Source organism: Dasypus novemcinctus, chromosome 4 (assembly GCF_030445035.2).
Source record: "Dasypus novemcinctus isolate mDasNov1 chromosome 4, mDasNov1.1.hap2, whole genome shotgun sequence".
NCBI classification, from domain to species: Eukaryota; Metazoa; Chordata; class Mammalia; order Cingulata; family Dasypodidae; genus Dasypus; species Dasypus novemcinctus.
The window spans coordinates 105,661,460-105,733,548 of NC_080676.1; positions in this window are offsets into that span (position 1 = coordinate 105,661,460).

Here is a 72,089-nt window from a genome sequence, read left to right on the forward strand (position 1 = left end):
ATTTAATGGGTATATTGCTAATTAGGTTCAAGTAATAGCAGCAGAAGAAACATGTCAGAAAATTATAAATGAGACTGCCTTGCAACATTGCAGGGATATGTTATCATATATTCCAAGTGACGGACCACAGTAGGAGTGCCACTTTCCTTGTGTTTTCTGCCCTGCCTGTAGTGTCTGGATGTCTTTAGAGCCCTCAGGTACATTCCTGTTTGAGGCACTGTTTGCTGTGGCAGTCTGTGAGATGCTCCTGAGACATGCCTAAATAGACCTCTGGGATGTAATTCTGACTCACTTTGTAATCTCTAAGCCATAAAAATTCATTTGTATTTAATATTTCCCCCCTTTGGCTTAGGCTATTTTTTTCCCAAATGCATCACTAGTTGGTGCTTGGTAATAAACACTCTGTGCCAGGGGAGTTCATCCCTGGGAGTTATATCCCATGCTTGGGGGAAGGTAGTGCAATTATATGCTGAGTTTGGGTTAAAGAGAGGTCACATTTGAACAGCAAGGAGGTTTTCAGGAGGTAACTCTTAGGCATATATATTACTAGGCCAAATTTCCATTCCACAGGAACAAGGTTGATAGGTAAAAGCATCAATATCAAGTTTCTGGCTTATTGGTCTGTCCTTCTTTACTACTCATTGTCCATGTACTCTAGAGATTATTGCCACTATATTAGAGAATGTAGTAAGACTCTCTATGATGGGAATTCAATATTCTTTAGGGTATTGTGTGGCTCTCCACCCACCATGACAGCATCACATGACAACATGAACACATTTGTATTACATAGAGATATGCCCCAGGTATGCATCACTGCCAACACATACCCACACCACTGATATCCCACACAAATAGTCCTCCCCTGCGACAGTTGCATCTCTTTTGCAATTCAAAACTTAACCAAAAAATAACCAAAATAAATAAAATATAAAAAATTTAAAAATTGGTATCTGATAGCAATATTTTGTTCTACTCCGTGTAAAAGTCCTCTATATTTATTGTTAGGTTTATTCCTAGATATTTTATTCTTTAGTTACTGTTGTCAATGGAATTTTTTCTTGATTACTGGCTGAGATTGCTCATTTTTAGTGTACAAAAATGCTACTCATTTTTGCATGTGGATCTTATATCCTGACACTTTATTGAAGTTATTTATCAGCTCTAGAAGCTTTCCTATAGATTTTTCTGGGCTTTCTATGTATAGATCATGTCATCTGCAAATAATGAAAGTTTTATTTCTCAACAATTTGGATTCCTTTTGTTTTTTTTTCTTACCTAAGTGTTCAAGTAAGTACTTCTAACACAATGATAAGTGTGGTGACTGTTGGCATACTTGTTTGTTCAAGACTGGTACTGCAGGGACAGATGCTGGACATTGTATGTCCTGCCATGACCCACTGGGTGGACTGGGGGAGAGTGTAAGCTACAATGTAAATCACTATCCATGTGCTGCAGCAGTGCTTCAAAATGTATTCGCCAAATGCAGTGAATGGGTCATGATGATGAAAGAGTTTGTTGATGTGGGAGAAGTGGGGTGAGGAGGGTAGGGGATATATGGGGACCTCATATATTTTTAATGTAACATTCAAAAAACATAAAGAAGGCATTGCATTTACATGCTGAGTTTGGCTTCGAGACTGGCCATATTTGAGTAACATGAAGGCTGACAGGAGGAAATTCCCAGGCACAATGCTGCTCTAGGCCTTGTTCTTATTTTAGGCTTATCAGCTCACAAGCATAGTCATTAGCATCAGGGGCTCACTGTTGAACCCTCACTCCCTCCTGGTCCCCGCCGCTGCACCTGGGAGACTGTCGCTGCTCCCCTAGGGACCACGACAGAGCACCACTGGCCAGGAACCCAGTACCCCCCCTGCTGTGGTTTTTAATTGTTGCCACTATGAGTATATCCAAACATTACCATGCACCCTGGACATATGTTCTGTACAGCTCCCTGTCAGCCATATATCACCTGTCAATGGTATCCCATACCAGTATTCCTCCATTGCCATTGTTGAACCACTCTGTGATCCAGAACTCCCTGAAATTTGAAGCCCAATATAATGTCAGGGTCCCTTACTAGGAAATGGCATATAGCAATGGGTTTAAAGGTTAGATAAAGAATACGTGTTGACTTGGAAAAAATTCTACATCCTATCTTTTTCTTTTTTTTTTTTCCCCTAATTATTGAACTTCTCTTCACAGGAGCCCTAGACCACAGCAATGCATATATACAATATACAGCACTCCCATACATCCACCACAAAACCTTTTCCCTTCCACAGCGATACTCTTACACCCTATTCACATCATATTCACTTAACGTGGGACATGACACCCGGGGATGAGCCTCCCTGGCACCGAGGGACCACTATCAACTACCAACTGATGAGGCAACTGGAAAATGACCTTATACGTAAGGTTCAATGTGGATCAGCAGAATATCCCTGTCTACATAAAATAACATGACTTTAAAATGCTGTTTGACCTAATGTAAGGGGGAAATGGAAAGGAGAAATGAGTTTATATGGCTACGAGTCTCTAAAAAAGAGTCTGGAGGCTGTCAGAAGGATTGCCCTTATGCACAACTGAGCAGAGTCTGAGAGACAGATAAAGCAGATACAACCCCCAGGTATTGGTTCCTTTGAGGGCTAAAGAGACCCATGGGAGTTATGGTCATGGCAGATGGAGTTAACTACCAGGTAAGATGGCCCCTCTTTGGAACTGGTGTTTATGTGTGATGAATCTGGACTCAGATGGGATCTCTCTTCATAAGACTTTCATGCTAATGTGCTGGAGTTGCAGTTAGTGTTGGGGTTTAAGATATATTTAGGGGATTTGAATCTCTGGACTGACAATGTGATAGCCAGATCCTGAGCCTCAACAGACTCCAGCACCTACAATCTGATTTATTGGACTCACCGCATTCAGCTAAGATGGAGTTGAAGAAGGGCAACCACCACACCATGGAGCCTAGAGTGCTTACAACTGAAAGTGGGAGGATTGCATCCAGCATCCATGTGGAATCTGAGCCTCCTCTTGACATAGAGGTGCAATGGACACAACCAATCCAATGTCCACATAGAAAAGGTGGCATTGGATTGGGAAAAGTGGACATGGTGGCTGATGGGTATGGGGAAAGGCAGGAAGAGATGAGAGGTGGAGGCGTCTTTGGGACATGGAGCTGCCCTGGATGGTGCTCCAGGGACAATCACCAGACATTGTAAATCCTCACAGGGCCCACTGGATGGAATGGGGGAGAGTATGGGCCATGATGTGGACCATTGACCATGAGGTGCAGAGGTGCCCAAAGATGTACTTACCAAATGCAATGGATGTGTCATGATGATGGGAATGAGTGTTGCTGCGGGGGGAGAGGTGGGGTGGGGGTGGTGGGGTTGAATGGGACCTCATATATATATATTTTTAATGTAATATTATTACAAAGTCAATAAAAAATAAATAAATAAATAAAATTTAAAAAATTAAAAAAATCATAAAGAAGGAAAAAAAGACTTTACAAGGAAGCCTTTAGTATTTTACCATTGAGTATGATGTTAGTTTTGGGTTTTTCAACTATACTCTTTATCATATTGAAGATGTTTCCTTCTATTCCTATAGATTGAAGTGTTTTTATCAAGAAAGGACGCTGTATCTTGTCAAATGTTTTTTTCTGTCAATAGAGATGATCACATGATTTTTTTCTTTTGGTCTGTTAATTTGGTGTATTACTTTGATTTTTTTTTATGTTGAACCATCCTTGCATATGGAAGGACCCACTTGATCATGGTGTATAATTCGTTTGGTGTGTTGTTAAATATTAGCAAATATTTTGTTGGTGACTTTAGCATCTAAGTTCATTAGAGAGATTGGTTTGAAGTTGTCTTTCCTTGTGTCATCTTTGTGTGGCTTTGATATAGAATGTGTTAGGTAATCTTTCTTCCACTTCTATTTTTTGGGAGAGTTTAAGCAAGGTTCATTTAGTTCTTTCCAGAATGATCTGTAAAACTCTGTAAAAGTCCATCTGGTGCTGGACTTTTATTGGTTGGAGGGTTTTTGATGAGTAATGCAATCTCATTACTTTTAATTGATCTGTTGAGTTCTTCTAAAAACTTTTTTGGCAGTTGTGTGTTTCTAGAAATTTGACCCTTTCATCTAATTATTTGTCTTGTTGGCATATGATTTCTCAAAGTATCTTCTTATAACACTTTATTTCTGTGAGGTCAGTGGTGATATCCCCTCTATCATTTTTATTTTATTTATTTGCATCTTCTCTCTTTTTTTCTTTGTTAGTCTAACTAAGAGTTTGTCAATTCAAATAATCTTCTCAAAGAACTAGCTTTTAATTTTGTTATTTTTTTATTTTTTTAAATTCTTGATTTCATTTAGTTTTGCTCTAATTTTTGTTATTTCCTTCTTTTTGTTTGATTTGGAATTAATTCATTTTTTTCTAGTTCTTTCATGTGTGCAGTTAGGTCTTTGATTTGAGCTCTTACTTCTTAATATAGACATTTATGGCTGTAAATTTTCCTCTTAGCACTGCTTTAGCTAGATCATATATGTTTTCACATGTTGTACTGACATTTTCATTTGCTTCAAGGTTGTTAATATTTGTTTTGAAATCTATTCCTTAATCCACTGATTTTTTAAGAGAGTGTTGTTTAACTTACACAAATTTGTGGATTTTCCAGTTTTCTTTCTGCATTTTTATTTCTAGCTTCATTCTATTTTGATGGGGAAGATACTATGCATGATTATAATCATTTGCAAAGTCAAAGTTTTGCATGTGGATCTTATATCCTGACACTTTATTGAACTTGTTTATCAATATTCCAATAATGGAAATTTATTTACCATGGTTATGATGCCAGGAAAATATACAATTCAGTGCACCAAGATGATTTCTTCCTGAAGACAAGCCAACGGCAATTTTTTACTCCTCTCCAACATGGCAAGACACATGACTTGCTGATTTTAGCTTCTTGCCTCCATGGTTTTCTTTCTTTTTCTGTATTCACTCCATTTAAAAAGGAATCCATTAATAGGACTAAAACCCATCTAAAATGAGATGGAGCACAACTTGATTGAAGTTAGCCTCAACAAAAGGCCCTTCTTACAATGGGTTCACACCCACAGGAAGGGATTTGATTTGAGACCATGTTTTTCAAGGATATATTTAGCCTAAACCCACCAACACTCCAGGCTCTGGACCACAAATAGACATGTTCTTTATATACAAAATGCATGCATGAAATCACAATATCCCGAAACCTTAAGTTATGTACAATACTATGTAACAAGTCTCATCAATATCAGTTACGGGTGTGTGTGTCCTGGGGCACAATTCCCCTCTGTCTAATGACCTGTAATCCTAGAGATGTTAAGTGCTCCCAGTATACAATGGAGGACAGTCATAGGATAAACATTTTGATTCCCATAGGGGAAAAAGGAAAGGAAAACAGGAGTCCCAAACAGTTCTGAAACCTAGCAGTGCATAATCCTTTCGAATTCAAGCTCTGAGGGTCATCTTTGGAACGATGTTTTGTTTCCAAGCCTGAAGGAGTGACAACTACAACTCTTACAATTACTAGCTCAGTAATTATGCTCTCACCAAACACTGGTGTGAAGGTCTCACCTTCCTCAAATATCAGTTTGGCAGCCAAGCTCTCCACAAACCCTGGGTACAGGCCCCACACTCTAAGAGCAATGGATGACAGCATTCCTCTTGAACAATGGAGTGGAACGCAGATACACACTTTCCACACACATGGCTGGCCTGTTCTCTTTGCCTGAGGAGATACCTTTACTCCAGACCACGACTTCCAAGGTTGTGCCCTTGAATGCATTTTTCCTCCAAACTGTATCTTTTAGTCCAGTCTAGCAGTGGTTTCACTCATACAGGTCTCACAAAGGACTTGTCTGTTTTGCAAGTAAAACAGGTTTCCAAATCATCATACAGTAGCACTTTCTACATATCCTTTCTGGATAAATGTACCTCCAATACTGATTGGATCCATGTTTAGATAAACACTCACATAGAGCACTATTCTCTGGGGACTCACTTTCCAGAAGCTCAGAATTTTTCAAACCATCAATTTCTAGTTTCATTGTGCACAGGAATTCAGTTCTTAGCTTATCTGTTTCCTCTTGCATTTTACTAAATGTTGGAAGTTGAAACTAGGCTGCACTCTCCACAGTTAGCTTGAAATCTCCTCAACTAGTATCTGTGATAACAAGATAATTAAGGCTTCCATCCTAAAATCATTAACCAGAGTATATATTAATAAATATAGTATAGCACATGTATCATAGTGTATACTCAGGAAACATTTAAAAACATATTACTGAGAGCACTGTTCTCTCATTTTATATATTGTCATTAGTACTTTAGTTTACCAAATTCTTATTTCATTGGCCACTTTTGTATCTCCTCATTTTCACTTTGAGATTCACTATTTTTTCCAATACTATTTCTACCACTGTTTATATAGAAAAGAAAATATTGCAAGTAATAGTGGCAAGTAATTTTTAGTTTATTTGTAGCCTCTTGATTCTTCTTTGTGATAAAGATTATTTTGATTTTATATATCAAGCTAATAATATTTTCAGTGATCTCTTTCATTAAAAAAGAATTCTTCCCTTAATCTGACTCTGACACCAAACAATATTTCTTGTTCTTTTTCTTTTTTTTCATCATCTCTTCTTCTTCCTCTACATTTTGCTCCTACATGGTGTTTTTTGTTAATTCCCCTTATTTTAAAGATACATAGATCACAAAAATGTTACATTAAAAGTATAAGAGGTTCCCATATACCCCACACCCCACCCCACTCCATTCCTCCCACATCAACAACCTCTTTCATCATTGTGACACATTCATTGCATTTGGTGAATACATTTTGGAGCACTGCTGCACCTCATGGATTATAGTTCACATTGTAGTTTAGGCTCTGCCCCAGGACACTCAGTGGGTTATGGCAGGATCTGTCCATGCATTATCATTTAGGACAATTCCAAATCCCAAAAATGCCCCAATATCACATCTCTTCTTCCCTCTTCCTGCACTCAGCAACTACCATGGCCACTGTCTCCATATCAATGATACAATTTCTTCAATTGCTTGAGTCACAATAGTTTTATAGTAGAATACAAGTAAGTCCACTCTAATCCATATTTTATTCCTCCATCCTGAAGACTGTGATGGTGATGCCCACTCCACCTCTAAACTGAGAGGGGAATTTGATCCCACATAGTTGATGGATGCTGTATGCAATTCTTCTCCTTGCAGTTATAGGTACTCTTGGTTCCCTGGAGTGGTGGTTGACCATCTTCACTTCCCTGTTAGCTGACCTGGGTAAGTCCAGTGAACTGGAGAGTAGGAGTTACAACTCTGCTAAGGCTCAGGGCCCAGCTGGCACAGAGATTCAAGTCTCCTAAGTATACACCAACCCCAGAGCCAACCACAGGTACAGTAAAAGTGTCAGAAGAGGCATGTGTAGAAAGGTAATATCTGAGTCCAACTCCATCACATTCAGGAACACAAATTACAAAGTACAGTCCACTGATAAGGCACTGAATTCCAGAGCCATCTGCCATGACTGTAGAACCTGTATGTCTCCATAGCCCTAAGGAGTACCAGTACCTAGGGTTGTATTTACTTTGGCTGTGTCTGGGATCCTGCTGAAACATGCATAATCATGAGCCTCCCATGACCACCCAACTCTTTTTTATAGACTCTTCACCATATAAACTCATTTGTCTTTACCATTACCCCCCTGGTCTTTTTTTAGTTGCATCACCAGCAGTAATTGCTAGTAATCCCTCAGCACCAGGGAGGCTCATCCCTGGGAATCATGTCCCATGCTGGGGAGAAGGTAATATATTTATATGCTGAGTTTGGCTTAGAGTGGTCACATTTGAGCAACACAGAGGGTCTCAGGGAGTAACTCTCAGGCACCCTGTGACTCTAGGCCTAGTTGAAATTTCAGGCACACAGGTTCATAAGCATAGTCATCAGTATCAAGGGCTCATCAGTGGAGCATCCTTCTTCACTGATCTTTGCCATTGCACTTGGGGGATTGTTGCTGCTCCATTGGGGAATGCAACAGAGCTCTTCTGACTAGGAACTCATCACTCCCTCAGTCGTCATTTGTAATTTTGATAGCACAGTTGTACTTGTCACTCAATTCTTCCTGGAATTTCTTTACTATCTGAGAAGAGGTAAAGATTTAAACTAATATAAGCATGTTTCTGTCTACATAATCTGCAGTTTTACTTACTTTAATAAGCATTCAAGGAAGACTTTTTGAGAATCTCACAAAATCATTCCAATTTTTTTCTAGAATTCTTATTTTTTTTCTAAAAAATAATCAATAAAGCAGTCAGGTTCATACATAATGCAATATATTTTAGAATTTTATATTAATCATATAATATATTATTATATATTATTATAAATGGCTAAAAGTCTCCAAAAAAGAGTCAGGAGGTCATCAGATGGGTAATGCCTATGCACGCCTCAGCAGAGTACCAGAGACAACCAAAATAGATAGAAAACAAGGTACTGGTTCTACTGAGGCCTACAGAGACCCACAGGTTCTATGGTCATGGCAGATGACTCTGGAGTTCAGTGCCATGTCATTTAGCCCTACTTTGGAGTTTCTGTTCCTGAGTGTGATGGAGTTGGACTCAGATATGCCCTTTCTACACATGCCTTTTCTGTTACTTTTACAGGACCTGTGGTTGGTGGTGGGGTTGGTGTATATGCAGGAGACCTGAATCTTTGGACTGTCCATGGGACAGACAGGCCCTGAGCCTCAACAGACTTGTAACTCCTACCCTCTAGTTTATTGGCCTTACCCAGGTCAGCTAACAGGGAGGTGAAGAAGGTCAGCCACCACATCAGGGAGCCAAGAGTGCCTACAATTGCAAGCAGGAGAATAGCATTCATCATCCATGTGGAATCTAAGCCCCCTTTTTATATAGAGGGGGACTGGACAAAACCATCTCAGGGTCCACAGGATGAAGAATAGAGTATGGATTAGAGTGGGCTTATTGGTGTTCTGCTGTGGAACTCTTGTGATTAGTAATGGAAGAAATTATAACATTGATATGGAGAAAGTGGCCATGGTAGCTGTTGATGATAGGGAGAAGGAAGAAGAGATATGATGTGAGGGCATTTTCAGGATTTGGAGTTGTCCTGGGTGGTACTGTAGGGCAGATGCTGGGCATTGTGTGTCCTGCCATAGCCCACTGGGTAGACTGGGGGAGAGTGTAGACTACAATGTAGACCACTGTCTATGTGGTGCAGCAGTGCTCCAAAATGTATTTACCAGGTGCAGTGAATGTGCCATGATGGTGGAAGAGGTTGTTGATGTGGGAGGAGTGGGGTGAGGGGGGTGGGGGGTATATGAGGACCTCATTTTTTTAATGTAGCATTTAAAAGAAAATAAAGAAGAGTAAACAAAAAAAATCAGTATGTTGATCAGTGGAGCAGGTCTGATTAACCCAAGTAAACTCCCATAAAAAATGGTAGTGTATTACTAATCGATGTAGAAAGAAATAACTGTTTAAGGAGTGGTCCTGGGTCAATTGACTATTTAGCTCTCCATTTATGTAAATTTTATAAACACCCTAATTCAGAGATTATTTTATAAATATAATTTCTATTTCCTCTTTTATTACACTTTTTATTACACAATTTTTATCCAGAGTCTCTTATGCAACTAGAATTCATTTTAGAATATTGTGAAGAGTGAATTAATATTTGTTCTTATGGTTCACCAGCAGGTCCAGAGTACTTGTTAACTAATATTTCCCTTACTTATTGGTTTGGCATACCTCCTTTTTACATGTGCACACTCATAAACCTACTTATACATGCACACAGTGGAGTCTAATATGAGTCTGTCCAGCCTGCAAACAAGACAGGCCCAGTTGCAACACCGATATTCTTGAAGGGAAGAGAAACCTTTAGAAGTCAATTAATTATGGAGTAATAAGTATGATGGTTTGGGAAAGTTTTCTGCTTTTACCCATTTATGGTAGTTTCCTATAAAGTTCAGATATAAGTCATCTATTTTCTCTATTTTTCTTTCTCTAGAAACTGATTTATTTTGTTTTCTTATACATTATTAGAAAAGTTATGGGTTTACAGTACAACCATACATAAAAGTCAGGATTCCTATATATGACACTAAAATGGATACTTTGTATCTGTGTGGAACATTTGTTACAATTTATAAAAGCACATTTTAATTGTACTATTAATTCCCCATGTTTCATTAATGTTCATTGCATAGTGTAGTTATGTGGAATTTTTAAAAAACATTTTATTCTGTTACTATACATACAACTTCCCCTTTTAATCACATTCAGATATATTAACATTTCAGTATTGTTGATTTCATTCACAATGTCACTTGTTCTATTATAATCACTATCTAAAAACATACATTTTGGAATGTTGTACATTTTAAGCCTTAACTTCCCATTCCCTATTTGTATTGTCCTTGCTCCATATGCTAGCCAGCAATTAATATTTTAGTTTCTGGGCTTTAGCCACTCTAGTAAATATCCTGTTATTATTTTAATTTTCAACCCATTAATGACAAATGTCATCACATCTTTCATATGCTCATGTGCTAGCTGTAGAGATGAGGAGTCTTTTAAAATAACTTGCCCATAGTTTAATTGTCCAGTAATCTTCTATTCAAAAATATAGTTGATCTGTTTTTTAAGTGCAAATAATTTTCTAATGTAATTTTTGAAATTTTCCTTATAAAGGATCATATCACTGTGAATTGAGACAATTTCCCTTTTTCTTTACCAATTTGTTTGCCTTGTATTGCTTATTTTGCACTATTGTTTTTAACAGAACTTACAGTAAAATAGTGATTAACTAATCGAAGTGGGCATACTTTCTAATCTCTGGCTTTAGGGGGAAAACTTTCTGCCCTTCACCAATGCATATAAATGTTGGCTATGGATATTTCATAAAAGGCTTTATCATGTTGAAGAAGATGCCCTGTATGCCTAGCTATCTGAATGTTTTTAATGAAAAATGCTGTTAGATTTTTCAGATACCTTTTCTGTATCAATTAAGATGACCATATGTATTTTTGCACCTTTCTGATGATGTTATTATTAATTAAATTTGTGGATTTTAAAAAATTTGAATGCAAGTCTCCTGTTTGCAGTTGTAGGATTTTTAAAAATGGTCAATTTTTAAATGGCCATTGCATAATGTGGAAATTCCACTTGGTATCTAATCCATTTAATATGATATTGGATTCTATTTGCTAAAATTTTGTTGAGGGATTTTACACCAAAATTCATAAGGGAAATTCGTCTGTAGTTTTCTTTTCTTGTGTTGTCTTACATTACTTTGAATCAGGTTGATTCTGGTTCATAAAATGACATAGGAAAAATTCTATTTTTTTTATTAGAAAAGTTTGGGAATAATTTATGTTAATACTTTTCTAAATGTTTAGTAGAATTCACCATTGAAGCCATCTGGTCCAGAACTTCTTTTGTTGGGAGGATTTTGCTTACAATTTTAATACCTTTATGTATCTGTTGAGATCTCTTCATAAGTCAGCATGGGTAACTGCATGTTTCTAACAATTTTTCATTTTCTTTCTGATTTTGTTAATGTTGGTAAAAAATTGTTCAAAGTATTGTCAGTATTTTAATTTCTGAATGGTCAGTATTAATGTTCTCACTTTCACATTTTACTTCCTTGTGTCTCCTCTCTTTTCTCTTTGTCTGTCTAGCTAAAGTTTCATAAATATTATTGATCTTTTTTCAAAAACAGCAACTTTTTCTTTTAATGATTATCTCAATTGTTTCTTATACTCTACTCCTTTATTATCTCTCTGATCTTTATCATGCCTTTCTTTATACTAACTTTAGGCTTAGTTTGCTCTTCTTTTTCTTTTTTCTCACAATGTGAAGCTAGATTTTTGATCTGTAAATTTTCTGCATTTTTTAGGAATAATTGTGGGCTTACAGAACAATCAAACACAAAATACATGACTCATATATACCATCCTATTCTTAACACCTTGCATTTATGTATTACAATTGTTAGAATTGATAACATACTTTTTTTAAAGATTTATTTAATTTCTTTATGCCCTCCCCAACTTGCCACTTGGTTTGCTGTCTGCTCTCTGCATCCATTCACTGTGCATTCTTCTGTGTCTGCTTGTCTTCCTTTGTTGCATCATCTTGCTGCACCAGCTCTCTGCATGCACAGGCCTTAAACTCTCATGGGTGCAGGCCATCTTGCCTTCACAAGGAGGCCCTGGGAAGTGAACTTGGGCCTCCCATATGGTCAGTTGAGCCACATCCATTTTCCGTGACAATATATTTTTATTAGAATACTTTGAAATACAGTGAAATTTAGGGTGAACTGTTTGTCTAGTGTTGTTCCATGGATTTAATTTTTTTTCCTCTGTTACTGTACATACAATCTATTAATATTGCACCCTTTTAATCAATTCAGATTTATAAAGATTAAATAGAAAGATAGCTAAGTTATAGGTATCAGGGCTGATAAATATGTCCACAGTCTTGTATTACCATCACCACCATCAATTACTAAATCATTTCCATCATTCAAAACAGGAACCCTATATATTTTTGTCCATGTCACATCTTTATTTATTTATGTGTTTTGGTCTTTATTTATTTTTTTAATGTTACATTCAAAAAATATGAGGTCCCCATATACCCCCACCCTCTCATCCCACTCCTCCCATAACAACAACATCCTCCGTCATCTTGGGACATTCATTGCACTTAGTGAATACATCTCTGAGCACTGCTACACCATATGGTCAATGGTTTACATTATAGTTTACACTCACCCCCAGTCCACCCAGTGGGCCATAGGAGGACATACAATGTCCAGTAACTGTCCCTGCAGTACCACCCAGGACAACTCCAAGTCCTGAAAATGCCCCCACATCACATCTCTTCTTCCCACTCCCTACCCTCAGCAGCTACCATGGCCACTCTCCACATCAATGCTACATTTTCTTTGATTACTAATCACAATAGTTCATGAATAGAATATCAATAAGTCCACTCTAATCCCAAACTCTATTCCTCCATCCTATGGACCCTGGAGTGGTTATGTACACCTCACCTCTATATTGAGAGGGGGCTTAGATTCCACATGGATGATGGATGCAATTTTCCTGCTTGCAAATGTAGACACTCTTTGCTCCCTGGTGTGATGGTTGACCTTCTTCACCTTCATGTTAGCTGGCTGGGGTAAGTCCAATAAACCAGAGGGTAGGAGTTGCAAGTCTGCTGAGTCTCAGGGTCTGTCAGTCACATGGACAGTACAGAGATTCAGGCCCCCTGAGTATACACTAAACCCCAGAGCTGATCATAGGTCTGGTAAAAGTAACAGGAAAAGCTTGTGAACAAAGATCACATCTGAGTCCAACTCCATCACACTCAGGAACACAAACTCCAAAGTAGGGCCAACTGACATGGCACTGAACTCCATCTGCCATGACCATAGAACCTGTCGGTCTCACTAGCCCTCAGAAGAACAAATACCTGGGTTTGTATCTACTTTAGCTGTCTCTGGGACTCTGCTGAAGTGTGCATAAGGGTGACCCCTCTGATGACTTCCCAGCTCTTTTTTGGAGACTCATAGCCATGTAAAATCATTTGTCCTTTCCATTTCCCCCTTTTATTCAAGGTCAAAAAATATTTTTAACTCCTGATATTCCATGCAGGCTGAGATATTCTGCTGGTCTGAGTTGACCCTTTCATTCAAGGTCGTTTTCTAGTTACATCATCAGCTGGTAGTTGGTAGTAATTCCTCTGCACCAGGAGGCTCATCCTCAGGAGTCATGCCCCATGTTTGGGGGGAAGGCAATGCATTTACGTGCTGAGTTTGGCTTTGAGATTGGCCACATTTGAGCAACACAGAGGCTCTCAGTAGGTAACTCTTAGGCACCCTGCAGCTCTAGGCCTAGTTCACATTTCAGGCACACAGGCTAACAAGCATAGTCATTAGTATCAAGGGCTCATTGTTGGACCATCCTTCTTTTTTAGTCTTTGCTGTTACACTTGGAGGATTGTTGCTATTCCATTAGGAAATATGAGAGAGCTCCCCTGGCTAGGAATTCAGTACTCTCTCAGTTGTCGTTTTCAACTGTAACCATTATGAAAATATCCAAACATTTTTATGTACTCTGTATATATGCCCTGGAGAACTCCCTGCCAACAATGTAACCCCTATCAATAATATCCCACACCTGTATTCCTCCTCTGCCATTGTTGAACTTCTCTGTGATCCAAAACTACTTTGAAAGTGAAGCCTAATATATTGCTAGCTTCCATTAATAGTAAAATGGAATATAGTGATGGGGAACCTTATATTTTTTAAGGATTAACTCTACATTTCCTATCCACACTCTGGTAAACTATATTCTAGATTATGACCGTATGATTTTGTTTATTCTAAATATATCAAATTAAGTAAATATTGGTCATTTTGTATCTGGCTTATTTCACTCAACACAGTATCCTTCTCTTTCCCTGCCACTGCAGAGTTATGTGGAGCCTTGGATGCTTTCAAGAATCGGTTGAACCCTTAACCCATGGCCATGGCCATGGAAGACATTGTTACTGGAGGTTTAAAGAACATTGACACTGCATTACAAGAGGTACTAATGATGGCCCTCATCCAGGATGGCGTAGCACTTGGAATCTGCGAAGCTGCCAAAGGCTTAAACAAGCGCCAAGCCTAACTTTGTAGGATGGCATTGAACTGTGATAAACTTATGTTATGTCAAGCTGGTGGAGGTTCTTTGAACTGAGCAGGAAATCAACCTAATTAAGATTGAAGACAACAGGAAATGGGAAATGGGCAGACCTCTCTAAAACTGACATAGAGAGAAAATTCCATAAAGATTCGTTGTCATTGTTTGGTTACTAAGGACTGTGTCAAAGACTCAGAAAAAGGATGACATGGGCAATATTTTGAAAGCAAGAAATAAACAAATACTTTGTTCTCATTCTTAAAAATTGAAACCTTTAAGGTGCATCAATATTCTCATATGTTTCAGTACTAAATATATTTTTATGACTGAATAATATTCCAATGTATTTGTATATAACAATTTATTCATCCATTCATCAGTTGATAGACACTGGGTTGCTTCCATCTTTTGGCAATTGTGAATAATGCCACTATGAACATCGATTTACAAATATATGTTCAAGCTCCTGCTTCCAATTCTTTGGGTTATATACCTAGTAGTGGGATTGTCAGATGGCTTTATAGTGTTTTGAAGAACTGCCAAACTCTTTTCTATACAAGCTGCACCTCTTTACTTTGCTGCCAGCAATAAATGAGTGTTCCTGTTTTTCCAAATCCTGTCCAACACTTGTAATATCCTGGTGTTTTTTTTTAAATAACAGACATTCTATTCTAATGGGTGTGAATTGGTATTTCATGATAGTTTTCAATTGCTAATGATATTGAGTAAATTTCATGTAATTTCTGACCACTTAATTAATTTATTGAACTATATCACCCCCATACAAACATATGTAAACAATAAGTGTATAGTAATAGTTGTGAACTTACAAAACAAACATATATAACATCATACAGGACTCTCATAACTCACCCTACCACCAACACCTTATATTGTTGTTAAACCTTTTTAACTAATGATTAAAGAGCATTGTCAAAATATTACTACTAACCAAAGTATTTTTCCCCAACCAATCCTGTTATTATCTTTATATCATTTCTATGTGAACACACAAAAACAATTAAGTGTATAGTAAAAGTTGTGAAGTTACAAAGCAAACATGTTTAACATCATACAAGGGTCCCCTACATCAACCCTCCATCAACACCTTGCATTGTCATGAGATGTCTGTTACAAATTACAAAAGAATATTGTCAAAATCTCACTAATTATAGTCCTCGTTTTACATTTAGTGTGTTTTTCCCCAGCACATCTTATTATTATTTTCAAAATATATTTTTCATGACTGAAGTTGTAAACTTATAAACTAATCATACATATATGCAGAATTCCCAAGCAACACCCCTCTATCAACACACTACGATGTGGTGGAGCATTTGTCACAGATAAGATAATATCATCTGATTGTTACCATGTCTATAGCATACATTTGGCTCACATTTTCCATACTGCCCCATTGTCAACACAGTACAGCTTTAGCATAGATAAAAGAATATTATAGTATTACTGCTAACCACAGTCCATAGGTCATTCCAGTTGTATTCTTCCCATGTATTCCTAACACCCTGCAGTAGTGATATACGTTTGCTCTAACTCACTAAGGGCACTCTTTCATCTGTACCATCTACCCCAATTCTCATCCACGTCTTGGTTTACTGTGCACTTCAGTTCCTAGATTATTCTCTAGCATTCTGTCAATTAGCATTTATATCCCTAGACTACCATTTTCAGCCACATCCTTATTTATAAACTAGGTATTACTATTTTTACCATCCATTCTATACATTTCCATGCTTTTACAGTAAAGCTAATTAAAACTTCTACATACATTAAACATCAGTATTCCATCTCAGTCCTTTTCTTACATCTGTTAAGAATCCACCACCTACCACCAGGTTTTGAAGATATTTCCTATAATTTCTTCTAGACGTTTCAGGGTTCCTGTTTTTATTTTTAGGTTTTTCAACTATTTTGAGTTAATTTTTGGATGAAGTTTAAGATAGAGGTCCACTTTCCTTCTTTTGGCTATAAATATCCATTTCTTTCAGCACCATTTTTCTGAATGGACTGTTCGGCCTGAGCTGTGTGGGTTTGACAGGCTAGTCAAAAATCACTTGACCACACATGTGAGGGTCTGTTTCTGAGCCATCAGTTTTGTTCCATTGGTCTATGAATCTGTGTTTATGCCAGTACCATGCTGTTTTTACCACTATAGCTTGGTAGTATGATTTAAAGTCTGGAAATGAGGGTTTACTTTTCCTTTTATGATGTCTCTGACTATCCAGGACCCCTTACCCTTCCAAATAAATTTACTAATTGTGTTTTCAATTTTTTTTAATGCTGGTGGAATTTTTATCAGTGTTGCACTGAATCTGTATATCAATTTGAGTAGTATTGACATCTTAATGATATTTAGTCTTCCAATCCATGAGCATGGACTGTTCAGTTATTTAGGACTTTTTTTTTTTAATTTCTTTTAACATTGGGTAGCAGTTTTCTGAATACAAGTGCTTTACATCATTAGTGAAGTTTATTCCTGACTACTTGAGTTTCATCTGTCATATTTTAGTTTCACCACTTTTTTGACAATTTTAGTTACTTATATTATAGACTCTCTTCCAGGTCTCTCTCTATCCTGTCTTTTTTTTTTTTTTTTTTCAGGCTCTAACACACCCTTAAGTATTTCCTGAAAATATGGTCTCTTGCTTTGAAATTCTCTCAGTTTCTGTTTATCTGTGAATATTCTCATCTTACCCTCATTTTTTAAAGGCACTCTTACTGGATATAAAATTCTTGGCTGGAAATTTTTCTTTCATAGTATCTTAAATGTATCAGACCACTGTCTTCTTGCTTTCATGGTTTCTGGCAAGAAATCAGCACTTAATCTTACTTGGTAGCCTTTATATGGTATGCATTGCTTTCTCTTGCTGTTCTCAGAATTCTCTCTTTGTCTTTGGCATTTGACATTCTGATGAGTATGTGTCTTGGAGTTGGTCTGTTTAGATGGGAGTATGTTGTGCTTCTTGGACATAGATATCTATGTCCTTCAATATGGTTGGGAAATTTTCTACCATTATTTCTTTAAATATTCCTTCTGCACATTTTCCCTTCTCTTCTCCCTCTGGGACACCCATGACTCATATGTTTGTACATCTCCAGCTGTTGTTTAGTTCCCTGAGACCTTGTTCAATTTCTTCCATTCTTTTCTTCATTTGTTCTTTACTATGTTCACTTTCAGAGGTCATTTCTTCAAGCCCACCAATCCTTTCTTCTCCCTCCTGAAATCTGCTATTATATGGTTCTAATTTTTTAAAAATTTTATTTATTGCACTTTTTATTCCCATAAAATCTGCTATTTTTCTATGTATGCTTTCAAATTTTTCTTTGTGCTAATCCAGTGTCTTCTTAATATCCCTAATCTCTTTAGCCATCTCATTGATGTTATTGAGGAGATTTGTTTGAACATCTATGATTAGCTGTCTCAATTTCTTTATGTCATCTGGAGGCTTATCTTGTTCCTTTAACTGGGTCATAGCTTCCTGTTTCTTGGTGTGGATTGTAATTTTTGGTTGGTGTCTTGGCATCTGGATTACTAGAGTATTTATTATGGGTGCAGTGTTTCTCTTTAGTTTAGGGCTCCCTGCCTTTTCTCCCTTGTTGGTTGTGCAGTGGGAGCCAAGGATGTAATTGGTGTTCTAAACTGTGGAGGTTCAAGCTGCCCTCTTTGCCCCAGGAATGGATTAAGCTTCTCCCAACTTTCTCCTTTCCCAGAGGTAGGGACAGAGTCACAGCTGTATGGAATAATCCAAGTCATGCAGGCCTAGACTGTAGTTGCCCAGAGAGACTGATGAAGCTTCATGCCCCTTTCACCCCTGCCTGGAGGATGGATGGAGCTGCAGGTGTTGGCAGCAATCCATGCAGTGAGGGTCCAAGATGACTGCAGTTTTCCAGTAGACTTTTAATTAAACTAAGTGGAGAAACAGATGTCTCTACAATTATAATGGGGGACTTTAATACACCACTATCACCATTAGACATAACATCTAGACAGAGATTCAACAAAGAAACAAAGACTTTGAATAATACATTAGAGGATCTAGACCTAACAGACATATACAGACCACTACACCCAAATAAAGCAGGATAAAATTTCTTCTCATGTGCACATGGATCATTCTCCAAGATAGACCACATGAGAAGTCACAGAACAACTCTCAATGAATTCAGAAAGATGAAAGTTATACAAAGTAATGTAGCTGACCACAATGGAATGAAGCTGGAAATCAGTAGGGATCAGAGAGCCAAATTAGGCCAAAGATATGGAAATTAAACAACACATTCTTGATGGTGGGTCAAGGAGGAAATTTCAAGATAAATCAGTAACTACCTTGAAATGAATGAAAATGACAACACATTAACAAAATCTTTGGGTTGCAGCAAAAGCTTTACTGAGGAAAATTCATAGACATAAATGCCTATGTTAACAACAAACTGAAATGAAAGTAGAAAGAATAAAATAACAGAGATTAGAGTAGAACTAAATGAAATAAAAAATAAAAAAGCACTAGAAAAAATAAACAAAAGCAAAATAAGCAAAATTGGCAAACCTTTAGATAGACTAACAAAGAAAATAAGAGAAGATGCAAAGGCACAAGATAAGAAATGAGGAAGTGGATATCACCACTGACTCCACAGAAATAAAGAATATCATAAGATGATACTTTTGAAATATTATTTGCCAACAAGAATGATAATTTAGAGGAAATGGACAAATTCCTAGAAAGAGACAAGCAGCCTACACTGACAAAAGAAAAAATAGATGAACTCAACAGACCAATCACAAGTAATGAGATTGAAGTAGTCATCAAAAACCTCCCAGCTAAGAAGAGCCCAGGACCAGATGGCTTCGCAGGTAAATTCTACCAAACATTCTTGAAGGACTTAACAGCAATCTTGCTTAAATTCTTTCAAAAAATAGAAGTAGAATGAACACTGCTTAACTAATTGTATGATGTCAAATTACCCTAATATCAAAGTCAAATAAAGTTGCCACAAGAAAGGAGAATTACAGACCAATGACTCCAATGAACCTAGAAGCTAAAATCCTCAAAAAGATACTTGTTAATCATATTCAACAACACATCAAATTAATTATATGTCATGGCCAAGTGGGTATCATCCCAGGTATTCAAATATGGATCAACATAAGAAAATCAATCAATGTAATACAGCACATAAACAGATTGAAAAAAAATCACATGATCATCTCTATAGATGTAGAAAAAGCATTCAACAAAGTACAAAGTTCCTGATAAAAAGATTGCAAAAGATAGGAATAGAATGAAACTTTCTGAACATGATAAAGGGTATATATGAAAAACCCACATCTAGCATCATGTACAATGGTGAAATTCTAAAAACTTTTCCTCTAAAATCAAGAATAAGACAAGGATGCCCATTATCACTGCTCCCATTTAATATTGTGTTAGAAGTACTTGTTTGAGCACTGAGGTAAGAAAATGTTATAAAAGGCATCCAAATTGGAAATGAAGAAGTCAAAATTTTGCTACTTGCAGATGGCATGATCCTATACATAGAAAGCCTTGAGAAACTTACAACAAAGCTTCTAGAATTTATAAATGTGTACAGTAAAGTCACAGGGCTATAAGATCAATGCACAAAATTAGTCACATTTCAGTACACTTATAATGAGCAATCTGAGGAAGAAATCAAGAAAAATATCCCATGTACAATAGCAACTAAAAGAATCAAATCAAATACCTAAGAAATATTTAACTAAAGATGTAAATGACATACACAGAAAACTACACAACACTGTTAAAGGAATCAAAGAAGACTTAAATAAATGGAAGAATATTCCTTGTTCATTGATAGTAAGACTAATCATTGTTAAGATGTCTATCCTACCCAAACTGATCTACAGACTTAATGCAATCACCAGAAAAATCAACATAGCATTCTTTACTGAATTGGAACACCGTGAAATTTATTTGGAACTGAAAGAGGCACCAAATAGCCAAAGACATATTGAAAAAGAAAAATGAAATTGAAGGAATCACATTATCTGACTTTAAAAATACTACAATGCTGCATGTTAAAAATTGAGAAAAAAAACTACATGGTATTGGCACAGGCATAGACATACTGACCAATGGAACTGAATTGAGAGTTCTGGTATAGATCCTCAAATATACAGTCATCTGATATTCAACAAGGCCATCAAACCTACTCAACTGGGAGAGAATGGTCTCTGCAACAAATGGTGCTTGGAGAACTGGATATCCATATGCAAAAGAATGAGAGAGGAACTCCATCCCATACCTTATACAAACATCAACTCAAGATGGATCAAAGACCCAAGTATAAGAGCCTAGACCATAAAGACCTTGGAAGATAGTGTAGGGGAACATCTACAGGACCCTGTAGCAGGAGATGGTTACATGAACTTCAGACCCCTAGAATGAGCAGTGAAAGAAAACATAAATAAATGGGACCTCTTCAAAATTAAAACTTTTTTCACCTTAAAGGATTTTGTCAAGCAAGTGAAAAGACAGCCTAGCTTGTGGAAGAAGATATTTGGTAAACATATCTGATAGCAACCTCATATGTAGCATATATAAAGAAATCCTATATCTCAAAAACAAAAGACAAATAACCCATTTTTTAAAAAATGGGCAAGTGATTTGAACAAAAACTTCTCCAAAGAAGAAATACAAATGGCTAAAACACACATGAAAGGATGCTCAACATCACTAGCTATTAGAGAAATGTAAATAAAAACTAAAATGAGATATCATCTTACACCCATTAGACTGGAAGCCATTAAAAAAAGAGAGAACTACAAATGTTGGACAGGATGTGGAGGAATGGGAAACCTCATCCACTACTGGTGGGAATGTAGAATATTCCAGCTATTGTGGAGGATACGTTAGCAGTTCCTCAAAAAACTAGCTAGAGATATTCCATATGATCCAGCAATTCCACTTCTGGATATATACCCAGAAGAATTGTAAACAAGGACCAGAACACATATAGGCACACCAATGTTCATAGCAGCGTTATTCATTATTTCCAAAAGTTGTAATAACTCAAATACCCATCAACAGATGAATGGATAAACGAAATGTAGTATATACTTGCAATGGAATATTGCTCAATTGTAAGAAGGAATACAGTACTAAATCACAGGATAACATGAATGAATTTTGAAGACCTTATATTGAGGAAGCAAGCTTGGAGTTGAAGGACAAATAATAAGGAATGGGAACCCTCATTCACTGCTGGTGGGAATGTAGAATGGTCCAGCCTTTGTGGAGGACAGTTTAGCAGGTCCTCAAAATACTAACTATAAATCTGCCATATGATCTAGCAATGCCACTGCTGATTATATAACCAGAAGAATTGAAAGCAAGGACACAGACAGATACATGCACACCAATGTTCATAGAAACAGTATTCACTATTACCAAAAGGTGGAATCAATCCAAATGCCCATCAACAGATGAATGGATAAACAATGGAATATTACTCAACTGTAAGAAGGAATACAGTACTAAAACACTAGATAACATGGATGAATCTTGAGGACCTTGTGTTGAGTGAAGCAAGTGAGGCATTGAAGGACAAATATTACATTTCCTTTCTGATAGGAATTAAGCAACTTGAGCAGACTCAGAGAGCTAGTCTGGAAAATAGGTTTTCAGGAAGTAGGGAGAAGAAATTTGTGAGCCAACACCCATACAGGGGAAATCTATGATGAGGTGGAAGTGAGTAGTTGTGGAGTGAAGGGATATGACGGGGTGACAGGACTACTGGGTTGGGTGGTACAAGTTTGAGAGGATGGTATGTTGGGGAGGGTGGGATTGATGGTTCATGGAACTGGGGGGAGGGTTGAGGGAGGGAGCAGGTGAACACAGAGGGTTGGCAGGTATGTGGTTGAAGCTACAATTCTGGGAAAGCTCTTTTGGCAATATGACAAAGAAGAGTTACTGGTTTAGGGTGTTGGCTAGGGAGGGCATTCGGATCAGAGTATAACTGGGGCAGTCTTTTAGAAAATATGTAAGTGATCATTTTGTCATAGTATATTGTATCAGTGGGTGGAATACCACATAACGAGTGGGAAGGAGTTGGACTCCCATCCTGGTGAGCCTGGATATGTTCTCAAACAGAGGGGTTGGTGTCTCTCAAGAGCATGGGTGTTTCCTAATAGGGGAGGACAGACCAGTGTGTCAAGCCCTCAGTGTTGTTGCAAGTAACTATGAATCTTGTCCTTCAAGACATGAAGCCTGGTGGTCAAGGTGGACCCTGAGGGAAGGGGGAGCAAAGAATTAAGTAGATAGAAGAAGGGTATTTATGGGCCAGTGAAAGTGCTCTACATGATCTTGCATTGATGATTACAGGCCATGTTAAATTTCATCAAAAGTTTATAGAAGTGTATGGTCTATATGTAAACCATAATATAAGTCATTCACCATGGCTAGTAGCTGTGCTTTAATATTTGTAAATCAGTTTTAACAAATGTGCCATCCACATATAAAAAGGTTATTAATATGGGATGGGGGAAGGGGGGAGGATGTTGGTTATAAAGGAGTCCCCTATATTCTGTATGTGACTTTACTGTGACCTAAAATTTCTTTAAAGACTTAATGGGAAAAAAAAAATAAAGTCCTGGGAAAGAAATGGAAGAAAACACCACTGTACATACAGAATAGATATTACAGTGATGAAAGTGAAAATGTGAAAAAAATTAATGTTCTTCATTATTTTTAATATCTCAATTTTTCAATTTTATTTTTTAAGTTTTTAAAAATATTTTGCATTTTATTTCTTATGAGTAAACCTATCATTATTATTTCATTTTCCTATAATTGTATTTGGTGATATTCTTGGCTGAATTTTTGAAGAAGTTTTGAATCACAGAACAGTTACAACTGTGGCAGGGGAGAATCATTGTCGTAGGGTGTCAGTAGGTGGGAGCATATGGGAAGATGTTCACCTGGGCAGACGTATAAGGTATATAAATGTGTTCAACTGTTCATGGGACATTGTCACAGTGGGTAGAAATTCACACAGTAACTAAAAGAATATTGAATTCCCATCCTAGTGAGCCCTGTCTCTTTCTCTAATGGAACAGCAATAATTCCTCAGTTACTGGGGTAATGACTAGTGAAGAATGATGGTCCATTGATTAGCCTTTGATATTGATGACTATGCTTATGAGCCTTTGCTTTTGAAATTGCAACTTAGCTTAGTGTCATAGGGTGCCTAAGATTTAACTCCAAAGAGCCTCCATTTTGTTCAAATGTGGCTTCTCTTTAGGTCAAACTCAGCATATAATAGCATTAGCTTTCCCCGAGTGTGGGACATGACTCCTAGGAATGAGCCTCCCTAGCACCAAGAGATTATTACCAAGCATCAGTGAGCAATGAAACTGGAAAAAGACCTGAATAAATGGGGGAAAAGCTAAAAACAAATGAGTTTATATGGCTAAGAGACTTCAAAGTGAGTTGGGATGTCATCCCAGAGGTAATACTTATGCAGGTCTGATCCAGATTTCATAGACTGCCTAAGTAGATACTACCCCAAATGGGCTCCTGAGGGCTCTGGAGACAGCCACATCCTACAGTCTTGACAGATAACTCTGGAGTTTGATGCCTTGCCAGTGTGCCCTACTTTAGAGTTTGTACCCAAACGTGACAGAGTTGGACTCAATTGTGACCTCTCTACACATGCCCTTTCTGTCCCTTCTATATGAACCTATAGTAGGTGCTGGATGGTAGGTGTATGTCCAAGAGATTTGAATCTTTGTGCTGTCCATGTGCCAGCTGGGCCCTGAGCCTTAGTGGAATTGCAACACCTACTCTACAGTTCATTGGACTCAGCAAGGACAACTAACATGGAGGTGAAGATGGACAACCAACATACCAAGGAACCAAGAAAGTCTACAACTGCAAGCAAAAGAGTCCCATCCATTAGCCATATGGGATCAAGGTCCCCTCTCACTTAGAGGTGGAGTAGGCATCACCATCCCAGAATCCTCAGGGTTGGGGAATAAAATATGGACTAGATTGGACTTACTGGTATTCTACTATAGATTTATTATGATTCTAGCAATGTAAGAAATTATATCATTGATGTGGAGATAGTGGCCACTGGAAGTACTGAAGGCATGGAGAGGGAAAAGAGGTGTAACATGGGGACATTTTTGGGAATTGAAATTGTCCTGAATGACATTGCAATGATAGATACAAGCCAATCTATATCCTGCCATAACCTACAGAACTGAGTGGGAGAGAGTGTAAACTACAATGTTTACTATAAGCCATGTTTAGTGGCAATTCTCCAAATGTGTTCATCAATTTCAATAAATATACCACACTAATGAAAGAATTTGTTAATGTGGGGAAATGTGGGAGGTGTGGGGAGTGGGGCATACGGAAATTCCTTATTTTTTTTTAGGTTACATTTTATGTAATCTAAATATCTTTAAAAAATAAAAAGTAAAATAAAATAAAAAGGAGATCATGGAAATATGTATTCAATTCTTTGTAAATGTATTCCAAAGTCAAATATTTTTGTGATTCTTTTTAGCTGAAATACTTATCTCTTTATGCTTATTTCATTACCATTACATTGTAATGATATACAAAGTTATTTTTGTTGGCTTAAATGGTCTTCAGTTCTAAGGACAAAGACTGAGTGGAATTATCTCTTTCAGTGTCTTTCAATTCTATTATTTATTAGTCATAACCCTCAGCGTCACTACTAATGGTTCTGATCTTCTAATACTTATCTCTTTGTACATATTTTCTACTTATCAAATTAAATTAGCATGACATCCCTGAAAAATTATATTTACTACATTTTGAGAATAACTTTCTAAATTTAGATAAGCTATTTCCATCCTTGGAATGTTTTCCTTAACTCCTCTACTTATAGAAATCATCTCCAATCTTTAAATGTTCTCTCAATTGCCCCCACCTATTAGTAGCATTTCCCATTCAGATTCTGTTTCTTCCACTTCTGAATTCCCAATGTAATATGCTTATATATCTCCTTTTTAGTCCTTTATTTTGATCATTTCTGCCATTGACAAATTAGGCATTCAAAAAGAGAATAAAACTGAAAAAAAGAAAAAATTGCTAAATGTATTAAGAGAAAATTTATAAAGATATGAAATCTATGTTTTCAGATTGAAATTACCTAATGAGAACACACGAATGAAAATTTTTTGATATATATTTGACGAAATTTCAGGATATACAGGATAAAATGGAGATCCTTAAAATTACAAGATATGATAGAATTCTTGCAAGATAGCATTGACTTAGGTGTGCACTCCACATGTCTTTCACAAAAGAAAATGGCTGAGAAGGTGCAAAATTCTACCTGAGTGAGCTCTTTTGGGAGACCACAGAGTAGGAGGCTACAGGGTATCTATCTGGAGGGAACCAGTCAAAAAGATAAAGAGGCCAAAGGAAAACCACAACAGAAAGGAAATAGAATAAGAGGAATGAAATGTTAAAGTGAACACTTACCACACACACAAAAACAACAACAAAATAAAACCGTAGATTACAAAGAGAAGGTAATCAACTGAACAAACTTATCAGATAAACTGATGCCTAGACACCAACGAAAAATTACAACCCATACTAAGAAAAAGGAGACTTTGTCCAGTCCAACACATCAAATGAAATACAGGAGGAGATGCAGAACATGGAACAACTAATCAGAGGTGTCCAAACAAATGTCATGAATTAACTTAATGAAATGAAGGAAGAGATTAAGCATATTAAGAAGATACTGGGAAAACACATTGAAGTAATTGTAAAAACTCATATAAAGATAGCAGATATAATGATGATGAATGGCCCAATACAAGAAATCAAAAGCACTGGAAGCACATAACAGCAGATTTGAACACACAGAGGAAAGAATCGTTGATGTAGAAGACAGTACAACTGAAATCAAAAGTAGAACAGATAGACAAAAGGAAAAAATCCAGCAGGGACTCAGGGAATTGAATGACAGCACAAAATACACAAACATATGCATTATAAGCATCCCAGATGGTGAAGAGAAGGAAAAGGGATAGAAGGTGTATTGGAGGAAATAATATCTGAAAACTTCCAACCCTATTGAAGGACATGGACGTGCATGTCCAGGAAATGCAGCACACTTCAAACAGTATAAATCCTAACAAGCTTACTCCAAGACATATACTTGTCAAATTTCCCAATGCTCAAGACAAAGAGAGAATACTGAAAGCAGGAAGAGAAATGGGAACCATCACATACAAGGGAAGCTCAATAAAATTAAGTGCTGAGTTCTCATCTGAAACCATGGAAGCAAGCAGTCAGTGGTATGACATAATCAAGGTACTAAAAGAAGAAGAAGAAAAAAAAAAAAAAACTTCCAGCAAAGCTGACATTCAAAAATCAGGGAAAATTCAAAACATTCACAGATAAACAGAAATTAAGAGTTTGTCAATAAGAAACCTGCACTTTAAGAAATACTAAAGGGTGTTCTGCAGGTTGAAAGAAAAAAAAAACAGGAGAGAGAGAGTTAAAGGAGAGTGTAAGAACAACTAAAAAGACAAAAAGAGAAATAAAAGCAGCATGTGGCATCAATAAACCTATAGAAAATATGACTATGTAAGTAATTCCTTGACAGCAATAACATTAAATGAGAATGGATTCACCTCACCAGTCAAGAGACACAGATGGGCAGAATGAATAAGGAAATATTGCCCATCTATATATTGTCTACAAGAAACCCACCTTAGACCCAGGGATGCAAGGAGGCTGAAAGTGAATGGTTGGAAAACAATTCTACAAGCAAACAATAACCAAAAAAAGGGAGGGAGTAGTTATGCTAGTATCAGACAAAATAGACTTTCAATGCAAAACTATTGTAAGAGACAAAAATAGACAATATAACTTAATTAAAGGGGTAATTGATCAAGAAGAAAGAACAATCATAGACATTTATGCACCTAACTAGAGCACCTTAAAATAGACAGCAAACACTGGAAAAACTGAGTGGAGAAATAGATGCATCTACAATTATAGTGGGAGATTTTAGTACACCATTATCATCATTAGACAGAACATCTTGGCAGAGAATCAATAAAGAAAAAGACTTTGAATAATACATTAGAGAACCTGGACCTAATAGATATATGCAGAACATTATACCCAAATACATAGAGATATACATTCTCCTCAAGGGCCCATGGATCTATCTCCACGATAGACCCAAATGTTAGGCCATAGACCAACTCTCAATGAATTCAGAAATATTTAAATTATACGAAGTAATTTCTCTGATCACAATGGAATTAAGCTAGAAATCAGCATGTAACAGAGAACCAGATTAGGCATAAAGATACAGAAGTTGAATAACACACTCTTGGACAAACTGTAGGTCAAGGAGGAAATCACAAAAGAAATCAGTAAAGTTTCAGGATAGACAAAAAGCACATAAAAGTCATAGGAGGGGCAAGATGGCAGCTGAGTGAACTTCCCTGTTTACTAGCTCCTACAGAGAATCGGCTGGGCGGCGTTGGAGACTCTTTGGGACCAGGTTGTTTTGGGATTTTTGCTGGTCCGGAAGTGTCTGGACATCAATGTGAAGGGAAGGTAACAGAGAGGATCCGTCTGTGAAATATACACGGAGATCCCGGCTACGTGTGGAGGATTCCCTCCTTGGGTAGGCGGAGCCAAGGCATCTAGCACTGCAGCGGTGGGGGGAGCTGGGCCGAGCCCCAGCAGCGGGCGGAGCCGGGCGGAGCCGGGCCGAACTACGGTGGCTGGGGGAGCTGAGCCGTGGCGGTGGGGTTTCTGTTCTTTGTGGGTTTTTTTTGGAGCCTCTGCAGTACTGGGCAGCCTATTGGGGGGTTCGGGGGAAGGGAGGTGCTTGCAGACCCATTTGGGCAGACAGACGGGGGTTTTAGGGCAAAGCAAGGGGAATTTTTGATTGCGGACACAAACAATAGCGTTTCCGCCTAGAGCCACGCCCCCCCCCCAAGTCCAGTTGCTGACCTATAGCAGTCTCAAAGTGATAGCAACAAAGAGACACTACCAGGGTCTCACGGGGTGGCAGACGTTTGGAAGCTGATTAGGGGAATATTTTGCGAAGCGTGGGAATTTCAGGTTTGGACTCTGTTATTAGCGTTTCTGGCTGGAGCCCCTCCCCCGTACCTGGATATTTGATCTGAGTCATTAAATTGGCTGCAGCCTAGAGGAGCCCCCAGTTGGATGTTCCCGGGGACCACAGAGTGGGAGGGTTCCTGAAGTCAATTGGTGATATATCCACACAATAGACCCTAGTAAGGGAGTGAATTGTAGGACACAGAACACAGGATAGAGCTTGTGGATGAGACCTCACCCATAGGGCTGGCACCCAGCTGCAGGGATCCCTGAAGGCTGTGATGCACTGTGGTGCTCCCAGGATTTCTGTTAACTGGACTCGAGGTTGCCAGGTCTGAGTTCCCTGGACTCTGGTGGCCCACACACCAGAGACTCACACCTCTTGAGGCCTCAATACCTCAGACTGTCCATCCCTGAATCTACCACACCCTGAGGTTCATCTGAGGCCCTTGAATGTCCTAGCCCTCAACGTTTGCATTTTTTCTTCTTTGTTTTATTTTGTTTTGTTTTTATTTTTATTCTATTTCTATTTTTTAATTCTAGTTTTTTAATGTTCTGATTCCTGGCATTGCATTATCCCCTAGTCTTTTCTCCCAGTGTATCTCCCAAAGTCTCTTTTTCCTTTTCTTTTTTTTTAATCCTCTTTCTTGTCCCCGATCTTCTTCTTATTCTATTTTATCTTAACAATACAATAGGTTCTGCAGGAAACACCTCACATTTGCTGGCTTTCTTCATCCTCCACTGCCTCATTTCTCTGTGAATAGATTTAGGCTATCTACACTATCCCCTTTCCCCTACAACTTGATATCCTCCACCATCTGCTATCTCTCCTACATTCCACCTCCCTTTCTTTGATCCACAAAGTGTCTAACTCTTAATTTCTAATACCTTTGTTTAGTTTTCCATCTGGTATCTGCCCTTGAAACTATTACCTTTCTTTTCTCTTTCCCTCTTTCATGAAAACAATAGCTTCTTAGTACGTGCCATATACCTCCCATATTCTGTCATCTACCTCATTACAGTTACTTTCCTACTACTATAACTCTACACAATTTACATGATCTAATCTCCATCCTCCCAGAACTCATATTGATGCTTTGTTAACATATATCACCAATATTACTTTACACTTTTTCCTTCCTTACACAATTGCCTTTCCCCAGCACTAGTACTTTCCTTTAAAGTGAACTTAACCAGGAATAAGAAATTGGAATAAGAAGAACAAAGTGACAAAGAGAAGATATAACACTTACGCAAAAACAACAGCTAATTAATCTCCAAGACTAGACAAAGAAGCTATGGAATTGATTAAACCCATCAAGGAAAAATGATGACAAGACAGCAACAAAAATCTACAAACCAAACCAGTAATCAGGAAAACATGGCTGAATCCAATCAACAAACTAAAAATCAGGAAGGAGAGCAGAACTTCGCACAAGAAATGAAAGATCTCAGAACATTTATCACCAACAAATTTGATGAAGTAATGAAAGAGGTTAACAACATGAAGACAACACTTGGAGGGGAAATTGCAGACATGCGCAAAAAAATAACAGATATGATGGAAATGAACACCACAATTCAAGAAATCAAAAATACACTTGCAGCACATATCAGCAGACTAGAAGAGGCAGAGCAGAGAATTAGTGATGTGGAAGACAGCGCATTGGAAATCAAACAGATAGTGGAAGTGGTCAATAAAAAGGTAGAAAAAATCCAGATAGGACTTAGGGACCTGAATGATAATGCAAAATGCTCAAACATACGTATTATAGGCATTCCAGAAGGTGAAGAGAAGGGAAAGGGGTCAGAAGGAGTGTTGCGGGAAATAATGACTGAAAACTTCCCAAATCTACTGAAAGAGACAGATGTACATATCCAAAAAGCACAGCGCACTCCACTGGTCATAAACCCCAACAGGCCCACCCCAAGACATATACTTGTCAATTTATCCAATGCTCAAGACAAAGAGAAAATTCTAAAAGCAGCAAGAGAAAAGAAAACCATCACATACAAGGGAAGCTCCATAAGATTAATTGCTGATTTCTCATCTGAAACGATGGAGGCAAGAAGGCAGTGGTAGATATAGTCAAGGTACTAAAGGAAAAAAATTTCCAACCAAGAATACTCTATCCAGCTAAACTAGCATTCAAAAATGATGGAGAGTTCAAAATATTCACAGATAAACAGAAACTGAAAGAGTATATCAACAAGAAACCTCCCCTTCAAGAAATTTTTAAGGGAGTTCTGCAGGAAGAAAGGAAAAAACAGGACAGTCAGAGATGGAGGAGAGTGTAAGAGCAACAACAACAAAAAAAAAAAATAGAAGGGGAAAATAAAATAATACAAACAAAATATAACAAACACAAATCCAACCAAAATACGGCTACCACAAATAATTCTCTGAACGTAATAACACTGAATGTCAACGGATTAAACTCACCTATCAAAAGATTCAGACTGGGACACTGGATAAGGAAATATGACCCATCTATATGCTGTCTACAAGAGACACATCTTAGACCCAGAGACGCATGGAGATTGAAAGTGAATGGCTGGAAAACAATCATACAAGCAAACAACAACCAAAAAAAGGCAGGAGTAGCTATATTAATATCAGACAAAATAGACTTTAAATGCAAAACAATTGTGAGAGACAAAGAAGGATACTACATTTTAGTGAAAGGGACAATCTATCAAGAAGATCGAACGATCATAAATATTTATGCTCCTAACAAGGGTGCCTCTAAATACGTGAGACAAACGCTGGAAAAACTAAGTGAAAAAATAGATGCATCTACAATTATAGTGGGTGATTTTGATACACCACTATCAACTCTGGACAGAACATCTCAAAAGAGAATCACTAAAGAAACAAAACATTTGAACAGTATATTAGAAGAGCTGGATCTAATAGACATATATAGATCATTACACCCAAACACAGCAGGATATACATTTTTCTCAAGCGCACATGGAACATTCTCCAAGATAGACCATATGCTAGGCCACAAAGAAAGGCTTAATGAATTCAGAAAGATCAAAATCATACAAAACAATATCTCTGACCACAGTGGAGTGAAGCAGGAAATTTGCAAGGGACAGAGGCCCAGACTTCACACCACAATTTGGAAATTAAACAGCACACTCTTAGAAAAACAGTGGGTCAAAGAGAAATCTCAAAAGAAGTCAATGACTACCTTGAAACAAATGATAATGACAACACAACATACCAAAATTTATGGGATGCAGCAAAAGCAGTACTGAGAGAGAAATTTATAGCCATAAATTCATATATCAAAAAAGAAGAAAGAGCAAAAATTGAAGAAATAACTGCACATTTGATGGAATTAGAAAAACAACAATAAAGTAACCCACCAGGAAGAAGAAGGAAGGAAATAACAAAGATAAGAGCAGAACTAAATGAAATAGAAAATAAGAAAGCACTTGAAAAAATAAATAAGACCAAGAGCTGGTTTTTTGAGAAGATCAACAAAATTGACAAACTTTTAGTGAGACTAACAAAGAAAAAAAGAGAAAAGATGCAAATACACAAAATAAGAAATGAGAAAGGTGATAACACCACTGAACCCACAGAAATAAAGACTATCATAAGAGGATACTTTGAAAAACTATATTCCAACAAAAATGACAATTTAGAGGAAATGAACAAATTCCTAGAAACACATAAGCAGCCTATATTGACGAAAGAAGAAATTGACGATCTTAACAAACCAATCACAAGCAAAGAGATAGAATCAGTCATTAAAAATCTCCCAACTAAGAAGAGCCCAGGGCCAGACGACTTCACAGGTGAATTCCACACAACATTCTGGAAAGAGCTAACACCAATCCTGTTGCAACTATTCCAAAAAATCGAAACAGAAGGAACATTGCCAAACTCTTTCTATGATGCCAACATTATCCTAGTACCAAAGCCAAACAAAGACACCACAAGAGAGGAAAATTACAGACCAATTTCTCTAATGAACCTAGACAGAAAAATACTTAAAATACTTGCTAATCATATTCAACAACACATTAAACGAATTATACACCATGACCAAGTGGGATTTATTCCAGGTATGCAAGGATGGTTCAACATAAGAAAATCAATCAATGTGATACACCATATAAACAGATTGGAGGAAAAAAATCACATGATTATATCTATAGATGCAGAAAAGGCATTTGACAAAATACAGCACCCCTTCTTGATAAAAACACTCCAAAAGATCGGAATACAAGGAAACATTTTGAACATGATAAAGAGTATATATGAAAAACCTACAGCCAACATTGTTTACAATGGCGAAATCCTGAAATCCTTCCCTCTAAACTCAGGAACAAGACAAGGATGCCCATTGTCTCCACTCCTATTTAACATTGTCTTGCAAGTACTTGCTCGAGCACTGACACAAGAACCAGATATAAAAGGCATTCAACTTGGAAGGGAAGAAGTCAAAATTTCATTATTTGCAGGTGACATGATCCTATACATAGAAAACCCTGAGAGGTCTACAACAAAGCTTCTAGAACTCATAAATGAGTTAAGAAAAGTCACAGGTTATAAGATCAATGTGCAAAAATCAGTAGCATTTCTGTACACCAATAATGAGCAAGATCAGGAGGAAATCAAGAAACAAATACCATTCACAACAGTAAATAAAAAAATCAAATACTTAGGAATAAATTTAACTAAAGAGGTAAAAAACTTATACACCGAGAACTATACAAGACTGTTTAAGGAAATCAAAGAAGACCTAAATAAATGGAAGAATATTCCTTGTTCATGGATAGGAAGACTGAATATTATTAAGATGTCTATCCTACCGAAACTGATCTACCCATTCAATGCAATCCCAATAAAAATCAACACAGCCTTCTTTAAGGAACTAGAAAAACTAACTATGAAATTTATTTGGAAAGGAAAGAGGCCCTGAATAGCCAAAGACATATTGAAAAAGAAAAATGAAATAGGAGGAATCACACTTCCTGACTTCAAAACATACTACAAAGCTACAGTAGTGAAAACAGCATGGTATTGGCATAAGGAGAGATACACAGACCAATGGAATTGAATTGAAAGTTCAGATATAGAGCCTCATGTATATAGCCATATAATATTTGATAAAGCCACCAAACCCTCTCAACTGGGAGAGAATGGCCTATTCAACAAATGGTGCCTGGAGAACTGGATATCCATATGTAGAAGAATGAAAGAGGATTACCATCTCACACCTTATACAAAGATCAACTCAAGATGGATCAAAGACCTAAATATAAGAGCCAAGACCATAAAGATCTTGGAAAGCAGTGTAGGGAAACATCTACAGGACCTTGTAATAGGAAATGGCTTCATGAATATCACACCAAAAGCACGAGCAGCAAAAGAACTAATAGATAAATGGGACTTCCTCAAAATTAAAGCCTTCTGCACCTCAAAGGAGTTTGTCAAGAAAGTAAAAAGGGAACCCACACAATGGGAGAAAATATTGGCAACCATATATCTGATAAGAGACTTATAACTTTCATATATAAAGAAGTCATATATCTTGAAAACAAAAAGATAAACAACCCATTTAAAAAATGGGAAAAAGATTTAAACAGACTCTTCTACAAAGAAGAAATACAAATGGCTAAAAAGCACATGAAAAAATGCTCCAAATCTCTAGCTATCAGGGATATGCAAATCAAAACTACAATGAGATACCATCTTACTCCCATAAGATTGGCAGCTATGAAAAAAACAGAAGAATACAAATGGTGGAGAGGATGTGAAGAAAGGGGAACACTCATCCACTGCTGGTGGGAATGCAGAAGGACCCAACCATTCTGGAGGACAGTTTGGTGGTTTCTCAAAAAACTAACCATAGATTTGCCATATGACCCAGCAATACCACTGCTGGGTATATACCCATCAGAACTGAAAACAAGGACACAAACTGATATATGTACACCAATGTTCATAGCAGCATTGTTCACTATCACCAAAAGTTGGAATCAATCCAAATGTCCATCAACAGATGACTGGATCAATAAAATGTGGTATATATACACAATGGAATACTACTCGGCTGTAAGAACAAATACACTACAATCACACGTGATAACATGGATGAACCTTGAGAATCTTATGTTGAGTGAAGCAACCCAGGCATTGAAGGACAAATACTACATGACCTCAATGATATGAAATAAGCAACCTGCCTCAGAGAGCTAGAGTCTGGAAAAGAGGCTTACAGGAAATCAGGGGATGGAGGAAGGATGTGAGTTAACGTCTGCAGGGGTGGAATCTGTGATGAGCTGGCGGTAAGTATGAGCACAAAGAAGGGACAAAATGGGGGCAAGGGGTTGCCTTCAGGTGGGGCTTTGTGGGTATGAGGGGGGCTGGGGATGGGAAGAGGGGTAATATTGTCCAAAAATTGGGGGGAGGGAGGGGCATCATACGAACATGGGAGAGTGTTAGGTGTTCGTTGAGAATAAAATGTTGAGAAAATCATATCAAAGTATAAGTAGGAGGGTTACCTGTTTAGGATGCTCAGGGGGTATGGTCTGATGCGGGACAGACTCCAGGGGAATAGCTGAAGGCTCATTTTGCCAAGGTGGGTTGTACCATTGGGAAGAGACCCAAGAAGTGAGAGTTGGGGTGGACCCACATCCTGGGGAGGACTAATGCTGTCAAATAGAGAGAACTGTATCTCTCGTGAGAAAGGATGGCTCCCAGGGCATTAGGGCAGTTGAGAAAGTCAGGTCCTGAATACTGCTGCAAGTATCTCTGGACATGGCTTCTTGGGAAATGGAGATTGGCTGGCGTTGTGGGCCCCAAGGGGAGGGGAAAATGGATGTGGAATGGATGGAACCAAGGTAAATATGGGGGCAAGAGAGGAGTTCTGTGAGAGTACACGAGGATGAATATAAAACATGTAATATTACACCAAAAACATATAGGGGACAACAGACTAATAATGTAAACCATAAGGCAAAACATAGGATAACTAAAAAATTTAGAAAACTGTACAACCTAAAGTATGGACCACATAGTAAGCACAGATGTCACCTTGTTTGAAAGCTATTGTTTTGGAATCTGTACATCAGTTTCAGGAAATATGATATGAATAAGTTAAAAGATTATCGCTGCCGAAGGGAAAAGGTTTTATGGTGGATCTGGGGAAGTACTATATATTGTATATATGAATTTCGGTGATCTAAGACTCTTGTGAAGCTGACATTATGTTGGGATTCACTTTACAGGAAGTTTTGGATCACAGAGTGGTTCAACAATGGCAGTGGAGGAATACTGATATAGGATGTTATTGACAGGATATATATGGTTGACAGGGAGTTATACATGGCATATGCCCAGGGTATATAGTAATGTCTAGATATACTCATAGTGGAAACAATTGAAAACAACAGCTGGGGGGGGGGTACTGGGCTCCTGGCCAGGGGGACACTGTCATGGACCCTGGGGGAGCAGCGGCAGTCCCCCAGGTGCAACGGCAAGAACCAGGAAAGAAGGAGGGCCCAACAGTGGGCTCCTGATACTATTGGCTATGCTTTTGAGCCTATACACCTGCAATAAGAACAAGGCCTAGAGTAGCACTGTGCCTGGGAGTTTCCTCCTGACAGCCTTCATGTTACTCAAATGTGGCCACTCTCACAGCCAAACTCAGCATGTAGATGCAGTGCATTCCCCCCAGCGTGGGTCATGACACCCGGGGATGAGCCTCCCTGGCACCAAGGGATCACTACCACATACCAGCTGAAGATGCAAATAGAAAATGACCTTGAAGTAAAGGTTCAATACGGATCAGCAGAATATCCCTGTCTACATACAATAACATGACTTCAAAATGCTGTTTGACCTAATGTAAGGGGGAAATGGGAAGGAGAAATGAGATTATAAGGCTATGAGTCTCTAAAAAAGAGTCTGGAGGTTGTCAGAAAGAATGCCCTTATGCACAACTGAGCAGAGTCTAAGAGACAGATAAAGTAGATACAACCCCAGGTATTGGTTCTTTTGAGGGATAAAGAGACTCACGGGTTCTATGGTCATGGCAGATGGGGTTCACTGCCATGGCAGATGGCCCTTCTTTGGAGCTGGTATTTCTGCATGATGGAATTGGACTCAGAGGGGATCTCTTTTCACAAGACTTTCATGCTACTTTAGTGTAATTGTAGTTGGTGCTGGGGTTTAAGATATATTTAGGGGATTTGAATCTCTGGACTGATAATATGACACCCAGGCCCAGAGCCTCAACAGACTTTAGCTCCTACACTTTGATTTATTGGACTTACCCCACTCAGCTAACATGGAGTTGAAGAAGGTCAACCACCATACCATGGAGCCTAGAGTGTCTACAACTGAAAGCAGGAGGAGTGCATCCAGTATCCATGTGGAATCTAAGCCCCCACTTGACATAGATGTGCAATGGACACAACCAATCCAATATCCACAGAGAAAATGTGGAATGGGTATGGGAAGGGTAGCCATGGTGGCTGCTGGGTTTGGGGAATGGGAGGAAGAGATGAGATGTGGAGGCGTTTTCGGGACATGGAGTTTTCCTGGGTGGTGCTTCACGGACAATTACGGGACAGTGTAGATCCCCCCAGGGCCCACTGGATAGAACGTGGGAGAGTGTGGGCTATGATGTGGACCATTGACTACGGGGTGCAGTGATGTTCAGAGATGTACTTACCGGGTGCAATGGATGTGACATGATGATGGGAGAGAGTGTTGCTGTGGGGGGAGTGGGGGGTGGGGGCGGTGGGGTTGATTGGGACCTCATATTTTTTTAATGTAATTTTTAAAAATAAATAAATAATTTTAATTTTAAAAAAACTAACTAGAAAAATAAAAATAAAAGTCATAGGAATCACAATGGAATCTGACATCTCAATAACAATTTGAGATACTAGAATATACTGGAAAACTACTTTTAAAGTTTTAAAAATGGAATTTGGTAACTGGTGAAATGCTAACAAATGTGAGTATAGTAAACAAACTTTTGGAAGAAAGTACTCAATACATTCCTGTGTTATTTCTTTTCTCCCCAAAAAAGAAAGATTTTCCTGAAAGCTTCTTGAGAATGGACTTTGCCAAAGCAAATATGTATACCAAAAAGAGGAAGAAATAGGATCTATATTAAAGTGTATTAGGCACAAAAGTGAAGGGAATACCTAATAAAATAGCTACCTAGAAAGAAAAGGATCCTGATTGGATCATGAATAGGAAATGTTATATGAGGGATGTCTCATTGAAACAAATTGAATGAATAGATTTCACATTGTTTGTCCATGTGGAAAATTATGACTGTGGAATAAATTAGATATAGCTAATGAAAACATTGGGAGATTATTAATATAGGGGAAATGGAAAGTTACACAGGAAAGAAATACATATACATACAGTGATTATTGTTTTTTTTCTTCTTTGTTTTCTTTTAATGTTACATTCAAAATATATGGGGTCCTCATATACCCCTCTCCCCCCTCACCCCACTCCTCCCAAACCCACAACCTCAGGAGAGTGGGGGGAAGGAGAAAAGTGAAGTGTGAGAGCAAAATGCACGTCTTCCATAATATAAAGTTAACAGCAAATGACCAAGGAGATCTTTGTTGCCAATGTGTTGCTTTCAGTAGTCAGAAGTGAAAGACCTCATTTTAATCTCACTAATAACACATTCATTCTTAATATTCCATTTGTGGAAATGATGTGCTGCTTCCTTCCCTTTTCCTCATGTTGATACCAGTGACCCTGAGCTGAGCATGCTTCTTTTCCTTCAATTTCCCAAGTACAAGGCTATCAGTCTTAGGAAAAAAGATGAGGCAGTTTTGATACAAATAGTTCAATTTGATGATGTATAGGTATCATAATCCATGAAAATTCCTCTCTGTTGCTGTCTGCTAGATCTAGTAAAGGAGCTACAGGTTTACTTGCAAGCTAGAAATACCTTGGGTAGTTTTGACATTTTAATGGTACATTCTGTCTCTTTACATAGAAGGCCTGAATTCATAATAATTGTTATCTTATTAATGAGATGTATGATTGTTGTTTCAGAGGGCACATATTTCCTAACAAAGTTTAAAACATTTTATAGATGTTCTTAAGAGACATCTCCAAGTACCACCAATATCCATTTTTTCTTTATACTTTATAACTAAAGGAAGATATTTTCTTGGCCAGTGAAAAGACATAATTTCCTGCCTATTTCTCTTTACAATTAATTAAATGGCAAGTGGCAGTCCTGCTATCACAATGATAGAAAACATTTTTCTTACGGCATAAATTAACTTCAGCTATTTATTTCTTAGGTTACTTACACAGTCTTCAATAATGAAAGGGACTCTCGTGAAGGGAGATATTGCTCAAATAGAAGGAGTGCTAGCAGAGATGAAAGATAAAACTGCAGTATATTTTGTTCCAGTGCTGAGTACTTACATCATGGTCAGTAGAAGACGAAGATGAAATTGAGGATGCCGCTGAAACTGGCAGAATGAATAGCTTGAAGACAAATACCAGAGGGAAGAGTTTATGCCTTGACATTTCCATAGTTAAAAGTATCTAGAGGACATCTATCTAGATTAAACACTTTTAAATCATTCCATAGAACAGTTATCATTGGAAGCACTGTTATTATTATTAGGCAAGAGTGAAACAGAAAAAGTTAAAACTCTACATTAAGAAGTTCCTGGGGTGTGAGCTGGGAGGCTAAACTTAGCTTGAGCACTGGTCAGTGCAAATATATTCAGCTGATAAACTTTTTTTACTATGCTATAGTTTTTCCTTCCACAAGTAAATGAGAACACCATGTAGAAAGTGTTTAGAACCAATAATTTAAATATTAGACACATAAGAATCTTAGGTATCTCAAGGTGAATTACTGTATAACTGTATTCAAATACTGTGTTCTTCAGCAATTTGTAAAAATTAGTATTTCTAAAATAATTATCATGGGGAAGAAATTCATTCTGGTCCCCACTCATTGCTCTCTGTTAAATAAATTCTTCTGTATATCAAATTATTTTTATTTCAAAACAGGTTCCCAGGAGATTTATTAATCACAAATTCAGTGCAATTCTATTTCATTGTATGAAAGGATTCCTGCCTCAAATCATTTTTTTTGAAATAAAACAAGACAGAAATAAAATATTTTAGGATTCAGCAAATCTCAAAAAATAATTGAATAAAAAAGGAATAACCTTTAAATAATACATTATTGATTGTATAGCAAATATTAGCAATAGTAAAACATCTAAAATCTGTGGCTTAGTAAAAAATGTATCACACAAAAAAGTCAGTGGAACTGAAGACATAATTACAAAATATTCTCTCAGTGTGACATTTCTAACCCTGCTTCCCCTTAAATTGCCCTGTGAAGGTTAATAATTCCTAAAGTTTTAACAATTCCACTTTTCTTCTTATACATTTTAGACAGCTTTAAAATCTTTAAATTTTTACCTTTTAGGCTCTTTCCAATTCAATTATATTTATTAAAGTTCAATGAATGTGTTTATGGATACCATACATATCTATACATATCTATACATATACACACGCACAAATGTGTAAAAATAGACTTTTATACAATTATATATATGTAAAATATGTATACACATTAATATAAAATCTTTTAAACAATCTTGCAAATTTACATTGATGTAACCTTTACAGAAATACCTATATGCTTTATTTCAACCCTATGATATAAGCAGTATAGATTATATCCACCCATTTTATACTTTAGGAAAGACTCAGAAAGTTTGATGATTGTTCAAGGTCTTGTAGATGATGATAGCAGGTTCACACAATTCTCCCACCTCATTCAGTTCTAATTCCACCACCCTCATATTTCAAGGGTACTTTGTAGGGAATACAAATCAGTATATAGCATGAGAGGCTTCTCTTGGGTACTTAAAATCTCATTAAGAACAGTTGCCATTGAACTAGTTAGCACTGCAATGCAGCATATGCCTCACTATCAATGAGTGACACAGATAAGTGTTATAAGATGTGTTAGTTTCCCAGCTGCTAAAAAAAAAAAAATACCATATAATGTGTTGTCTTAAAATCAGGACTTTTTTGTCTCCTGGTTTCAAAGGTTAGACGGCTTGCTTCCTTTCTGGGTGTGGTATCTTCTGGTTGGCTGACAATCTTTGGAGTTCCTTGGCTTTTCTGTCACATGGCAACGCACATATTGGTGTGTGTTGGTGTCTTCTCCTTTTTCTTTTGGCTTCCAAAATATAATATAAGCAAGATCTGATTATATGTTGGTTTAAGCAATGAGATTTTTATGTAAAGTAACCTCTGCTGACTAATAAGTAGAAAGGGGAAGATTGGTACATAAGTCAATTTATCTCCAAAGCCTGTATACTTCACATTGATATATATCACTCCAGACTGAGTCTTGGTAGAATCTAAATGGTGATGTAATTTAAATAGGCAAATTGATGGTCCATGCTGAGTAAAAAGCATTAAGAAAAGGTAAGAAGAAAAAATGGATAATTAATTTTGTAAGGAATTGAGAAAGCTTTTGTGACTGGAAGAGAGAATTCATCCTGCAATGTAGTCAGAAATGTGTAGCACCCCTCATTTTCTGGTCATTTAATATCTTGGAGGCATTCTGCCAAGAAGTTTATTTGCATTATCTCCTCTAATCTTTATAACAATCCTATGGGATTTTCAATGTGGAAAAACAATCATCAAGTAAATAAGGAGCCTTTAAGATGACAATTAATAGTATGAACCGGAAAATGGGAAAGGAAGTAAAATATATTGAGCATTGAGATTATGAGAATTTGGTTACTTTCTTTAGAAACATCTGGACCAATTTCCACAAGAGAAAAAAAATTGTTATGAATAATTAAAATATAGCAATAATACAATGAATTTCTTTTAATAAAATGAACCAAAATGTCCTATGCTGTTACCATCTAATGAAATATGAAAAACAAGGAAGCAGATGGAGCCAATGTTTATCTTTGACAGCTATGTTAATGCTGCTTTGGTGTATAAAATTGGCCTTTTTGCTATGTGGTAGAAAGTATTTGTTTTCTTTCTTGCATCAGCTTCAAATGCTTTTGGTTACTACTTATTACTGTCATGACATAAATTATAAACTATTCAAAAATCTTCAGCCACACAAGTCCCTAGGTAAATTTTGGAAAAATTTACAAATGTCATTCCTCATACATGCTCAACATTTAGAGTTCATTAAAAACTAGTAAATGTGTCTTTTTTAAACAACTGCACAGAATAAGGGATAAAGTACAGATAGAGACCATCTCAAGTATCATTTGACCATCTTCTTTTCCCTAAGGTCAGCATGGAAAATCCTCATACATGGATTTCAAACTAACCTATGCAAATAAAATCTGGAAAAGATGTGAAAGGATTATCAAGAAAAATGGAGACTAAGAACACACTGAGATAGTTTTGTTCTAAATTCTGTGCCTATCTTTAATTACTAAAACTCTTATATAGTTATATTAAACTACTATGGGCTGCAATCATAATAAGCTGAAAAAAATAAGTGGCAGTCTAGAATCTTATACCCAGCAGAAATATCATTCAAAAAAGGAAGGCAAAATAAAAACACTTATAGAAACACATATTGAGAAAAATCTAAAAGTATTAATGAAAAGACTCTAATGCCAAAGTGAACAAGGAATGCACTTTGATCAAGGGAGATTTATACCATAAATGCAAGGATGCTTGAATATTAGAAAAATCTATTAATAATCTATTAAAATCTATTAAAAATCTATTAATCCACCATATTAATAGGTTAAAGAAAAAATATTTTCTTTATTTATCCCTATATAGCATAATTAATATTAGGGATTTTACATCTACCACCTTCATATTAGTTTTATATTTACCACATGTTTTTTTATATCTTTTTTTCACCTTCTTTCAGATTAAGCAAGTAGTTTTATCATTTCATTTCCCTTTTCCACTTGCTTGTTATTTATGTGTTATTTTACTCTCCTATTAGTGGTAACAATAGATTACAATATCCATTCTTGACATGGATTAATATCATGCCATGAATGAAAATGTTATTTTGAGGCAAATAATTTCTGTATAAATAAAACCTTCTATTCTATATTAATAATTTCACACTTCACACACACAATGAAAGGACCTTAGAAAGTGTCACCTACATTTACCCTCTCACCTTTTATGTTAATATTGTCATGTGTTTTAATTCTACAAGTATTTTTAAAGCTTCTGGAAAATGTTATTCATTGAATACAGTTAATAGTCATTTATATTTAGCAATACAATTAATCATTCTGTTTCTTATCATTCCATCCTGCATTGCTATAGTTTCTTCTGATGTAATTTTTATCTGTGGCTTTATCTGGGATAATTTTCTTCTGCTTAAATAATTCTCTTTAAAATTTCCTTTAGTACACATCTCCTGAAACTTAAATTCCAGGTTTTTAAAAAAAATTTTAACTTTTTAAATTGTAAGTAAATTTAAACTTACCAAACAGCTTATTATTTGTTTTATAAGAGCAAGCATTGATTTTTTACTAATATTCACTTAATATTAATATTTTCCCCCTTTGTTTGCTTTATCATTTTTGATCTCTCATTCTCTCTCTCCCACTTCTTCCCATGAACACAGAAGCATATTTTTTTCTGAAACATTTGAGATAAAATTACATACATTATTGTTGTTTACTCCTAAACACTTTAATATTAATTTCCTAAGATAGTATATTTGGGAATAAGTGTCTTGCTTTGCAAACATTTGGGAGATTTTCTAGTTATATTTTAGTTTAATACCACTGTGCTAAAATTTTTGTTAATGTTTTCAATCCTTTATACTTTGTAGCAGTTTGATATAGTTATGAATTCCAAAAATAAATATTGGATTACGTTTGTAAACTGATCTGTACCTGGGCATAATTAAATTATGATTAGGACTTTGATTGTGCCATTTCAGTTGGGTGTTGAGTCCCTACCCACTGGTGGGTTGGAACTCAGAGATAAAAGACCTGGCAAAGGACAGTGTTGGAGCTTTTGATGCTGGAGGCCTTTTAATGTTGGAATTTGTTGCTGAAGCCTTAAGCTGAAGCTCCAGGAAGTAAGCACACAAAGAGAAGAGATGCAAGCCCCGAGAAGAGAGGAATGCTAAGCCTGGAAAGAAACAAGCCCTGGGAAGAGAGGAACTCTGGACCTAGAGAGAAGCAAGACCTGGGAAGAGAGGAGCCCAGTAAGCCTTAACTCTGGCATATGTTACCAGCCATCTTGCTCCAATACATGGAAATAGACTTTGGTGAGGGAATTAACCTATGCTTTATGACCTGGTATCTGTAAACTCCTACCCCAAATAAATACCCTTTATAAAAGCCAACAGGCTTCTGGTATTTTCCATCAGCACCCCTTTGGCTAATACACACTTTATGAAACTTGTTTCATGTCCCAGAATATGGTCAATTTTGATATTTAGAAAAATGATATTCTTCAGATTTTGGATTCTGTGTTCCATTCATATCATATTCAAATATTCTGTATCTGCAGTGATTTTTATAGGCCTGTCCTATTAACTACTAAAATAAGTATGCTAAAATCTCATACTATCAAGATTTGTCAATTTCTTCTTTTAGTTTAATCAGTTGTTCTAATTGTTTATTTAGAAGCTCTGCTACATATTTGGACTTTTAGATCTATAGCTTTTATGGGACTGATCCTTTTACAGTTACGAAATGTTCTTCATCTCCAGTATTGCCTCTTGCCTCAAATGGAAACTGTTTGATTTTAATGTAACTACTTAATATAACAGCTTTCTTTTGATTAGTTTTGCATGTTACGTATTTTTCAACTTTTTCATTTTCAACCTCTTTCTGTCTTTATATATGAATGTGATTTTGTAAGCAGCAAATATTTATAGTTTTTAAAATGTAGTCCTATTTCAGTCATTTAACCCTCAGGATATGTGCTCTTTAATTTAGTAGTATCCCCTCTCTACATGGTTTAATTCACTTACGGCTAATAAAGAATGGCAGTGTAAAGTATTTTGGAGTGGCCATTTATCAGATATACAAGCATACCTAATTTTATTGCACTTTACATTATTGTGCTTCAGATACTGCTTTTTTTGTTGTTGGTTTTTGTTTGTTTGTTTGATGTGGGCTATGGGTGGAAGGCTCTTTGTCTCTTCAGAGATAACTAAGTTGTTTGACTTGTGGGTGTGAAACGGTAAGAGGCTGCAGTCCTGCTCTTAGGGACCAGCAGGCTCCAGTCCCAGGAAATGTTTAACAAAGCAAGGGCTATAAACTTTAAGTATTTAGGGGAAATGCAAAAACCAAGGCTTATCTAAAATGTCTGGAGTCCTTGCTAAAAGCTTACCTAAGATGTGAAAGAGATATATGCTAATTGAAGCCTATTGAGAACTGAAACAAAGGGACCATTTGGCCTTTCCTCTCTGTATAAAAAACGTTTGAAAATCTTGTTCGGGGCTCGGGATTCAAACTGAAAGCTCCCGAGTCCGGCCGGCCGTCAATAAACCATTTTTCCTTCTCAAAATCATTGCTGAGTCCTGGCCTCTCTATACTCAAATAATTGAACTTCTCTTAAATTCCACAACATTAATGGCAACCACGGAGGGATAATAAATGAAGGCCAGAGACGGTAGCATTTTGCTGCCCCTTCCAAATCCCCGAGGAAGCCGGGAGGACTCGGGTGAACCCCAAATCTGGGTGCCCCTGGATTAAATTTAATCCAGAAAAGATGTGGGCTCCACCAGAATCTTCCCGACAAAATCAAGGGGCAATGGAAGGTCTGAAGAGAAAGATTCTGGGAACGAAAAAGAGCTCCGAACAGGGAAGAAGGTAAGACTCCCTGGGTGAGCAGAGTCTGGAAGGCCCTAGCTTTAATTGCTAGGAAGGGGAGGCTGATCACCTCCCGAGAGAACCCTAGTAGCCCCAGAAGGCTGGGGGGAAGCCGTTCTCTCTAGGCTTGGGAAAAGGAGGAAAACCGGGGAAAAGCCCTGGTGTTTTGGGTTTGTCTAACTGCATGTTAGAATCTGGTACTGGTCTTATATCCACTAAAGGAGTGGAGTCTCGATTTTAATAGGAAGGGTATTTATAGGTTCGAGTCCTAATATCCTGGAAATTGGTCTAGATTAAGGAAAACAAAACTTGGTTACAGGAAAATGGATCGGCTTTTCTGGTGGAGCTTGGTCTGGGTGTAAAGTTTAAACAGTGGAAAAGTCTAGCTGAAATATTTTGTTATGGTGCTAATTTGTGAATGAATTTGCTTTATACCAAATGTTAAGTGTTCTGAGGTTTGTGATGGCTGTGGGGGCAGCCGTGGTGAAAATAAATATATAAACTTGTGAGTCAGATTAGTGACCTTTGTGCTTCTGTCTGTGTCAGCTCAATGTTAGTGTTGGAGTTGTGTCCTTACATGAAGTAGAATTACAGCTGAGCTGGAGCCCTCCCTTGCCATTGGCAAGGGGGTGAAATGATTCTGGGGCAAAAGCTGAGGAGTCTAGATGTTTGTGCATGTTCTGCTGTCTTGTCTCTGGTCTGGCCCTTTGCTGGGGCTTGGAGGCCATCTGTGTCTGCGCCAAGCACCCAAGTCTGTTGGGAATGTCCCAGTCAGGGTGGCTGGGTTCCTGGGAGAGTTGCCAAATTTGAGTAGGTTCTGTCTGCCCATTTTGGCTGAAAGCTGGAAAGGGGGGAGCGGCTTGCCCCTTTCCAGTGAGTCCACCCTTCTATTCATAAGCCGCATTCCTGTTTGTTGTGCACCCGACTGCCTGGAAGGGGGGGAAGTGAAGGAGGTGAAAAGCAGAATCAGAACAAATGCAGTAAAGTTCCCTCCTTAGGGTGTCAAAGCCAAAATACCTTTGCTTTCTGCCCAGGTTCTTAGAAGGTATTGTAGTAACCTTAAGTAAGAGAATGTGTTCTGTGAAGGTAAACTTTGTATTAAGGGTATAAATAATTATAAAAGTTTTACAAAGCATTGTTTAAGGTATTTAAGTGGCTAATTGCAGAAAGTCATTATTTAACAAAACTGAATTGATAATAATAATAATAAAAGGCAATTTTATAACAAACTTATTCGGCAGCCAATCTCCCCTGCCAACTTGCTTCCAAAAAAACTGTTTCTGGTATTACATGCTACTAAGTATTTAAAGTGAAGAAAAGTTCATTATTTTAACAAACTTGTTTAGTATTAATGGCAATTATATGTTGTAAGAAGTTTGCCTGGTAACTTAGTATGTGGGATATATGGAGTGGGTTTTTATTGTTAAGGAAACAGAAGATGATTTTGTCCTAAGATAAAATGATTGATTATTGGAAAGAGTAGAGTGTGGGACAGAACCTGAATGAATACTGAAAGTGTAGAAGGTTTGTGGAAGGGAAATTTTTATGATTAAAATTGAATAAGATCAATATACAAAGAAAATCTTTTATCAATAGCTTCTTGTGCTTTAACCTCATCATATCCTCAATGTTTGAAGAAGAGTTCTTTTAAAAGAACATTTTATGTTCTAGAAATCAAATCCTGAAAAGTAGCCTTTTATTTCAAACTAACTGCAAGAGATTTATTCTTTCACTTTAAAGGAAAAATTAAAGTAATGGTTAAGTTCATTTAATATGTTATAAGTTGAATGAAAGGTATTTAAAGGTGTTATAAAATTAATAGGTTTTAAAAAATTAATAAAAACTGTAACTAAGAGTTAAAATCATTTATAAATGCATTTATATTGTAAAACAGTGGAAAGACAATAACTGAGATTATAGCTGAGTGAATTTAGCCTGAAACTATTATTTAAGTGTAAATTCTACACTAACCTTTCCTTTGTTTATGGTTACTTCAAGCCTAACCTCACCCTTTGCCTTTGCCTATGGTTATTTCATAATTGAGAAGAGCTGGGACAGCACTGTCTCCTCTCCTGGTATTAGTAACCCTTTCTCTCATGAATTCAAGTGTAAACTAAATAAATTGCTGCCTGATAGAATAAGGTTAAATGACCACTGGAGTTTTATTATCTCCAAAACCAAAAGGGGGGTGGAGGGGGAGAAGTCTCCTGCCTTGACGGTCAGTGTTCCTAAGAGTGGCAATTCATGAGAGAAACCAGTCTGTCTCCCTGAGGCTTCAAATAGCCTCAGTAAATATATATAAAACTAATCTTGTTGCTTATCCAAAATTCTGCTAATTTCAAGGTAAAATATAAAGTTCTAAAACAAAATGGTGCTAAGGCATTGAAAACATTTTGGTTATTACAATCCATTAAGTAAGAAAGAAAATTCTTGTGGTAAACTGCATGGTCATAGTGCAAATTAAGAAGAGTTTCAAAAGTCTTTGAAAAGTTTAAAGTAACTAAAGTCATGTTGTTGTGTCAAACTATTCATGTCTGCCTATTTGCTCAAATTGTTAAAAATTAAATATGCAGTTATATTTATAAATATTCTTAAAGCCCAAATTGAACTAAGCAGGATGAAAAAGTCATAGAAATCTGATTATGGAAACAATTGGGAAAGGGCCTCCTCTTTGCAAGAGCTTTTAAGGCAAGACTAGGTGTGGCAGATTAAACCTATCTACTAGGCTAGGGAATTAAGAATCAGTTTGCCTGGTAATTTCCCAGTTTAAACCTTTGTCAGCCATAAATTGAAAAAAAAAACAAAACAAAACAAAGATTAGGTTAATTTTCACAGAAGAAAAATGTTGATGTAACCCGGCGGCCTGCTGCCTCAGTCTCCCACTCCCGGGTTGGACAGCAGTGGAGGAGACCAGTTTAGGCCAGTCCTATGGGCAGTGGAAGGATGCCCAAGAAGGAGCTAACTAAGTCGGTGCCATTTCAGCACTAAATTCTATTCCTTATTTGACAAAGGGGGGAGCAGGTAAAAACTAAAATGGTTGGAATGTGATAGAAGAAGCAGTTAAATCAAACTTTTGCGTGGGAAAGTTAAATCTCAGATAAGCTGTAACTTCTGAAGTATCCAATCTATGGAAAAACAGGAAGAGCTTGCATGCTAGGCTTAGGGGTATAAATTGTGTCATTTTTCTTTGTTCGGGGCACCAGCCATATCTGGCTCTGCGCCCCTTCTTGCAAGATTGAGAATAAAGTATTTTCTTCTCCACAATCTGGTGAGCCTTATTTTCTTCCAGAAGATTTCTTTCCAACAAAATAAGGTAATTAGTGGCTCTATTAACAAATTTCAGTAAGTAAAGGAAAGTCCATAAAAACTATGGAGAGATCTTTCCTGGGTTATGATTTTAAAAAAATTAAGTAATTGTGTAATGTGTTTTGAAACCTGGAAGTCAGTATGCATGTGTTTTAAAACCTGGTCGTCAGTTATGCTTTTAAATTAATAATTTTCATAACTTAAAGAAAAGAAGTTTTTAGCTTCCTGTAAGGGAAAAAGAGAACATTCCTTGCATAAACTATTATGGTTTCAGTTTTATTTAACTTGAGTGTAATCTCCCATAGTTAATTTATAAACTAAATTAACATATGTACAAAATCTTTACAGTAATGAAAATTGTAAGTGAAAATTGTAAGTTCACATTGGTGAAATTAGGCTAAAGGGAAAAGATTGTAGATATGCTCTCTTAAATAAAGAGTAAATTTCTTTCATTGGTAATTGTAATTTAGTAAGTTTATTTAAACATGAGGTGTCTAGTCAATGCGGTTATAGTCAATTATAAAGAGTTTGTAAAACATCTTCCAAACTGAAAATGTTTAAATAGTTCTAGTTGTAGAAGTCATTGTTAACTAAAGAAACTTAGATTGGTATTGGTAGCAGAAATAACTTCATGATAATAAACCTGTCTGAAGGCCACTGCAAAATACACATTTAAGTAAATGGTAATAAAAAGTTGTCTTGATTCTATTGGAAATATTCTGTTTTCATTCTAACAATGAGAAATAATATTTTTCCTCTATTACTAAAGTAAAGTACCTACTGTTATCTTCATAGTAAAATTGTGTAAGTAAATAGTCATTTGATATATGTATTGCATTAAGTTGTTTAAAATATATATAAAACAAAGAATAAACTTTAACATTGTCAAACTCTTGTGCATTCGAACCAGGCCTTGTATACATTACAGGTGGCCTCTCCATGTGAGTTATTGGCTAGGCTGGTCACTGACCCCTCAATTAAAAATATGTGCTATATCAGTCTCTGGTTCTGCTCCTGAAGTTGATGGAAACTATATTGCAGTTTCAAGCTCCTGCAGCCAATAATGACTCGGTACAGCCAAGTGTACAATGGATATCGCTTCCAGACTGGCACTGTTCCATGGTGCCAGAGAGCGCTATGCACCAGGCTAGTAGAATACTGGAAAATCTCTCTAAGATGAAGGATGCTGCAACTTGCTCACTGCGTTGAAGAACATGCTAAGTGGAGCCATGATACCAGGAGACTGTAAGTAAAACTTAAACACAATTGGCATTATGGCCTGCTCTCATGGAGAGATAACATGTAAAGTATTACAAACCTGAAACTCAAAACTAATAATGGCAACTCTGAATCCTTATGCATTAAGTAATACATTAGTTAATATTAAGTGATGTACTTTTATCCTGTACTAAATATATGCCTAATAATTGTAATGTTATCTTTTCTATTTTGGATCAAGTGCAGAAGTATATTAGACATGTTAAATTCCTGGTAAAATCATTTTCTAAACAGTTAATAACATGTCTATAGAATAAGGTGGCAGTCTCAGCCAGTCTCAGTTAGCAAAAGTGAGGCTTGCTTGCTGATGGTGAGTCACCTATTGAACAAGTCAAAATTGCTAGAAATTGTACAATGAAAACCAAGGTGTAAAAATCTTTATTCTGTAGTTCTGATCACTCCCACAGGTGAAAACTAAGAATATTTCCAAATTAGTGTTCTAATCCTGAGTGAAGCCAGTTGCCCAAGGAGTGCCAGTTCACCAGGAGCATCTGACAAAGCGAATGAGTATCAATCATTGAACAGCTTGGAATGTGTCTTCAGACAAAGCTAAGTGTCTGTTGCAATTTCTCTCTAAAGATGGATAACTTAAAAAAGAACATATATGCTGTTCCCACCAGCTTTTAAGGAATGCCATCTTTATAGGCACCTAACCTTGTCTACCTCTGTAATCCAATGTGTCCTCTTTTAAAAACAGGTATTCCAAAATTTTAATTAAGTTTGTTTCTTTCAGAGTGAACATCTTATTAACCATATGAAAACTTCATCCAACTTCGTACAGAATGCCAGATCCATCTTCCTCCAGTTAGAATAAATTAAAGAGTTTTACACCTTATTAGGCAATGACTACAGCCCATGGCCAGCAGGAAGCAGTTACAGAAAAGAGATCGTCTCCCTTCAGCACCCCTTTTAAATTAAAGGTGTAAACTCTTTAAGAGTAAAATAAAAGTAATAGATGGATCTGGAACCTGACTGGAAATCCACGTGAGTGCCAGTGGCAGCAGAATAACTGTGGGAGGCCCCTGCCCAAGATTCTGCTGTCCAGAATGAAAAGTTCTAAACTTCTAAAAACGGTCCTTGATGCTGTACTAAAGACTGATAAATAATCAGTCAAGACAACAAGCAGTCATCCACCTCATAGCTACAACAATAATTATGCCAAAGCTTAGCAAGTAAACTTTGACAAAGGGGGGGAATGATGTGGGCTATGGGTGGAAGGCTCTTTGTCTCTTCAGAGATAACTAAGTTGTTTGACTTGTGGGTGTGAAACGGTAAGAGGCTGCAGTCCTGCTCTTAGGGACCAGCAGGCTCCAGTCCCAGGAAATGTTTAACAAAGCAAGGGCTATAAACTTTAAGTATTTAGGGGAAATGCAAAAACCAAGGCTTATCTAAAATGTCTGGAGTCCTTGCTAAAAGCTTACCTAAGATGTGAAAGAGATATATGCTAATTGAAGCCTATTGAGAACTGAAACAAAGGGACCATTTGGCCTTTCCTCTCTGTATAAAAAACGTTTGAAAATCTTGTTCGGGGCTCGGGATTCAAACTGAAAGCTCCCGAGTCCGGCCGGCCGTCAATAAACCATTTTTCCTTCTCAAAATCATTGCTGAGTCCTGGCTTCTCTATACTCAAATAATTGAACTTCTCTTAAATTCCACAACAGTTAGTTTTAAAAGTTAAAGATTTTGTTGCTACCCTGCATTGAACAAGTGTATTGGCACCATTTTTGCATCATCGTGTGCTCGCTTTGTGTCTCGTTGCCACATTTTGGTAATTGTCACAATATTTCAAACTTGGTCATTACCGTTGTATTTGTATGGTGATCTGGGTTTAGTGATCTTTAATGTTCTTATTGTAATCATTTTGGGGTGCTGTGAATCACACCCATAGAAGACAGCTTACTTAATCATTCTGACTGTTCCACTGACCCACTGTTCCCATGGCTCTTTCCCTGTCTTCAGGCCTCCCTATTCCCCGAAGCACAATATTCAAATTAGGTAAATTTATTCCCCTACCATGGCCTCTCAGTATTCAAATGAAAGGGAGAGGCACACATATCTCACTTTAAATCAAAAACCAGAAATGATCATGCTTAGTGACAAAAGCATGTCGAGAGCTGAGATAGGCTGAAAGCTAGGCCTCTGTGCCAAATTGTTAGCCAAGTTGTGGATGCAAAGGAAAAGTTCTTGAAGGAAAATAAAAGTGCTGCTCCATTGAAAGCACAAATGATAAGAACTTGAAATAGCCTATTGATGATGTGGAGAAACTTTTAGTGGTCTGCATGGAAGATCAAACCAGCCACAACAGTCCCTAAAGATAAAGGCTTTTCTCTTCAATTCTATGAAGAGTGAGAGATAAGGAAATTGCTAGAGAATAGTTTGAAGCTAGTAGAGGTTGGTTGAAGAGGTTTAAAGAAAGAAGCTATCAACATAACATAAAAATGCAAGGTGAGGCAGCAAGTGCTAATGTAGAAGCTGCAACAAGTTATGCAGAAGATCTAAGATAATTGATGAAGGTGGCTACACTGAACAACAGATTTTCAATGTACAGTAAACAGCCTTCTATTGGAAGAAGATGCCATCTAAGACTGTCAGAGCTAAAGATGCTATTACACATTTATTAGACTACAGTGTAGCGTAAATCTAACTTTTTACATGTACTGGGAAACCAAAAAATTCATGTGACTCACTCTATTGAGATATTTGCTTTATCATACTGGCCTGGAACTGAACCTACAGTATCTCTGAAGTATTTCTGTACATAGAAGTTTGTATACATAATTACATCATAATAAAAGAGATTTAAAGGAAGACTCTAGAAAGCTATAGCAAATCATTTATTGTATCAATGTTAACAATCTAATTCTAGATGTTCTATCTTATTTGGTGCTTTGATTATCTATTAATTCCTATGATTTTTAAGATATTTATGCTTTAATTCATGCCAAATATTTTCTTTTCCTTTTGAAAATTTGGTATCTAATTTGGAAACCCTAATCTGTTTTATTTGTAGTTTTATTCTATAAACAAATATACTGAAATATTTTTCTCTCTGCCACCATTCTCTATTTTACCACTAGATATTTTGTTTTGTTTTTTAAATGTTAAAAATTCTGATTGAGGACATGGCTATTACATGACCGTAACAGAAAATGATGTCCAGATAATCATAGACTACTGTAGTAAATGGGTTGGAAATATGGTCCTAAGTTCTTGCTATCATATTTGTTTATTTTCTTTTTAAGTGAAACACTTTAAAATCCAATAAGAGGGAAGCAGCTGTGGCTTAATGAGATGAGCTACCATCTACCATATGGGAGGCCCAGGTTTGCATCCTGGGGCCTCCGTGTGAAGGCAGGCTAGACTGCACACTGTGGAGTGCCGCCCAAATTACAGATGCCATGGAGTGCCATTCGGCCCACAAATGCCAAGGAGTGCCGCCTGGCCCGCAGACACCACGGAGCACCATCTGGCCTGCAGACGCCATGGAGAGATGACTTTGCAAAGGTAACACAACAAAAGGAGACAAGCAAGAACACAAAAGAGCCAGCAGTGAATGAACACAGAGAGCAGACAGCAAGCAAGCCACAAGGGGGGAGGGGAAAATAAATAAATACAGACACAGAGAAACTACAGTGAAATGGACACAGAGAGCAGACAGCATGCAAAAAAGGCACAAGGGGGGCATAAAAAAAATCCAGTAGGAAGTGGAAATGATAAGCTTATTCCAAATGTTGTCAATTTTATTATGTCATTGTAGAAATTGGCTCTAGCTTATACATTACAAACTTAGTACTACAGTTAGGAGAGGAAAACTTATAGGTGTTTCAGATTAGATATAAGATATATTTAAAGTTCAAGAATTCACAAAAAGTGGAACTACTTCCCTCAGAAAAGATGAATTACTGTATTCTTCCTATCCTAAAAACAACAAAACAAAACAGGAAAACTAATACAAAATGAGTGGGTTTTCCCCATATCCACCAAAAACCAAAAAGGAGGAGACTTATTAAAGTTATGAGATTAGACTTTTAAATAAAAGATCACAAATTTGGAGATTATTCCTTCTTGAGCTGGATACAGTTTCAATGGTAATTTTCATTTTTTTAAGTTTATTGAAGTATATCACTCATACATAAATATACATAAACAATAAGTGTATAGTAATTGTTGTGAACTTACAAAACAAACATATATAACATCATATAGGACTCTCATAACTCACCCTACACCACCAATGACTTGCATTGTTGTTAAAATTTTAACTAATGATGAAAGAGCAATTAAAAAAATTATTAAAAGGGAAGTGGATTTGGCTCATTGGTTAGGGTGTCCGTCTACCACATCAGAGGTCCATGGTTCAAACGGCCAGGCCTCCTTGACCTGTGTGGAGCTGGCCCATGTACAGTGCTGATGTGTGCAAGGAGTGCCCTGCCATGAAGAGGTGTCCCTGCGTAGGCGAGCCCCACACGCAAGGAGTGTGCCCCGTAAGGAGAGCCACCCAGCGTGAAAGTAAGTGCAGCCTGCCCAGGAATGGTGCTCACACACGGAGAGCTGACACAACAAGATGACATAACAGAAAGAAACATATTCCCGTGCTGCTGAAACAACAGAAGTTGACAAAGAAGACTACGCAACAAATAGACACACAGAACAGATGACTGGGGGGGGGGGATTTAAAAAAATTATTAAAAAAAAAAAGAGCATTCTCAAACTATTACTACCAACCAAAGTATTTTTCCCCAACCAATCCTGTTATTATCTTTATATCATTTCTATATGAACAAACAAAAACAATTAAGTGTATAGTAAAAGTTGTGAACTTACAAAGCAAACATGCATATCATACAAGGGTCCCATACATCAACCCTCCACCAACACCTTGCATGGTCATGAGACGTTTGTTACAAATTATGAAAGAATATTATCAAAATCTTGATACTAATAATAGTCCCTCTCTTACATTTGGCATGTTTTTCCCCAACCAACCCTACTATTATTTTTTAAATTTATTTTTATGTCAGAAGTTGTAAACTTATAAAACAATCATGCACAAGTGCAGAATTCCCAAACAACACCCCTCCATCAACACACCACAATGTGCTGTGTCATTTGCTACAGATAAAATAATAACATCTGATGTTTACCATGTCTATAGTGTACATTTGGCTCACATTTTCCATACTGCCTCAGTATAAACACAGTATATCTTTCACATAGGTGCAAGAATATTATATTATTACTACTAACCACAGTCCATAGGTCACTACAGCAGTATTTTCCCCAGGCTTCTCCACATTCCCAACACCCTGCAGTAGTGATATACATTTGTTCTAGCTAGCAAAGGACACTCTTGCATCTGTACCATCAACCACAATTCTCACCCACCTCTTGGTTTACTGTGCTATCCAGTTCCTAGATTATTCTCAAGCATTCTGTCAATTGGCATTTACATAACTATACTACCATTTTCAGTCACATCCCCATTTATAAACTAGCTGTTACTCACTGTGTGTTACCATCCACTCTACACATTTCCACAGTTTTACAGTAAAGCTAATTAAAACTTCTACATACATTAAACATCAGTAGTCCACTCAGTCCTTCTCTTGTCTCCTTTAAGAATCCACCACCTACCACTGGGTCTTGAAGATATTTTCCAACAATTTCTTCTAGAAGTTCTATGGTTCTTGCATTTATTTTTGTTTTTTCAATCCATTTTGAGTTATTTTTTGGATAAGGTGTGAGATAGGTGTCCTCTTACCTTCTTTCAGCTATGGATGGCCAATTCTTTCAGCACCATTTGTTGAATGGATTGTTTTGCCCGAACTGTGTGAGTTTGACAGGCTAGTCAACAATTACTTGACCATACCTGTGAGGGTCTGTTTCTGAACCATAAATTTGGTTCCACTGGTCTATTGTGTCTGTCTTTAGGCTAGTACTATGCTGTTTTTACCACTATAAGTGGGTATTATGATTTAAAGTCTGGAGATAAGGGTTCACTTTTCCATTTTATGATGTTTCTGGTTATTCAGACTCCTTACCCTTTCAAATAAATTTGATAATTGTGCTTTAAAATTTATTTTTAAATGTTTTTGGAATTTTTATCAGATTACATTAAATCTGTATATCAATCTGAGTAGAATTGACATCTTAATGATATTTAGTCTTCCAAACCATGAGCATGGAATGTTCTTCCAAGTATTTAGGGCTTTTTTGATTTGTTTTGTCATTGAGTTGCAGTTTTCTGAATATAAGTGCTTTACATTGTTGGTTAAATTTATTCCTGACTATTTGAGTTTTATCTGTCATATGTTATTTTTACCACTCTTCTGACACTTTTAGATACTTTTATTGATTTAATCTTCATTTCTAGACTCTCTTCCAGGCCCGTCTCTCCTGTCTTTTCTTTTCAGGCTCTAGCACACCCTTTAGCATTTCCTGAAAATCTGGTGTATTCTTGCTTAGAAATTCTCTTGGTTTCTGTTTATCTGTGAATATTCTAATTTTGCCCTCATTTTGCTTTTCCATTAATGTCCCTTTTTGTTTACAATGGGGTGTCTGCATGCTTTTTTAGAGAAGCATCAAAGCAAAATGGTGTAATTAAGAGATATTGATTACTTTCATAGCATCACAGTTTTTTTAAGAATAACTAAAGCCATAACCAACAATATCAACATGCAGATCAGTATTACGATAGAATAGACAGTGAGAATTTTAAGTATTTTAAGAATTTTGTATACAATTCCCAAATATGTAAGTAAATTACACATTTAATTTCTCTTTTAGAAAGATACTGTTTACCACAAAGAAACTCAGAAGAACTGGAATAACCCTGTTTTATTTTATTTTTACTTTAACAGGGAGAGAGAAACTCAAATTTTAGTTTTGCATCAGTACAGCATTAGATAAACACATCTTAGTTAACATAAGTCATAATAAATAGAGGTTTTCCAACAGGTTTTTTATTCTGCTATGAAGTAACATTTTTTTTTATCAATATCAGCACCTAGATTACTACTTAATTATTTCCCAGAATGTTACTAACATTATAACCTTTCAGTTTAGAAAATGCTTTTACAAATTTCCCATAAATATCCATAACCACACAGACTATAGTTATTTCATCTCAAGACAAATTTCACTTTACAAAACACAGCCCCTTAATGATACCTTCTACAATTCCTTTTAAAAGTTTGTATATTCATTCAAGCCTTGTCTTACATATTTCCACTCTAATTTTATGAAAACCAGACATCTTATCTTAGGACAAAACACATTCTCTTGAACAAATATCAAATTTCAGTCAGGATTGACTATGAATTCACGTTCACAAAATTTTTACTTCTTTCTAAATCCATTTAAGTCTCATATCCCTCACTCTGTTCTGTGAGGAGAAAAAAAAACCTATTCATTTCATTTTAGGCAAAACATTTTTTAAAAAGAGGTTTGTAATAATTTCATTAGCCAAAAACTTACAATTTTCATCATAAAGATTTAACAGGCTTAATGTTACCTTATTTTATTAATATCCCAAAAGCCTAGGGAGGTTATACCCATGTTAAATAAAACCAAAACAATTATAGTTCATACAAGAGATGTTTTACTTGTCTTCCTTCCTCTATAGGAGGTTAAAACCTCTTTTATTCTTTAATAAAATTCCAAAATTGTGAATAATCTTAAGAGCACACTAACTACTGCCAAGTTCTGAAGAATAAAATTGTTAATTTGTTTAATCATAATTTAGAAAAATCTTTCTATAGTTTTCAGGGACTTGTTCTTTACTTACTGAAATTTGGCCATTGGATTACTACTGTCACCTCAAAAGCTGTTAGAATTTAGTTGGGGAATTATAGGACAGACTATACAAAACAAGGTTTATTCTGTAACATCCCCTTTCTTTCTGTTATTTTAATTTTCAGGCCTAGTATACAGAATTCTAGGCAAAATCCACATCGCCTTCTATCTGTCCACACCTAGTACATCCCTTTAGTTTGCTCAACTGGTTTTAATGAGTCACTGGAATTCAGTTAATGTAAGGAAAAGACCCTAGAGAGCATAATAGGCCATAGAAAGATTATGGGAGAATTCAGAATAAGCATTTTAGTTTTCTTTCTTTTAAATAGTTTCTTTATTCAGAATTTCTGTGACTTTTTATTTTGTTTGGGTTCACCAATTTGGGCTCCAGGAGTACTTATCTACCCTTGTAAGCACCCATTTAACTTTTAGCTATTTGAATAGAGAATTTTAAGAAAAAAATCTTAAATTTTAAGAATTTTCACTTGTTAACTTAATATTACAATCAGAGATATGAAAATATACGCTGAACAACTAGATGAACACAAAAAGAGTTAAGACACACCAACAGAAACATAAAACTCATCAATTTGACTCATAATTCTCACTCCTTTGGTATGGCTGTCTCCAAGCTCTTAATCATTTCACAGCTCTGATTTTTACTGCTCTTAAGACTTCCTCTGGAATCAGAGTTGCCTGTAATATACAAACTCATTCTTGGAAACACTTCTTTTTAAACAAATCAATTTTATTATACATATTAATAAAGCATACAATTCATCCAAAGTGTACAATCAATGGTATTTGGTTTAATAACATAGTTGCACATTCATCACTTCAATCATTATTAAAGCATTTTCATTATTTCAATAATAATAATAAACAAAAAACAAACAAATAAGAAAATTCCTTACCTTTCAATCTCTCTGTTTCCCTCCTATGCATAGCTGTTGTTTCTGGCTCTTCTTGTACAATTATTTAACTGTTTATTAAGCAGTTTTACTGAGATATATTCATATATTCAGATCATATGGAAACACTTTATTAATAACCAGCAACCAGTTAAGAATACTTGACCAGTATAAATTCAGTTAAGAACTAATTTAGCGGGAAACGGACTTGGCCCAGTGGTTAGGGCGTCCGTCTACCACATGGGAGGTCTGCAGTTCAACCCCCAGGCCTCCTTGACCCGTGTGGAGCTGGCCCATGCGCAGTGCTGATGCGCGCAAGGAGTGCCATACCACGCAGGGGTGTCCCCCATGTAGGGGAGCCCCACGCGCAAGGAGTGTGCACCGTAAGGAGAGCCGCCCAGCGCAAAAGAAAGTGCAGCCTGCCCAGGAATGGCGCCACCCACACTTCTCGTGCCGCTGACGACAACAGAAGCGGACAAAGAAACAAGACGCAGCAAATAGACACAGAGAACAGACAACCGGGGGAAGGGGGAGAATTAAATAAATAAATAAATCTTTAAAAAAAAAAAAGAACTAATTTAGCAGTTTAGAGAGACAAATATTTAATGTATATATATACACATTCTGGATTACTACCCTTCAGGAGTACACTTAGACACAAAGTTCAGGAGTAAGCTACTGATTAAACACTCCAAGTTCTTAACACTGTGTTAAAAATTCTGATCAAAATAAAATGTGAATAAAACTTAAAACATTTTCAAAATAACATCTCATTAATCTCTTCCAGTTTACACAGTTTTGCAACATAACTGATCATCAACTTAGCACAGGTGATCAGTTAAGGAATTTTTCATCTCTGCCTTATTTCCTTTTATTACTAAATTTCCTTTTAATTTGTACTCAGAGACCTATGCCGCTTGCTCTGCCTCAGTAGTCACCCACAAGTCTCCTAACTGAGGCCATACTATACCTACCACTATCTGGCAGTCTACCTTTTCCTTTTTTAAGTGCAACTGCTTTCCTATCTGCTGTAGCACAGTCAGTACATCTACTGGAGATTTTTGGGCATCTCCATATTCTCTCATCCTGGAAGTTAGCCACCCCTAACCTCCTGGATGATATAGGCCAATTTGGGAATTCCCCTGTGAGTTGTCCTTTCTCTGAGCACATGCCCACTAATGTTGGTGGCCCTTCAGTCTCCTGGCAATGGCTTGCCAATTGTTATAACCCAACTCCTGAAGAGCACAAGTTGGTGAGACTACAAGACCCAACAATACACCTGGCATTTAGTCAGGCCTAAGCCTTATTGGCACTTATGGACAGGAGAGAATCTCTGATGGTGAAGTTTCAGAGAATGAAGATAGTACTCTGCAAAGAGATGAGAAAATGAGGCATGACATATAAGAAGTTTCAAAACAAGGACTTTCCATATGGTATGAGAGCAGAGTTCCTATTAGGATAACATGAAGCATATACATAGGATATGGAAATGTCTTCACTATGCTTATAGGAAGGATGTCTATCAAGGAAGTTTACTGTTTTATAGTTTGTGATACTATCTGTGCATTCTCTCACCTCTGATGAGGGTTGTTAAGATTTAACTTATGCCTAGGTCAGATAGGCAGCTATATACTGAGGACTTAGAGGGGTCTAGGTCCCCACAATTTTAAGTAACATATAATTGGATCATGTTTTTTTTTATCTATTCTTCTTATCTGCATCTTTTGATTGGGAAGTTTAATCTATTACCATTCAGTATTGTTACTGTACAGGAAGTAATTACTTCAGCTATTTTGTTCTCTGGGTTTTATATGTGATTATGTATTTTACTCCATTTTCCTTTATTGAAAACTCCTTTTCTGTAAAGTTAATATTTTGTTATGTATCTGACCAATCCCTTTCTCATAACTGTTTCTGAATATTTTTATAATTTTTGTGGTTATCCAGGTTTTATTACATAACCTATACCCATAATCTATTAATTTGAAAAGTTAAGTGACTCCAATAGCATAAACATTCTCTGCTCACATATTCCTCTGTATCTCTTTTTTGTTGTTGTTTTTTATTATTTTTTAAGAAGCTTTAGATTGCGTGAATGTTATATAAAAAATGTAGGGGATTCCAATATATCCCATACCTCCCACACCCCAATTTTCCCTATTAACACTTCTCATTAGTGTGGTACATTTTTTACAATTGAGGAACATATATTGAAACATTGCTACTAACCATGGTCTATAGTTTACATTATAGCTTACACTTTGTAGTGCACAATTTTATAGGTTTTGACAAAATGTGTAATGGCCTTTATCCATTATTGCAACATCATAAAGCACAAATCCTATGTCCCAAAATGCCCCAATGTTACAACTATTCTTCCCTTTCCCTCCCCTCAGAACCTCAGGTGTCCACTGCCTTTACAGCAAAGATGCCAGTTATTCCATTGCTGGAATAATAATCAGCCTACTTGAGATCACAGTTGCAATACCCACTTATGTTTGGTCATACCTCAATCTTGAGGATTTGGGGATGGTGATACCCACTCTGTTTCTTAAATCCCATGAGGCAGGAGGATGGAACATTCTGGCTTGCAGTAGTAGGTACTCTCTAGTTTGGGATGGTAGCTGTCCATCACCATCCTCCTGAGGAATCAATAAACATCTAGACACTATAGGTAGGGCAGACAATTTCAGGATTTTGGCCCCCTGTCAGTGGGTCTTACTTTGGAATATATGTTCCCCAATATAACAGAGATAGACTCATTTATAATTTCCCTACACTTAGTTCCTCTGCACCTTTTTTTGAACATGTGGTTAGCAGTATACTCATTAATTATATGTCCCAGAAACTTGAATCTGCTCTGTTCGTAGGCCATTTGAACCCTGAATCTCAGCAGAGAAAAAAACACCTACTGTCCAGTTCATTGAACTGACCCGGGATAACCAATAAGAGGATGATGATGTTTATTTTCTTTACGTTTTTTTTATTCCCACACTAAGACATTATATGTTGTGTTATATATCAACAAATGCTACTTTTTCTTATTCAATTGTATTTTCACTCTTAAAGAATTAAACAGTAGAGATATATTGAGGATACAGTACTATTTAACTTTGCATTCACATATTTAATTACCTTTTCTGAAGATCTTCCCTTCTTCTCATGGCTCCAATGCAGTCTCCTGTCCTTTTCTTTCAACACTTCAGTAATTCTTGTACTGTCAGTCATTTTATGAAGAACACACTCAGTTTCTTTTTATTTTTGAACATTTAAAAGTCTCCCTTATTTTTGAAGTAGAGTTTTGCTGGGTAAAGAAATGTTGGCATGCAGTTTTTCTTTCAGTATTTTAAATTCATCATACCACTGCAATCTCATCGCAGTGATTTCTGATGAGAAATTGGACTTTAGTGCAACTGAAGATCTTTATATGTCATATATTGTCTTTCTCTTGCTGCTTCCATAATTTCCTTTTATATTTGGAACTTAACATAGTGATTAATATATGTCTCAGTACAGGCCTATTAGGTTTCATTGTTTGAGTACATTGCATTTCTTGAACATGTGTATTTATGTCATTCATAAGAGTTGTGGAATTTATGGTCATTATTTCCTCAAATATTCTTTCTGTTTCTTTTCCTTCCTTATCTTTTTCTAGAACTCCCATAATGCATATATTTACATGTGTAATGCTGTCACACAAGTCCCTGAGACACTGCTCAATACTTTCTATCATTTTCTTTATTTGTTCAGACTGTATGGATTTGACTGTCCTGTGTCCCAGGGTGCTAATTCTTTCTTCCTGTTCACCTGTTCACCTGTTCTGCCTGTTCACACCACTGCTGTGTGCCTTTAGAGTATTTTTTTTTAAATTTTCCCTTTAGAGTATTTTTAATCTCCATTACTATGCCTTTCATCACCATGATTTCTGTTATATTTCTTTTTAATATTTCTAATTATTGTTTTTTCCTACATACTTTCATGTTAATATGTTTAACTCTATATTCACTATCAGTTTCTTTATATCCATATTTTCTTTCATCTCCTTGAATTGATTTAGGAAATTTCTTTGACCACCTTTAATTAGTTTTTCCAAAATCCATGTCTCCTCTGTAGTTTTAATTTTTTCCATTGATTGAGCCATACGTTTCAGTTTCTTAAAAAGACTTGAACTTTTTTGCTGCTGTTGGGTCATTGATTATTTTGAGGTGAAACATAAAACACTAAAGGCCAGTTTTCCACTCTTGCTTAGGGTATTATTGTTGGTTGGCTTTGTGTTAACGCTATTCATTTGCAATTTTTTAAACTTATTATGGATTTTCAGGGAATCCTGTGTTTAACTGTTCATATTTTCTCAGCTCTTCTGCCCCTGACTGTTTCACATACAGGAGAAATCTCCCTTTACTCTGTTCCTTCTCTAATACCTTGAAATGTTCTATTTGTTTTTGTGCAGAATTTCTCGGTACTCCCTATATTTGTTTAACTTTCTACAACACTCAATGCACCCTTTTCATTACACTTTTTTTGTTATGGTTGTTAAAAACTACATAGATCACACAAGAAGTCACATTAAAAAATATAGGAGAACCAGCAAGATGGTGACAGAGTTAGGAGCCCCTAGAGATAGATCCTGCTACAGGGCAGTTAGCAAATACCCAGTGCTCTCTGGAGCTAGCTGAAGAACCTGTTTGAGGGCTCTAGGAGGCCAGAAGAGCATCCTGCAATATCCTTGGGGGAGTGGAAGGAGGAGACTGCCCATCTGCAGAGAAGACTCATAAGTAGAGTGCTCCATGCCATGAAGGCTGGTGCCCATCCTCCTCTGGAGGCACAAGCCTCCTTGGGAGCTGTTCCGTGGCTGGAATTGAAAGCTCCTCTTCCCCAAAATGGTGGGGGAAGAGACTGTTGGGCACCAATTTCAGCTATGATGAGGAAATTCAGTGGGTTACAGCATAATCCAGAGAACAGCTAAAGTTTGAGCCTGTCCAAGTCAGAAAGAGGCCAGGAGCCACCATCTTACCTCCACACCTGGCATGAGGGAATGTGGGATGGACTGAAAATCCCAGTGCTGGTGGGGGCGAGCTTCTTCCCATCATATTACAGGTCTAGCCTAGGCCCCAGTGCCACTTCCAGCAGGGAGAAAGCTATGGGGACCTACACCAACCTCTCTGGGAAATTACATAGCCAAGCTGCAGAGACCAGTGATCATCCTACTCTGGCTGCATGAGCTGCCCCAGAAGCTGTTCTGTGATGGGAAACAGAAGCTCCATTTCCCAGAAACAGGAGAGGAGAAGACAGTTGGCTGCCAATTTTGGCTACTGAATGGGAGACTTGGCTGGCTAAGACATAACCCTGGGAACAGTTGGGGTGAGAACCATCCCAAGTTAGAAAGAGGTCAGTAGCTACCATTTTGACCCTGCCCCCAGCCTGAGGGGAAACCGGGCTGACTAAAACTCATAGTGTTGGCAGGAACCAGTTTCTTTCAAGCAGATTAGCCTGCAGTCCACCTAGGCTTCAGTCCTGTCTCTGGCAGGGAGGAGGAAGAGGAGCACTGCACCAGTCTGTATAGGTAACTGCAGGTAACTTTGGCTGGCATAGAAGTCTACCAGAGCAACTGTGGCAATCTTGGACCCGGAATGCAAAGATTGCTGTCCCCACTTGCAGCTCCATCCCTGCCCCAGGCAGGGGAGAAAGGGATGTGAAGATTCATCAGTCATTCTGGGCAACTACAGTCTAGACCTGCACTCAAATATTCCACATAGCTGTGACTCTGTCCCTACCCCTGGCAAGGAAGAAAGTGGGAAGAAGCTTCATTGGTCCCTGGTGCAATGAGGGCAACTTGAGCCTCCACAACTTAGAGCACCAACTACATTCTTGGCTCCAATTGCATAACCAGTAAGGAAGAAATGATAGGAAGCCCCAAACTAAAGAGAAAACTGCACCCAGAAAAAAATACTCTAGTAAGCCATATGCAAAGGCACCAACAAAAAAATTACAATCCACACCAAGAAACAGGAAGCTATGGCCCAGTTAAAGGAACAAGATAAGCCTCCAGATGACATAAAGGAGTTGAGACAACTAATCATAGATGTGCAAACAAATCTCTTTAATAAATTCAATGAGATGGCTAAAGAGATTAAGGATATGAAGAAGACATTGGGTGAGCACAAAGAAGAATTTGAAAGCATACATTAAAAAAACAGATCTTATGGGAATGAAAGGTGCAATCAGTGAAATTTATAAAAAAAAAACATTGGAGTCATGTAATAGCAGATTTGAGGAGGGAGAAGAAAGGATTGGCCAGCTTACAGAAATGGCCTCTGAAGGTGAACATACAAAAGAACAGATGAAGAAAATAATAGAAAAAATTGAACAAGGTCTCAGGGAACTAAATGAAAGCCAGAGATGTGCATACATATGAGTCTTGGGTGTCCCAGAAGGGGAAGAGAAGGAAAAATGGGCAGAAGGAATATTTAAAGAAATAATGGTAGAAAATTTCCCAAACCTTGAAGGACATGGATTTCCCTCTCTAAGAGCACAATGTACTCCCATCCAAAGAAGTCCAAATAGATCAACTCCAAGACACATACTCATCAGACTATCAAAGGCCAAAGACAAAGAAAGAATTCTGAGAGCAGCTAGAGAAAAGCAATGCATAACATATAAGGGATATCCAATAAGATTAAGTCTGATTTCTCACCAGAAACCATGATGGCAAGAAGACAGTGGTTTGATATATTTAAGATACTACAAGAGAAAAACTTCCAGCCAAGAATCTTATATCAGCACAACACTCTTTCAAAAATGAGGGTGAAATTAGAATATTCACAGATAAACAGAAACCAAGAGAATTTCTAAGCAAGAGACCAGAATTTCAGGAAATACTAAAGGGTGTGCTAGAGCTTGAAAAGAAAAGACAGGAGAGACGGGCCTGGAAGAGAGTCTAGAAATGAAGATTATATCAGTAAGATAACCAAAAGTGTCAAAAGAGTGTTGAAAAATAAAATATGACAGATAAAACTCACATATCCAGGAATAAACTTAACCAATGATGTAAAGCACTTGTATTCAGAAAACTGCAACTCAATATTAAAACAAATTTAAAAAGCCCTAAATAACTGGAAGAACATTCCATGCTCATGGTTTGGAAGACTAAATATCATTAAGATGTCAATTCTACTCAAATTGATATACAGATTTAATGTAATCCCAATAAAAATTCCACCAGCATTAAAGAGAAAATTGAAAACATGATTATTAAATTTATTTGGAAGGATAAGGAGTCCTGAATAGCCAGAAACATCATAAAATGGAAAAGTGAACCCTCACCTCCAAACTTTATATCGTAATACCTACCTATAGTGGTAAAAACAGCATTGTACTGACCTAAAGACAGACACAATAGACCAAATGAACCATATTTATGGTTCAGAAACAGACCCTCACAGCTCTGGTCAAGTGAGTTTTGACTAGATTGTCAAATTCACACAGCTTGGCCAGAGCAATCCATTCAACAAATGGTGCTGAAAGAATTGGACATTCATAGCTGAAAGAAGGAAAGAGGACCCCTATCTTACACCTTATCCAAAAAATAACTCAAAATGGATCAAAGAACTAAAAACAAAAGCAAGAACCAAGGCGCTTCTGGAAGAAATTGCTGGAAAATATCTTTGAGACCTGGTGGTAGGTGGTAGATTCTTAAAGGAAATAAGAGAAGGACAGGACTGTGTGGACTACTGATGTTTAATATATGTAGAAGTTTTAATTAACTTTACTGTAAGATTGTGGAAATGTATAGAATGGATGGTAGCACACAGTGAGTAACAGCTAGTTTGTTGGTGGGAATGTGACTGAAAATGGTAGTCTAGTTATGTGGATGCCCTTGACAGAATGCTTAAGAGTAATCTAGGAACTGGAAAGCACAGTAAACCAAGAGATAGGTGACAATTGTGACTGATGGTACAGAGGCAAGTGTGTCCTTTGTTAGCTAGGACAAATGTATATCACCCCTGCAGAGTGTTGGGAATGTGAAGAAGCATGGGGAAAATATAACTGAAGTGACCTATGGACTGTGATTAGTAGTGATGATATAAAGTTCTTGCATCTGTGCAAAAGATGTACTGAGGCAGTGTGGAAAATGTGGGCCAAATGTACACTATGGACATGGTGATAATCAGATGATATTATTTTATCTGTAGTAAATGACACCACATTGTGGTGTGTTGATGAAGGGGTATTGTTTGGGAATTCTGCACATGAGCATGGTTGTTTTAAAAGTTTAGAACTTCTGTCATAAAAAAGTATATTTAAAAAATAATAACAGGGTAGTTTGGGGGAAAAACACACCAAATGTAAGACAAGAACTATGATTAGTAGTAAGATTTGACAGTGTTCTTTCATAGTTTGTAACAAACCTCTCATGACAATGCAAGGTGTTGGTGGAGGGCTGGTGTATGGGACCCTTGTATGATGTTGTGCATGTTTGCTTTGTAAGTTCACAACTTTTACTATACACTTAATTGTTTATGTATGTTCATATATAAATGATATAAAGATAATCATCAGATTGGTTAGGGGAAAATAATTTGTTTAGTAGTAATATTTTGACAATGCTCTTTAATCATTAGTTAAAAAGGTTTAAAAACAATGCAGGTTATTGGTGGTAGGGTGATATGTTATATATGTTTGTTTGAGGTTATATATGTTTGTTTTGTAAGTTCACAACTATTATATACTTATTGTTTATGTATGCTTATGTATGAGTGATATATTTCAATAAATTAAAAAATATAGAGAAAGAGGTTCCCTTATACCCCTTCCCCACAGCCCCCACTCCTCCCACATAGACTACTTCTTTCTTTAGTGTGGTATATTCATTGTATTTGGTAAGCACATTTTGTAACATGCTACATAGCATGGATTACAGTTTATGTTGTAGGCTATACTCTTTCACAGTCAATTCACTGGGTTATGGCAGGCTATATAATGTCATGCATCTGTCCCTGCAATATCATTGAGGACAACTCCTAGTCCCAAAAATGCCCCCACATCACACCTCTTCTTCCCTCTCCCTGCCTCAGCAACTACCATGGTCACCATCTCCACATCAATGATATAATTTCTTCCATTGCTAGAGTCACAATAATTCTATAGTAGAATACCAGGAAGTTCCCTCTAATACACATTTTATTCCTCCATCCTGAAAACTCTGGGATGGTGATGTCCCCTCCACTTCTAAATTGAGAGGGGGCTTAGATACCACATGGCTGATGGGTGAAATTCTCCTGCTTGCAAATATACACTCTCTCAGTTCCCTGGTGTGGTGGTTGCCCATCCTTGCCTCCCTGTTAACTGACCTGGGTAAGTCCAATGAACCAGAGAGTAGATGCTGCAACTCTGTTGAGGCTCAGAACCTGGCTGGCTCATAGATGGTCCAGAGATTCAAGTCTCCTGAGCATACACCAACCCCAGTGCCAACCACAGGTTCAGTAAAAGTGACAGAAAAGGCATGCATAGAGAGGCCACATCTGAGTCCAACTCCATCACCCTCAAGAACACAAATTCAAAAGTAACTTTCTGTAACACTCAGTGCACCCTTTTCATTACACTTTCCAGTTCTGGTATGAGTCCTGTTTTCAGAAGTTCAGTTCTCCACCCCTTCTTTCTGTGAAGGTTTTCTGTTTCTGGTTTCTTACTGGTTTGAATATTCTTCCACAGGAATGCAGATGGAATCAAATCAGAGATGTGTGTTTTAGGTGGTCTAGCAACCCAACAATGGTTTTAGTGTGTGAACTCTTGTCAATAGTTTGGTGGTCTATTTTTACCTGTGGACATTTTGTATGTTGCTCTCCTTAGTTGCATGAATTCAGCCTAGAGACAGTGCATATGAGCCCTTGGTCTTGGATATTTTTGAAGTCTAACTCACTACTGTGACTAACTCTATGGTCACATCCATGGCAGGAGGGTCCCTTGCCATGAGGTTTCTGTTGGACTCATAAAACGTACAGAACTGAATGAAGTAGAGAGCTCCACACTGGAAGATCCTTGATGTAATCTCCTATCCATTTTTGAAGTGTTCTTTTATCACTTTTTCTTCCAAAGACATATGTGGAGTCCTTCTCCAAATCTTTCATACTCCACATTTCCACGCAAGAGGAAATTATGCTATTATTAATTGTTATGAGAGGAAACTTTCCCATGAGATTTTTTACACTGCCGTGTTGATGAGTTCACTTTCACACTCTATTATATAACTTTTAAGCATATCCTTACATCTTGGCCATAAAAATTTAGCCACTCTATTTAACAGTCTTTAATGGAATAAATCATGAATCATATATCCCTCAAAAAAAATCATATTCTTAATCTTAGTCCACATTCTTTTAAGTGCAATTATATTTTGAAAAAGACTTTTGAGGATATATTATAAATTAAGGTGTGAACTCACATTTGAATAGTCCTATATCATCTGAAAACCTATTTAGGTGTGACCAAAATGAATTGGGAGGGAGGGCAAATCTAAATCCATATTATCACTGACCTTATAAAGGGATGAAACTTGGATGCACTCAGAGAAATCAAAAGATGCAGATTCCAGACAGCCAAGATATCCAGAATAGGGAGCCATGTGACAAACAACAAAAATGGAAGCCAAGGAATCCAAACATTTGTGTTAAACAAGCAGGAGAATGCTACAGATTCTGAGAGATAGCCTTTCAGTGTCATGATATTCTAAATTTGGATCTATAATATTTCAAGGAGTATTAAACCCTTAATTTTCTGTTTATATGTCAACTAGTGTGTGTATTTTTCACTGTGACTCTGGTAAACTATGGTATTGCCCATTTTTTGATGTGATATGGAAAAAACAAGTAATAGGTAAGGGGCTGACAGATTATAGAATATCTGAAATACAAAGTATGGAAAAGGATTTGGTTAAAAAGTAATGAGAGACCATTAAGAATTCTTGAGGGAAGTGAACTTGGCCCAATGGATAGGGCATCTGCCTACCACACGGGAGGTCCACGGTTGAAACCTCAGGCCTCCTTGACCCATGTGGAACTGGCCCATGCGCAGTGCTGATACGTACAAGGAGTGCCATGCCACGCAGGGGTGTCCTCCATCTAGGGGAGCCCCACGTGCAAGGAGTGCACCCCATAAGGAGAGCTGCCTAGAATGAAAGTGCAGCCTGCCCAAGAATGGCACTGTGCACACAGAGAGCTGATGCAACAAGATGATGCAACAAAACAAGACACAGATTCCCGGTGCTGCTGATAAGGATAAAAGCAGTCACAGAAGAACACAGCAAATGGACACAGAAAGCAGACAACTTTTGGGGGGGGGGAAGGGAGAAAAATTTAAAAAAAATATCTTAAAAAAAAGATATACTTATTAAAAAAAGAGAAAGAATTCTTGAGTATCATTTTCAATCATTCAACAAGTATTCATTGAGCACAACAAAGTCCCAGGTACTCTTCATGATGTTAATAACATAGGAATGAACAAAATATGTAAAGTTCCTTCCTTTAGAACCTATGTTTTAATGATTGTGTGGGGACAAAAGTGATGGATCATAGATGTAACAAACAATAGTAAAAATTATGTTGAGGAGTGTTAGTGATGTGAAGTGAAAATCAAGAAAAGAGTCTTAAGGAACTCTCAGTGAACAGAAAAGATAGGAGAACAATTTTCCTATAGGAGAGAGGTTAAAGCAGTCTAATAGTTTTTTTTTTTTGTGCATTTTCATTGTGAACAGAATGGTGAAGAGGCTTGTGAAAATGAAATCTGTTATTTCTATTTTTTTTCTGTTCTTGATTTCATTTATTTCTGTTCTGATCTTTATTATTTCTTTCCTTTAACTTGTTTGGGATTAGTTTGCCATTGTTTTTCTAGTTCATCCAAGTGTGCAGTTGCATCTTCACTTTTAGCTCTTTCTTTTTTTTAATGTAAACATTGAGGGCTATAAATTTCCCTCTCACCATTGTCTTTCCAGTGTACCATAAGTTTTGGTAAATCATGGTGTTTACACGTAATGGAATATTATGCGTAAGTAAGAAGAAATGTAGTCATGAAACATATGACAACATGTATGAACCCAGGCATTATACTGAGTGAAGCAAGCCAGACACAAAAGGACAAATACTCTTGAATTGTGTTATTATGAACGAAATATATGTTTTAAACTCTTGGAATTAATAATTAGAATATAGGTCATTCAAAAATAGAATGAAGGTAGAGAATGGAAAGCTGAGGGATAATTTGTGCACAATTGGTTAAAAGGCTGTAAATATTTGGAAATAAAGGAGAATGGTGAGAGCACATCATGATGTTTGTGGCTACCAGAGCTATTATTATGGGTATGACAGTGGTTGAAATGGAAAAGTGTAAGGACATGTATATTACTAGAAGGAAAGCTAAAAAATGTTAACAGGTAACTGTATAACATAATGAAACCTCATGTAAAATACAAATAACAGTGATATTGCATATATAAGATTGTTTTTACAAAATATAAAAACAAACTAGTGAGAAGGAAACAGAATATCTGCTATGTATGAAAGGGGAAGCATAGAGAGGTTGAGAGTAGATGTGTATTGCTTGTTTTTTGTTTGAAACTTGCTTATCATTATTATTAGAATAATGAAAATGCTCTAAAAATGAAACAATGAATGTAGAAATATGTGATTATATTGAATTCCATTAATTGTATGCCTTGGATGGATTTAGGTTTTATTAATATGCATCAGTAAAACTGATCTGTTGAAAAATGTCTGATACATCAGGGTCATAACTACATTAAAAAATACTTTAGTGAAGGTTTTTTCCTTTAAACTCAGTGCCTCACAAAATATTTTTTTGAAAGCTCCATGGTATATATGTTTTAGGGACTAAATATCCCCACAGAAATAAAATTATGACATTGCAAGTAACTCCCTTTCATATTTGGTGAAAAACATATTTTGCTATGTATGGAGCATAATAATTAACACTGGCCTATTAGCAGTCTCTTAGCTCATCATTGTTTAATCCCAAAT